Source organism: Haplochromis burtoni, unplaced genomic scaffold (genome assembly GCF_018398535.1).
Source record: "Haplochromis burtoni strain Fernald_Lab_line unplaced genomic scaffold, NCSU_Asbu1 Contig_448, whole genome shotgun sequence".
Lineage (NCBI taxonomy): Eukaryota > Metazoa > Chordata > Actinopteri > Cichliformes > Cichlidae > Haplochromis > Haplochromis burtoni.
In genome coordinates this window covers 385,077-455,095 of record NW_024582809.1, presented here as the reverse complement: position 1 = coordinate 455,095, position 70,019 = coordinate 385,077, and the positions used below count along the sequence as shown (strand labels likewise).

At 40.6% G+C, this 70,019-nt stretch overlaps 5 protein-coding genes across 8 annotated transcripts in view; 1 reads left to right on the top strand and 4 right to left on the bottom strand.

Moving 5' to 3' along the window:
• Window positions 1-9,748: 9,748 nt before the first annotated feature.
• On the bottom strand, window positions 9,749-26,988 carry sept3 (septin 3). Of its 3 annotated transcripts, none has more exons than XM_005945763.2 (10): window positions 26,818-26,988; window positions 20,262-20,675; window positions 20,048-20,176; window positions 15,783-15,864; window positions 15,460-15,597; window positions 14,642-14,759; window positions 13,646-13,741; window positions 13,321-13,417; window positions 13,171-13,222; window positions 9,749-11,923 (listed from the first exon to the last, which is right to left on the bottom strand). In XM_005945763.2, exons 2-10 carry the CDS (start codon window positions 20,671-20,673, stop codon window positions 11,794-11,796), a joined length of 1,254 nt encoding a protein of 417 aa, XP_005945825.1. In that variant the 5' UTR covers window positions 20,674-20,675; window positions 26,818-26,988; the 3' UTR covers window positions 9,749-11,793. The 3 variants fall into 3 exon arrangements, with proteins under 3 accessions (XP_005945825.1, XP_005945823.1, XP_005945824.1); XM_005945761.3 differs by lacking the exon at window positions 26,818-26,988 and adding an exon at window positions 24,787-24,889; XM_005945762.3 differs by lacking the exon at window positions 26,818-26,988 and adding an exon at window positions 24,647-24,855.
• Window positions 26,989-27,072: 84 nt separating this feature from the next.
• On the bottom strand, window positions 27,073-29,358 carry LOC121812157. The gene is made up of 2 exons (XM_042213529.1): window positions 29,128-29,358; window positions 27,073-29,041 (listed from the first exon to the last, which is right to left on the bottom strand). The coding sequence occupies exons 1-2, from the start codon at window positions 29,331-29,333 to the stop codon at window positions 27,073-27,075; spliced, it is 2,175 nt and encodes a 724-aa protein (XP_042069463.1). The 5' UTR covers window positions 29,334-29,358.
• A 2,229-nt stretch (window positions 29,359-31,587) lies between these two features.
• Window positions 31,588-43,161, bottom strand: LOC102309493 (serine hydrolase-like protein). Its single transcript, XM_005945760.2, has 13 exons — window positions 43,018-43,161; window positions 42,706-42,849; window positions 40,875-40,988; window positions 40,723-40,764; window positions 39,687-39,706; window positions 39,505-39,579; window positions 39,254-39,360; window positions 38,832-38,911; window positions 38,703-38,737; window positions 38,521-38,597; window positions 38,288-38,372; window positions 33,014-34,892; window positions 31,588-32,682 (listed from the first exon to the last, which is right to left on the bottom strand). Exons 1-12 carry the CDS (start codon window positions 43,037-43,039, stop codon window positions 34,773-34,775), a joined length of 921 nt encoding a protein of 306 aa, XP_005945822.1. The 5' UTR covers window positions 43,040-43,161; the 3' UTR covers window positions 31,588-32,682; window positions 33,014-34,772.
• A 15,055-nt stretch (window positions 43,162-58,216) lies between these two features.
• serhl (serine hydrolase like) lies at window positions 58,217-68,934 on the bottom strand. 2 transcript variants are annotated; one of them, XM_005945755.3, is made up of 12 exons: window positions 68,748-68,934; window positions 67,308-67,451; window positions 66,828-66,941; window positions 64,998-65,039; window positions 64,885-64,904; window positions 64,728-64,802; window positions 62,217-62,323; window positions 62,064-62,143; window positions 61,932-61,966; window positions 61,774-61,850; window positions 61,591-61,678; window positions 58,217-60,062 (listed from the first exon to the last, which is right to left on the bottom strand). In XM_005945755.3, exons 1-12 carry the CDS (start codon window positions 68,803-68,805, stop codon window positions 59,919-59,921), a joined length of 984 nt encoding a protein of 327 aa, XP_005945817.1. In that variant the 5' UTR covers window positions 68,806-68,934; the 3' UTR covers window positions 58,217-59,918. The 2 variants fall into 2 exon arrangements, with proteins under 2 accessions (XP_005945817.1, XP_005945819.1); XM_005945757.2 differs by lacking the exon at window positions 68,748-68,934 and adding an exon at window positions 68,580-68,731.
• The window catches only part of mb (myoglobin), a 6,336-nt gene continuing 4,183 nt past the window's right edge, over window positions 67,867-70,019 (top strand). Inside the window, exon 1 of the mRNA XM_005945758.3 lies at window positions 67,867-67,899. Within this exon, the coding sequence (XP_005945820.1) occupies window positions 67,882-67,899 (18 nt within the window). The 5' untranslated portion in view covers window positions 67,867-67,881. The remainder of the gene's footprint in view (window positions 67,900-70,019) is intronic.

The following is a 70,019-nucleotide window of genomic DNA, read 5'->3' as shown; positions in this document are numbered from 1 at the left end:
TAGGTGTAAGATGTACCCTTTGACCCCTTCCTCAATAGAGATTGAAAATGTGACGTCATCCCCGCAGCAATTTCCTAATGTTGTAAACCTGCTCAACATCTGGCAATAAACCCTTTCTGATTCTGATTGAAAATGTGACGTCATTCAGGGGTAAAACCGCAAAGGATTCTGGGAACTCGTGGCAAGAGGTACTAGCGCACGCAGGCTTTCAATTGAAATCAGTTACACAGCGATAAAAAGAAACACAAAAATGTCAAGAAGCTGTTGTATTATTAACTGCAATAGCCGGTCGCATGACAGCCACGGGAAGCCGACGGGTAAAGAGATCGGTTGTTATCGGATTATGTCGTTGAAGAGAAATTGTTCGAGCCATGTTTCCGAAGTAACAAAGAGGCGACGGATGGCCTGGATTGCAGCCATTCAAAGACCAAATATAACGTCCCAGAACACTCCAGCTCACATGTTAGTCTGCTCCAAGCATTCCCACAAAGGTCAGTGTTTTGTAGTAGTTAATACGTCATTTTTCTTAACATAATTGGTGATATAGGTTACAAGCAAGTCTGGCGCTGAACAGAAATTGTCGCGCTATGCTCCTTTGTTTATTGTGCATAAATAGTGAATTGTCCTGACACAATATTGCGTTTCGCTTCTGTTATTACCATGGTACATTGACAAAAACATATACTTTTATTCACAGGATAAAACAGTTTTTTTGTATCACTAATTGCCCAGTACGATTACAGCATACAATATTATTGTCACTGCTACATTTCTGTAATGCGTACCAGAAATTATTTCCACTACTAATTAATTACGTTGAGCTCAAAGGTCCTATTAATAAACGGTTAACGAATGTGTATTTATGAAGACGATTTGTGAGACTGGTAAACTTACGTTTGTTCGTACGATGGTCTTTCATTCTACACGGTGCATTTCAAGGTCCTGTACCCATCTGTCGGTAAACTGTACCTGGGCTTGTTGCAGTGACCTGAAGTTACTAAACTTCATGAGTGTATGCACTCACTCCAAGAACCGTATAATTATAAATATGAGCGTGGTGAAAGTTGGGCAGCACGCTAACGTATTTTGTCCACTCTGTGTGCTCGTAAGGGTCTAACCCTTTCACTCCTTTGATTTTTTCCTCGTATCTTTTCTTTGACTTTTCATCAAGTCTGTCTTTGTATGGACCGGCATTGTTCTCCTTCGTTTTGTACATACCTTTTTTGGGGGGCAAAGAAAAAGCAAGAAGGTATTGGAACCGGAGAATGAACGTTTTGCGGTGCTGCAAATGCGGTATGCAATGCGCGAAAGTCACGTGGTCTGTCAATCTCTAATCAGAGATCGTCTTGGCCTTTTCACAAATCCCTCCTCAAATTCCTGCTCAAACCAGCATTCCCGTCATTGAAAGAGTGGCCACTGGCCTGTAGGTGTTATTAGGCTGCGAAGTCCTGCCCTGACGAGTTGGCTTTCTGTGTTGTACCATCCGCTTAGCCAGAGGTTGTTTGGTTTCCCTGATGTATAAATAATGGCCCTGAATATGCTCCAACAAGCCTGATCCTCAGAGGGCCCACTCTGCAACACAGTGATCCACAAGTATCAAGTGTCAGAAAACTGCACCATATGATTGGTGATTTTAATACTGTCATAATTTGGTTTATACACTACCGGTCAAAAGTTTTATTATTATTTCACACACTTGGCTGCAGCTCTCCCACTGCAAGCCGCACACATCACCCACACACTCAGGCGGCGTGATGAGCCGATGCAGCTCCGGTGGGTCTGCTTCTACTGCAACCGCGCCACAACCACACCCGCCACATACCCCCATCGCCCAACTGAGGCCGGGGAGCCATCCGTCCGAACTTACTCCCCCGTGCACGAGCAGGAGAGGGAATCACCCCAGACCGTCGGTGCCCCTGGTCCCCGGCCCAGCGACAGGGATGTGTCCATTCAGGAGGCCAAACGCGTATCCAGCAGTGACGGCGAAGCTGGTCCGTAGGTCGGCTGCGTGGCAGGTGGATGTGGCACGGCAGACTCGGTCGTGAGCCCCAGCTCACAGGTGGCTGGACCGACGTCCGGCATGCAGGATCAACTGGCGCACCGGCCTCTGATGAAGATGAAGCTGGTCTCGCCAGCAAGCCAGACTTGGCTTGGGGGGGCTGTTGCATGCCTCGCCCTCGGGCTCCGGTCGAGCAGGCTCCCCTGCTCCTGGCTGGAGCGGCCCTGTGTGCCACCCCTCCACCACTGCCACTCCCGGCTGGAGCAGTCACTCGCGCGGCCCCTTCTCCACCGCCGGCAGGCACGGACCCTCACACAGCTCCTCCATCTCCAGCAGGAGCAGGTCCTCGCGCACCTCGTCCACCTCCGGCAGGCATGGACCCTCGTTCACCTCCGGCAGGATTCATTTGTGGCTTTGGGTCTGCCAGACCTCTTCCTGTCAGAGTTTGCTGCAGTTTCCGAGTGTCTTTTGATGGTGAGGGAAGTTGACAACTTGACTTTCTTTGTAATTTCTCTGTAGGAAAGACCTACACAAGACCTATTGGAGTGTTGCCATGTACTTATTCTCATTTTTGAGCACTACTTTGAGTCATACTGTTCGCTACAGTTACCATTGTTCAACTTACCTTTTTCTCACCATTTTTGTAGCAACACACTACTTTTTGCAGTACAATACTGTTCAATTGATGCTCACAAGGGTATGGTACCACAGTGTGTTCCAACACTGCTTTTATTCAGAGGGGATATTAGTAGGGATGGGTACCGGTGTCCGGTGCCATCGATGGCACGGGTTCTGACATAAACGGTAGTAACCAGACCGAAAAGCAGCGCACATTTCGTGCTTTATTTCGGTGCTTTTTTTTCCTGAGCTGTGATACACTTATTCTAGCCAATCATTTTACGTTTCCGAGGATAGTAGGCGGGTCCAGGTACGTACGTTCTTTTAGAGCAGAGCTACAGATTAAAAATGCCCAAGGCGAAGCGGTCAAAAGTCTGGCTGTACTTCACAGCAAAATATGCAAACTCAGCAGCCTGCAACAAGTGCTTTAAGCTGATACTGTGATGCAAAGGAGGTAACACCTCGAATCGATGAAACACCTGGCGACGCATAGCGTTTTTTTTTAAAAGCCGAGAAATGCGCGTATTTGATAGCTTGCTGCGAGACCTCACACCGAGCACATCTACTGCAGGTGTGGTGCCTGTTATCAGACCCGGAGTTAGCAACATCCCCCAAAAACACGAAGAGGAGAGTCCTGGCCCCTAGCCCTGCCAGTGTAGCAGAAATGATGGATGAGCAGCAGCAGCAGCCGTTCTTCTCTGCGTGAGTAGCTTCAATGTTTGTTCGTGTGTAATTTACGTTGAGTAGGCTAACCACGTTATTACATTAATGCATGGTAAGGTGAACTAGCAAACACCGATCATAGCTACATGCGGCTGTCTTCTTGTTTGATGGCAGATACTCCCTTCACCCTGGCCAAAAAGGCTAAAATGACCAAAGAAAAAGTAGGGAAACAGCTAAACATGAGAGGTTTTGGAAAAGTTTGTGTTTTTTTTTTTTTTTTTTTTTTTTTTTTTTTTTTCCATTGTATTAAGCACTGCTTCCAGCCAAGAGTGATACCATATATGCCCCTATAGCTGCAGAAAAGGCTAACATTGTTATCTTTTTACAAAAAACAGCTGAACATGAGAGGTTTTTGGACAAAGTTTGTGTTCTCCATTTCCGGTTTACATGCACCGGCACGTTTCAAAGAGTGCACCGTTTGAGAGTTTACCACCGGCGACCGTTTCAAAAGTACCGATTTGGCACCGGTATCGGATAAAACCTAAACGATACCCATCCCATATTAGTAATCCAGAAAAGTTTTTTGGAAAAAAAAAAGTAATCCAGTTGGACACCTGTAGCAATTAGTAGCGCCAGCTTTCAAGGCTTGATCAACCTCCATTGCTGCAGAACAGTTTAAACATATTATACATTTTAGTTCCCTTTTGTGATAATTCTGAAATGTACATTATTTTTCAGTTTTGGGTAACCTTACCTTTTTTTTTTTTTTTTTTTTTTTTAACCTCTGGCAATTCACCACTTACCTTTGTACCATTTCAAGCTATTCATTGGACTTGAATTGCAATAAATAACTAGAAAAATTAGGGCGTTCTAAAACTTTTGACTGTTTGTAGCTCAAAGACTGTGTGCGTGTGTGTATAATATATACCAGCGTGTTTGAATACAATATTTAAAGCGTGTGAAGCCATTCCAAAAATGAAAGTCATGACTGTATATGGTTCACAATTGTCCAAAATTTGCTGAACAAAGACAGTTCTTGTAGCTTTGCCTCTGTACACGACCACAGCAAATCAGTCAAAATGTTTCTAAAGTGGCGACTTTCTGCTGTAATTCAAGTAGTTTAACAAAAGTATTTTATTGTTTCATTAATTGTGTAAAGAATTACAGTCACAGTCTCCCATTTTCAGATGCTCAAATAATTAAACAATAGATTGACAAGCAGTTTCAAGGCCAGGTGAGCCCTGTTCCCTTGTAATATCATAATTTTTATATTTTTAAATGTCATAATTTAACAGATCATTTTGTATACTTCAAAGTCAATCACTGCCTGAAGTCACCAAATACCAAATTTCCTCTCCTAAATGCTCTGCTTGGCCTTTGTTGCTTCTGCCTTTAGTTGCTGGTTTCAGCCTTCAGTTTTGTCTTCATTAACTGAAAAAAAGCATGCTCTGCTTGTCTGCGAAGGTTCTCAGTCATCCAGGTCATCGTAGTCTAAGGAGCTTGAAAAGTAAAGCGTCTGAACTTCATAAAGTTTCTTCAAGACCTCTCATCTGACAAGCTTCTTCAGTTCTAACTAGACTTGTAGTCAAGACTGCCTAATCTGAGACCAAGACAAGACCAGAGGGTATCGAGACCAAGACAAGACCAAGTAGAGAGTAGACCGAGACCAAGACTGGAGACAAAAAAAGTCTTTAAACTGCAGCCAGATCTGCTCGTTTACTGGGTGTCAGGCATATTTATGTGTTTTTGCTTTCGCACAGCCCTCCTCACCGCTGTCTACTGTCTCACTCACTTACTGAGAGGACAGACGCATCGCTCCACTTGACTGTCGCGTCTCTCACCCTCTCTGTTTTTCACATAATGTATTATGATATCCTATATCCTCGCATGTGATTGGCCACAATATGAAGGGATTGGAGCATAGCTGAGCCACTGTGTGAGAGCTGAGCAGCAAAAGGAAATTAAGTGAGGGTAGAAATGACTGAAAGATTAATAGGCTCTGTTTTGAGTTTTGTTCAAAAAAGAATGACTTCATATAGGGAAAATATATCACATATGCAGGACACCTTAAACTAGTTTTTTAATTAAGCAGCAAGGCAGAACAAAGTCGGGGCTGTATCAAGACACGAGGACTAAACCCCAATTCAACCAGACCCAGAACTGATCCGGAATTAAAACAGGACTACAACAGTTCAAAATCAGGACTACTTAGGACTTAACCAAAACAGAACCAGAATCAGAAACTAGATGATAGTAGCACTAAAAATCATCATAGACCTGCACTACACTTATTTTTTAATTCTACCAAAGTCACAATATTTAGATTGAGAAAAGTTTATATAATTATTTAGCCTGTTGTGCAAACAAGCCTGCATAACTTAATAAATATAGAATTTGAAAAGTAACAAATGGTATCTAAAAAGAAACACTAGGTACTAGATACATGTTCTGATGAGTTTTGGCAAACAACCATTTGACTAACATGTGTGTCTCACCTGCTCTTGTTCCATCTCTGTTCTGTCGTCATTCTCTCTCTCCCTCTCTGTTCCTCTCTCTCCCTCTTTGTGCTGACAATCAAGCCAAACACCAACATCATCAAATATACAGTTGAAACCAGATATTTACATACTCTTCAGATAAAAACACAAACACTTTTTTAATTGTAACATCAAATCAGACTAAATGTTTATTTTTTTTAGATTGATAAATATAAAAAACATATTTGTTAACTTTAAGAGTAAAGAGAGAAACTATCTGTATTTCTTAATTGCAAATGGCACCAAATTGTATTCAAATTGAGCCACACTTATGGAGCTCCACATTCTTTTCCTGGTGTTTTGGTTGACATCTCTTGATTTTCCCATGTCAAAGAAACAGGCTCTGTGTTTTGCCTTATATGCATCCACAGCTGTGCCACCAATTTACTCACATGGACTCTACTAACCTATCAGAAGCTTCTTCAGCTCAGAATGGAATCGTCTGGAGTTTTCTTATTAATTAACAATAAACTTAGTGTATATGTACTCCTACATTTGATGAAAGTGATTAAAATAGACAGCTCCCTCTTTTTATTCTGACATTTAACTAATTCAAAAGATATTTCAACATTTATTTATCTAAAACAAAAGTTTACTCTAAATTGATGTTTAACAGTAAAAAAAAAGTTTTTATGTTTTCTCCATAAAGTGTATGTAAATATCTGGTTTCAACTGTGAATATACTGCTGTGTATTGAAATTCCTCTTGTTTTGCATAGATATACTGAACAACATCCAAAGCATAATATATAAAATAACATCTACCTGAGTTTTTTCTTTGAAAGAAGCTCCTTATGTCCATTGTTGTGTTACATCAGTACACAATTGAAACCGATTTAGAGAGTTTGTTTAGCCGTGGAGGGTAACAACTGAAAATATGAAATGTAAGCTAAGACTCTCTAAAAAATCAGCATTGCTGTTCGGCTTTTTATTTATCCATTTGTTGATTCACTCAAAGAGCAAGTAACGCAACCAAGTGATCAGTTTGATATCAATCTTTTGTGATACACCGTCATATTTACATTATTTAATCCCGTCCAAACGTAAACGCAGAAATGAAGGAAAACGCTGCTAGGAACATGCCAAAGCAACAGGTGGCGATATATTCCTAACCGTGCAGAAATGTTGGTCAATCAGGAGTCTAGTAGCCTCGGTGGGAAATAGTAAACAAGGATGGGGCATAGAAGCAGAACCGAGTCGTATGTGTGGAGGGACAGTAACTGTGTGTGTGTATGTAAGCTTTTAAACACTGCAGAGAGTACAATTAACAGTAACAGTATTGTAGAAATTCATTTCACCGAAACAATAACGTGGCGCACAGTGTGACGTCAAAAAAGGCGCACACCTTTGACACTGCGTTTTCTGCGTTTTTCTCGTCCACACGTAAATGCAAAAACGGAGTTTTCAAAAATATCCACCCTGGCCGGAGTTTTTAAAAATCTCTGTTTTCAGTGACCAAAAACGTTGTTTACGTGTGGACGAAAGGTGCAAACGCATAGAAAAATCTGCGTTTTCAAAAATACCCGGGTACGTGTGGACAAGACCAAGACAAAAGTCCGTTGAGACAAAGACGAGACCAAGACCACGTAAAAGTGGTCTCGAGACCAAGACCTGTCTGGAGACATCCAATTCTAGTTCTAACAGCAAATGGTGGAGAGTCCCAGATTTTTAAACCCTATGATTTTAAGCCCTATGGGAGTGTCCCCCCAAGGGGGTCATGGACCCCCTATTGATCCTCTACATAATCACACGAGCCAAGGTGTGAAAACGGGTGTAGGTCACAATCAGCCAAGGTTTCAGGTGAAACCATTGTGAAACCTAGCCCCACCCTATCATGTGATTTCCTGAGGTCAGATGGCCCAGGGTGTGAGTGGGCGTTAAGGCGTCTGGGAAGGGATCTCAAAACTGGATTATAGATGGCAGACAGTTGGTGTCGTAAATCAGCGCCTCTGTTCAAAGATGGTCGTTCACAGTGGACATAGATGGCTTCTTTCACTCCTCTTTCAAACCATCTGTGTTCTCTGTCCAAATTATGAACATTGGCGTCCTTGAAAGACTGACCTTTGTCCTTTAGATGCAGATGGACAGCTGAGTCTTGTCCCGTTGAGGTGGCTCTTCTATGTTGTGCCAGGTGAAACGTCTTCATGAAACTTCAAGAAGTCCAGACGCTTTTCGTTTCCAAGCTCCTTAGACCACACTTTGCTTGGCTGAGATCAGATCAGGTGACTGAATTGGCCTTTTTCTTTGCCTTGAGAAACTCTCGGGTGTCACGTGAAGGCTGTGTGCAGGCAGGAGTGGTGGTAAGGAGGATGTGCAGACACTCGGAGACAGAAAGTCAACTCAAACTTAGATTTATTGCTAGATGGCAAAACAGAAAATTGACTAAACTGAGAATACAGAAACTAAACTGAAAACACAAAAAAACTAAGCAGGCAGACAGAACACACAGCATGAAATGAGGGTTGATGAAGATCACAACAGAGACAAAGGAAAACACAGGGCTTAAACATGTGATGTGAATGACAATAAAGCTTCCTTGAATTCTTGAATCCTTGAAAGCTCTGTGCAGTCAGTTTTGCAGCATTTGGTGGAATCAGCAGAAAGTATGGTCCTTGCTTCTTCTATTGGCAGTCACATGATAAATAACTACTAGTGATCAAAAACTGGAAGCCGCAAATGCCCGTGCCACACTGCCTCGACTATGTTTGACAGATGACGTGATATGCTTCATTAAGACCTGTTTCTCTCATTTTGCACACTTTTCTCTTCGCATCATTCTGGTAGTTCATCTTGGTTTCATCTGTCCAAATATTTTTTTTTAAATTTTCATTTACAAACTTGTGCAGGCTTTTATGTTTTTTTTAACCAGTGGTCTGCACCTTGCTGTAAACCTCCTTTATTTCAAGGTGTCTGTTGATATTAGAGTTTGACAATGACACCTCCTCAAGTTTTGGACTTGATTAGATAATATAATGTTGTTTTTAATGGTGTAAATAATTTTGTCACCATGCATGTACTGCTGAGCTGTTCAGTACGTTAATTCTTTTTAAGAATACATATTGTTGTCTTGATGCTCATCCAGTTAAGCAGCGGTCCCCAACCCTTTTGGCGCCACGGACCGGTTTATGCCCGACAATATTTTCACGGACCGGCCTTTAAGGTGTCGCAGATAAATACAACAAAATAAAACCAGTACCGGTACCGGAAAAAGGAGATTTATTCATAACACACGTGAAAAGACCCAGGAAAACCGAGTTAACGATAAAAACGATAACAAAATGACGCTGAAAACCGATAAAAACCCTGAAAACCATACATTTCACACCTGAGCCTCAACTCTCGCGGCCCGCTACCAAACGATTCACGGACCGGTACCGTTTCGAGGCCTGGGGGTTGGGGACCGCTGCAGTTAAGGACATCCTAGACAGCTGATTCTCTTCATTTGGACGGAGTGTTTTCAGTAGGAGAAATGTGTCGTCACTCATCCAAGTTTTTTCTTCAGTCTTTTTCTGTTTAATGATGATCTTCTTCGCTTGCACTTGAGATTATTTTTGGATTCATATTTAAAATTGCAATGAAAAGCTATAAAATAAAAATTAATCACTTTGAATTGACTTCATGTCTGCTTCATTTCTGATGAAACAACAAGGGAGCACCTGGCCATGAACTGCTTGTGAGTCAATTGTCCCATTAATTTTTAACCTCTGAAATTGTAAAACCTCTCAAATTAAAGCTGAAAGTCTGCACGTCAATCGCATATTGATTGATTTACAATCCACAGTGGTGGTGTACACTAAAACTATAAAAAGAGCATCTTTTTCCAATAAATTATGGACCTCACTGACACAGTATGTAACATCATTATAAACAACAAAGACAACAACACACAGGTGGTTATGTGAACATTCAGAAGAGAAATCATGACAAAATTCTAAGAACTTGATCATGTGTTTTTATTAAATAAAGAATAAGTTACAATAATAAGACATAATGTAAAAATAACTCCATACAAGACAGGAAATCATACATCGGTGTGTCACAGCAACTTTGTGAGAAGTTGTTAAATAAATGTACATTGCGAGTTTTCACTGAGTGACAGGGCTGGGTGATATGTGTGTGCGTGGGGGCCATCAGCTTAGTTTGGGGGTAAGACAGCAGCGCTTTACCTTATGATATATCAATTAAATTTACACATCACACATTCAGAAACACAGTAACTGTTAGTGGATGTGAAGTTGCAGGAATGAGTGAACCGACTGGCTGTAATCAAACAGGCAATATTAACACAAGCATGCACACAAACACAGGAACAATGGTTCATTAACACTGTTTCAGATTTCTGCTCGAAAACCTCTGACTGCACTAAAATCACGGACAACTGCTACCATACTGTTGCACACACTTGATTTCAAAATCATACAAATACATATGATTGATTAAAAAGGCTGAATGGATTTAAAAAAAGATTGAGATATGTTAAAAGATTTGTAGTTTGTGTTCTAATGCAGACAGCCTGTGGCAGAATATCATATTTAGTTCCTGAAGAAAACCTGGTAAACCCCTTGGCAATGTTATAATATTATGAAAAGGGTGATATTATCAAAGTTTTTTGTAAACCCAATGTCTTTGCTGCTGACAGCAGAAGAGTAAACTTCATCAGAACTGGATGTGACATATTTGAGAAAAAAATCTCAGCAGTCAGAACATCTGGGGCAGATGGAGCTGCTCCGTTAAACTTCTTTAATGTGGCAGCATGCTGCCACCAAGTGGTGCACAGCAGGAATTGAATATTAATACAAATATATCAAAAATATTTCAATTCTCCTGCTCTCCTGTGTGCAAAAAAAGATGCGATGACCAAACCAGTGATGGGATTTCTTTCGGGTTTAATATAATATTTTATTGAATGGCTACTTGCCATGAATGGTAATGATAAAGAAAAAAACAACAACCAAAAATATTTAAACAAAACAACGTTTGCACTGATAGTAGTGGCTCTCAAAGACCAAAAACAAGTCATTCCAGCTGGGAAAGCTTGTATATGCAATTTGTTATAATTCCTGCATCTATTGCCTGTCAACTATTTAAACAGGAAACATCTAACAAAAATCAGTCTGAACCTTGATAAAATATGCATGGTGGAACTCCAAGAGCACAGCTCATTGCTGCAAGTGAACACAGATGCAGTTTCCTGTATGAGCACTGTGCTGAAACAAAACACGGTGAGCTGCATCTGCATGAACAGCTAAATTTGTGTTTGTTACCGTGAATCACTGAATCGGCAGCGAGCAGTTACTCACCATGTGGACTCCTTATAAACTGCATTTTACATGTGACTAATGCTGCAACTCTCAAAAGAAAGTTCATTATTTTCCTTCGTGGACTCGGTTATTAAAGAAGGCAGCACAGCTTGTAATGTTCGTTAAACCCTCTTGACAGTAAAGCCGCTGGGATTCTTCCTTTAAATGAACAGCTGCTGCTCAGAATTTAAAATCGGCAATTTCAACAGAGCCAGCCGCAGAGCCGGCTAATGCACCGTTGCTAAACAGGAATTATGATTTTAATATTTAGAGCAAATCACTTTGTTTGTCTAAACTCGGCTGTCAGTTGCTACACAACACACAGGCTTAAAAATCAGCCTCCCGTACACGAGAGACACGAGCACTTTCCATGTACACTCTGAACAATGAGAAAAGGCGCTGGCAGTGGAAAAAACGTTACCGGCACTAAGTCTCTTTTACATTATGTCTTTCCTCCAAAGACTCACTGGGATGAATGGAAAATGGTAACAGAGGGGTTTGATATGCTTGGTGGGGAAGAATATGAAGAAACGGATGGGTGGAGTTTGGGGATTAAATGACACCAATTCTTAACACATTAATTTTCTTTTCCACGCATGCAGCAATGCTGTGGTGATAAGGATTATAGTATTTTGTAGATTCATCTATTGGACTCATTGTTTTCACTCTCTCTCTGACTACAGGTTGCTCTCCTGGGTATCAGCGGACGATATGGGGTGCAGACCTCCGTTCTCATTCAGTCTCTTGGCACGGTACGTTTCATAGTGAATGTTATGAGTGACTTCCTTCAGATCCTGCAGGTGAGACCTTCAAAAGATGAATGTAAATACAGAGAGTGGGCGAGTTATTAGTTAAGTACGTTCATTTGACAGAGGAAGGGATAAGAGTTACTGTGTTTTGAAATACAGTATTGTTGTTCTTGTGTTGTGGTATTAAAATGGTAAAAGCAAAAACAAGAAACAAACGTTTTCTCACAATCAAAGAAAATTGCATAGTCTTATATTCAAAAACCGCTTTGAAAACATTTCACATTTATTATAATAAAAATGCTTTAATTTTTTTTTAGAGAGGAAATAACTAATCGCTTTATCAAATAGTTGATCAGGACCCATCTTCATAAAACTATAATTAATTAATGTAATTTATTTTAAATGTGAATATTTGCTCTTTCTGTGATGTTAAACTATCCCAGGTTATCAGAACAAAAATCCACCCTACAAATTTTAACTGTTTTTCTGACATTTCAGAGACCAAATGGTCACTTAAATAAAATTTATACTCACTGGCCACGTTGTTAGGTACACCTGCTCAACTGCTTGTTAACACAAATATCTAATTAGCTAATCACATGGCAGCAACTCAATGCATCCAGGCACGTAGAAGTTCAAATTGAGGATCAGAAATCATAACTAGAGTTTACAGAGAGTAGTTTGAAAGCAAGAAAATATCCAGTGAGTGGAAATTCTCTTAGAGAAAAAGGTTTGTTGATGTCAGAGAACAGAGGAGAGTGGCCAGACTGCTTCAAGCTGGTAGGAATGAAACATTAACTCAATTAAATAATTGTTACAACCCAGGTATGCAGAAGAGCATCTCTTAATGCACAGCACACTGAATCTTGAAGCAGATGGGGTACAGCAGCAGAAGAGCACTCTAGGTGTCACTTCAGCAATGCTAGAAACAGGAAACTGATGCTGCAGTTTGCAGGGGCTTACAAAACAATGGAAAATTAAAAAATGTCATCTGGTCTGAAGAGGACTGATTTCTGCTGTGACATTCAGATGCTAGAGTCAGAATTTTGGCCTTAACATCCTGAAAGCATGGATACTCTGCCTTGTATCATCAGTTCAGTCAGGCGGTGTTGGGCAACCCAATACTAGCACTGTGTACCTAATAAAGTGACCAGTTACTGGCGATCAGTACATTTGTGTTACTGTTAAAATGCTGAGAAAGTTTACTAATAGAGAAAAGTGATTTTTTTCTTTGTTTTATTTCATTTCTTTATTCCACTTTTTTTGCATTATTATTTAAAAAGATGCTTTAAAAGAAAGTTTTACCTGATCAGAAAATCTCTCAGCTGAGCAAACTCACAATGGTTTGGATTTTCAACTGCACAAAGCCGAAAAACAGAGACAGAAATCCATCAACATCAGTCCTGTGTAAAAAACCAAACAGAGAAACTCGTTCATGGAGAGCGTTTGACTCACCCTCCACAATTCCCCACGCTGTCTTCCTCCCCAGAACCCGTTTGCCGTTCACTTGATATTCTTTGTCACTCCCCACCACAGCAAAGGGCATCGCCTCCTGTGAACAGAGACATTTGAACATGGTTCAGTGTACCGAAGAGAGCTATGCGAGGTTTATGAGATGAAACAAATGCACCACATGCCCAAGTGCCCTGGCATTCTGCTTAGAGGACTCGCTGCATGTTTGTGAAAGAGGCTGGGTTAAACCTGAGTATCAAAGATTCATTCTAATGCCAAGGAAGAAAATCGCTCCACAAATATCGCGTGAGACAAAAAAGTGACTTACTCTGATTTTATCGTTGTCACTCTTGTCTTCCATGTCATCATCAAACTCTTTTTGTGGGTAAAATTCAATCCCGCTCATCTCCAGCTCCTTCCTGACCTGGAGTGCAGACAAAAGCAAGGAAAAATGAATAAAAAAAAAACATTAGTCACAACGGTACCCAACACTGCACAAAGGACCAAAAGTCTTTTTTAATTAATTCATTCAGTTTTTCTCTACTGGGAAACAGCTAGGACAGACTTTTACCAGCCCCTTGTGTATTTTTACTGGCCTACAACCAGGAAAATGATTTCATACATTGCTAGCTTAATTTATAAACCTACCATAGATTAATAATCTATTAGTAGATTTATATTTAATATTATAAATCTATGTCAGAAATGTAATTAGTAACTGAAACTTTAAAATAAATGTAGTGGAGTAAACACCGAATCCTGGGGTGGATGACTACTATCAGCAAAGCATACAAGAAATCTGGGAAATTGAATTGAATTGAATTTCTTAGCAAATTAAACTAATAGTTTATCTGCACACAGATGTTCTTTTAGCTCCTTCTTAATTCTGTTGCGTTGGATGGACAGGAACAGGTAAAAATACTGCATTTCTTCACATTTAAAACTATCTGAACAATCGGTTTGATGATTGATGATTGTTGGTATTTTCAGGTGTATGACTTGACAGGTAAATCACTGTCTCTGGGCCAAATTGCTAGTGGCTGGCAAACAGTTCGCCCAACATACTGTGTTTACTGGCCTTGGGATCATTGAATAAGACTTAAAAATTAGTGCCTGAGACCATGAAGTAATCAGAAAAAAGTTCACTGAAGGTCACTGAGGTTCTGGATGAGAAGTCAAATCACTGAGAAAACTTTTTAGCTGTAGAGTTTAGTAACTTGGATCCACTGCTGGTATAAAATGTTTATTACAGCAGCTTTGCACACTCATCAGTAAATATCTATGAAGAAAGACATTTTGAAGTCAGATTATTGGTGAAACTCACCCTCTGCTTGAACTCCTGTCTCTCCTCAATGGTCAGTGTATCTGCTTTGGCAATGATGGGAATAATGTTGACCGAGTGACTCAGGCGCTTCATGAACTCAGTATCTAGCTGTCGAAGACTGAAGCAGAAGGACAAATAATTACAGTGAGTCATGAGGGCAGATATAGGAGATGTGGAAGCTCATAAACACTGAATAAAAGGAGGCGTCTGGAATTCATTTGTCATTTCTCATACGTCTCATTACCTTTCCTTGGCCTTGCAGCGATTACAAAAGACTTACAGTGAGAATCTTTTTTTTTTCAAGTGGGCTTATCATTGAACAAAGGTTGTGTCCCAGCTCTTGTTTGCCTGCACATAAGACATCCTGTCGGTCTCAATTACCCTGGCTAAGAAAGATGAGATACGCTGGCAGTAATACACAAAAGACTGTATCCACTTATTCATTAGAAAGCAATTTCACACTTGTCAGCAGGAGCTAATTGTGAAAAGGAGAGAGAGGTGTGTGCTGTCTGCAATATAAAGTAGCACACTCAATTTAAGGCTTTGATAAAGTGAAATTAAATGTTTTTTGAATAAAGAGACATTAACACTGTGAGCTTTGTGCGTGTGTGTCTCACCAGCATACAGTGTGTGAATGTGTGTGTGAATGGGTGAATGGGTGAATGTGTAAAGCACTTTGGGGTCCTTAAGGACCAAGTAAAGCGCTATACAAATACAGGCCATTTACAGATTACTTAAAAAACCCACATCCCTTAAAGAATCAGATACTTAAAGATGGTCTGATTGATTTACTTCCATACAGCCAAAGCTTAACTTACGAGTGTCCGGTTGGGGAGATAAAATAGAGACAGCAGTGCACCCTGGTGTCCGGGATTCGCTTCTTTCTGGTGATATTGACCTCCTCCTTCAGGAACTTCTCATACTGCTCATTGATGTATTTGGAGATGGGCTCCCAGCTGTGGATACAACAGAAGCAAAACATCACCGAGGCAGGAAAAAACATGTTTGAGGGAGCACTGATTCACTCCTAAACCTTGAATACAGTTTTTAAAGATGAAAGGTGGAGATTTGTCCTCGGTGATATAAGGCAGTTATTATGACATTTATGATGCTTTAACAGTGCCGGAGCTGGAAATCTCACCAGTTGTCGTTATTGATTTGGTCTCCGAAGCCCGGAGTGTCGACAACTGTCAGCTTCATCTTCACACCACCCTCTTCAATAACTAAAAAAAAACAACATGTTCACACAAAGAAATCAGCAAAATAAACAATAACAGCTTCAAGTCTTCTGGGAAGGTTTTGCAGAAGGTATAGGCCTGTGTTTATGGGAATATGTAACCATTCTTCCAGAAGCACATTTGTGAGGCAGTGCACTTGACATGCAAATCTTTCTCTTCTTTTTTGAACAATGGCCATAGATAAAAGTGATACAGTGAGTGATAAACATCATATTTAGAAGTCATTTTAAAACTTAATTATATAATAAACAAATTATTTGGAAAAATAAGGTACATGATTTTCACCTTGAAATTTTCCAGATTATGTACCAAGTAGTGGAACTAAACCTCAGAGATTTAGGATGCTCTACTATAAAAATAAAAAATCTACAAGTGGCTACAAGAAATTCGTTTGTCCAGGATCAATCAATCTATCGCCTGAAGCCAGAGTCAAAACCGACCCAAAAACTCCACATACAGAGGCCCAAGCCAATCAGTGAGATGATTTCACTAACCACTATGCTGCCCATAATTTAAAATCTCACAGAGCTGCAAAATTTCATCACAGGATTTGCAGGTATGGTAGTGCATGCACCTCCATGAAATGCCTGCCAGGAAATAGCTTCTGCTTTTCAAAGAGAGCATCAGAGAAAACTGACTGTTTACCAGTGGCAATAAAGGCAAAGACCAGTTCTTTTAGATAAACAAGACAGTGGCGAAAGCAGTTTAGGAGATGTCCGTGGTCTGGGCAGCGTCTGCATCATTTCAAAGTGTTCTTCAGGATGTGACGCAGTCTGTGCAACTACCAATTCCTGCACAGCCAACATCCTCTAACATCCAATAACTGAAGGAATTTCACATAGAAAGTCGCAGAAAGCTGATCCCAGAGTCTCTTGGGCAATTACACACCTACAAGAAGTTATTTATGCTGAAGGGGGCAAAGGTAGTGTCTAAACCAAGGATGTACTTACCTTTACCACAGAAGAAGAACACATTTAATGTTTTTATTTAAAAATAAATAAAAACTTGAATATTCAACATAATGACTGAATGTTCGTGTTTGCCATAATCACACAAACAGCAAATACAATATTAATAGCATGGCCAGAATTTTTTATGCTTCGTCTCCTGGCATAATAATATCAGGGTACTGTCATCCGCAGGCAATGGGAGCATGATCACGTAAACTGTAGCAGCCCACAGGCTTGACATGTCCCTACAGTTTCCTCGGGAGCTCATAAGTCGTCAAGGACGTGCAAATGGCAGCTAGGTCCCAGAAGGCATAATGAGCACAGGCTTGAATGCTACACAGTGAGCTGTCTGCCACAGTGAGGATTTGATACTAATAGTGGGGGAGGGGCACCAAAATACGACATTTTCAAATGTTATACAGAGTAGCTGTAAATAGCGATTCGTTTGGGCTGCACTGTGGATAATTTAAAACTTTATTCAAATCAAGCACACGGCTGACTGTCACTGCTTGCCCCTGTTACCTGAGTGGAAAGCTTCTCAGTTACACAGATGTTCTACAAGAACAGCTTTCTGATTCCTCATCCTGTAACTTTGAAAGTGAGCCACAAATTGAGCTATGTTTACATCTTTGCATAAGCTGTCAGGCTGATCTACGGTTGTTACCATGGAGACATAACTCTGAGCTCTGAGGTTATCTTGCATTTTACTCACAAATACTTTGGGCTTTAAATTGGGTCATGGTTGGTCCTAGCTTTGATCAGGCTCCACAAACTGAGTTCAGCGATGTGGTGCTTTGTGACTCCTGTGAAATATGACCGACTGCCCGCACTCTCAGAAACTTCACTGAGGTTAAATAAGACCCTTTTAAACCCCCAGTCAGTCAAACAACAGTGAAATGAAAGCACACGCAGCACGCCAGCAGATCTTAAAATGATAGTGAGCAACACCCTGCAATATGTTGGCCCTGTGAGGTCAAATGCACTGGAGCTTAAAAAAACACTGTTATCACTCATCTGCCTGCTATCCTGGGTGTTCAGCTGCTATGATCTATACTTTTCAACACATCCACTTTTCCAATGCTGTCAAAGTCAATACTGATATCATTGCTCTTTCCCAATCATCTTCTTGCTTGCCTTCAGCGAACCAATAAGCCTGCATTCTGCATACTTTAAATCTCGGCAACCCACTTCCTCACCATCTCAGAGCTCCATCCAAGCCTTCATCTTCATCCTCACCACCACCAGTGTCTGGACTCTGGATGCTGGCATTCTGCTGCTATGATGGGTCTAATTGCCAAATATTATAACTGATTCTGTATCTCAAAAAAATCATGTTTAATTCTTCCAAAGGATTTCTTCTTAATTAATCTGTGTATTGGAGAAACAATTACAGACAGAAAGACAGAATAAACTATAAGCAGCAGCAGACCAAACAAACCTGCCATACAATCTAAACGTTGGATAAGAAAATAACACAAAAAAGTTTTAATACAAAATTGAAGCTCCTTTTTAATCTGTCAAACTCCAAACAGTCCATCATAAACGAGATGTAAAAAAAGTGTAGAAATATCAGAAGCCTATTTTACTTGATGTTGTGTTATAAAACATGATGACCCAGCCTTAAAAGGTAAGCTCACAACTTCCCAAGTCTATCCTAAAACACTATAGCTATTTTGTTTTGCTGAAGTTATTCCACCACTATCACTGTACTTTCAAAGTAAACAGGGCGGCAGCAGAAATCTGCAGTCTTTAGTATAAGCAAAAACATATTCAAAGGATTATCTTAAGTGTGCATGAAACTCCAGCAGCCTGAGATTGACAAATCCAATGGATATCCACAAGGCAAAGTATTTTCTTTTTTGCAACAGAACACAAAATATCCAAACAAACAGTTTTAGTTTTCTTTTTTTAAGTTGGCTTGAACATCAAAGTCAACCACAAACAGGAGAGGAAGCATAAAATAACAATAAATATAAAACAGTTTGTTTTGTATATTCTTACTATTGTCTTTGTTGCAGAGGCTAAGCTAAAGGACAAACAAGCACAAACAGCAGTGACCACATTAGAGGTTCTTCCACATGCTTTTAACACTGCCTCCTGGTGACAGCATGCAGCAACAACATGTAGACATGTGTGCAAATCTCTGCATTGAACATCGACTACTCAAGTACCATGCCAGGATCATTCAGCACCACCTGACCTCTACACCTCTGCTGCCAATCAGCTACTATCAGATCTTTAGCCTTGGTTTTCCATCATATTTCTTGCTACATGTTCCTGTCAGCTTGTTTTTTTAACCTGTTAGCAGTCGGACGTATCGCCCACGGTACATTGGATGGTTTAGGGGACTAATTGGACTGCTAAGGGGTTTTAAATGTTATTATTATCTATTTATTTATTTTTGGATATTGTACCTTTAAAATAATAATGCATACTTTATTAATACCGTAGGGGATTGCTTAGTCCTCTGCACTTAACCCATTCATTCAGTGAAGCAGTACGCAACTACCAATCCAGCGCCCAGGGAGCAGTGTGTAGAGACCCTTGCTCAATAGTACCTCAGGGTAGCCGTTCAGTGGATTTGAACCCCCAAGCTTCCGATCATGGGGCGAATACTCTACCTACTGAGCAATCCCTGCCCTTGATTTTGTGCCTGTCTTTAATGAAAAACGTTTCTACATTGTAAACATTGCCTGGAAACCCACAGTGTGCCCAACTGTGCACTGGCACATGACAGCAGAAAACTGAGCAGAGATCTGTTTGCTGTTTTTCAGCCATCTCTGAACTGAATTTCAGCATCTGTTCATTTTTAGAGATTTCACCAACAGACAGCGATGAAAACCTAACCTTCTTTCGACTTTGTCTGTACAGCTACAAAACGCAAATAAGGTAGGTCTCAGCATTGATTTATTTATATAACACATAAGAGAGTTATTACAGAGCAGCTTGAAAAATTAATTCATGACAATTAAATTCCCAGCACACGGACAGTCGAAAACAACAAGTGATCAAAAGTGCCTGCAGGAGAGGCAGAAGTTGGCCCATCCTTCAGCTGCTTAGATTTCTTGGCAGCTTCCAGGGTGCACTGATGAACTATAAGTAGGCTATGCGGGACTTTTAAGAACATGGCCAAAGATTGTTCATTTTCTCTCTTTAATTAAGTGCTATATAAATGCCTGGCTCTAAAGAAAGAGCAGCCTCTCTGTCCTTGCACTCACCGTGAGACACTGCCTTGATCTCCACAGTTTTGGGGATCTTCTCATCACGAGCCCATCCTGCACTCCTCCTGCTCACTTGGGACTTGAATAAGGTGTTCACCAGGGTTGACTTTCCCAGACCACTGTGACCTGAAGTGAAAGGCAGAAGAATTAAGGTTGGAGCACCATAGAGGCAGAAAGTGTCCAGGCATAAAGCAAGTCTACTGTGACGTACCTACTACCATGATATTGAAGTCAAAACCCGTCTTCATGGTCTTCTTCCTCATCTGCTCAATGATGGTGTCGATACCAATGTATCCCAGCAGAGTGGATCCCCCGCTGGAGCTGTGGGAGCCACCATGACCATGACCGCCGCTGTGTGGTGCAGCGTGACTTCCAGCGTGACTTCCAGCGTGACTAACGCTGTGTCCTATGCCATGACCCACGCTGTGACTGCCACCATGGCTCGGACCATGACTTCCAATGGGAACTGGAATGGCGCTCGGTGGGGGAGCAGAGATGCCGCCTCCTCCGACACCCAGGCCCTGGGGTGGGAAGGGGCTAGAAGGAGAAGGAGCCCCCACGTTTGGGGGTTTGGCAGGGACAGCTGGTTTGGGTCTAACCTCTGGAGGAACGATGTCTGACATGTCTACAGAAAAGGAAGGAAGATGAAAATAAGTCACACTGAAAAAATGACGAGGAAGTAGGTCAGTGGATCAGCCGAGGCCTCTCCTCTAGTTACTCGTTCTACATTGAAGAAATGGGTTATTGCAGCAGGCTTCGATCACACAAACAACAGAAAAATCCTCACATTCATCTAGTCAGGCAAACACTGCTTTGTATAATTGGTGTAGTTGTATAATTTGCTTCCCAGATTTTGATGGTTATGATGAAAGGTGCTTGTAAAACAAACGTTTTATCTGTTTATTTTAAAAATATGAAGCTGGAGCTATACAAACATTATGAGGTGAGCAAAATCAGATGTTTACAATAAAGTTTTCCTTGAAGAGCGCCTACTGTGCTCATGTCCAACTCCATGCTGTTATTCTTAGACTCTACTAGAGTAGCTTTGCATGATTCACAGTTCAGAATAATGTTTCTTTACTTTAAAGTGAGTCTCAATTACCTCTTATTTCATTCACTGACTGAAATACTATTTTAGCCCTATTCTCTCCCATAAAGTCTTCTTCTCATTGGCTGCCCCTTGTAAACAAAAAGGGATTTCTGTTCTCATGTCTGAGAAGAGCATATTAGGAACATCTTCTGTTTTTGACATTATACTGAGGCATTGAAAAAGGACTGAAAAGGAGAATACGTTATGATCACAGTTTATGAACTCCTCCCCTTCCTCCTTCCTAAAAAAATCTGGTACTGACTGGAGCTGTGGTACTCAAGGCTAGCAGACACATGGAGTTTACGTATGAAAAATGTAATTAATGCATAACTGTCACTTTCAAATTTCATAACCATGTGAACTGTATTAATGAATGAATGAATGAACTAGCTGATTAAAATAAAAGTTAAGAGAAGTTGAAGAGACTTAAATGTGGCTAACATTTTTTTTCTTTGTCAGTTATGTAATAAAGTAAATATCTTTGAGTTTTCAATTAAACAAATCAAGACATCTGAAGGTCCCAACATGGACACAGATGTACATTTCAGGAGAGATCCAGTCCACTGCCTCATCCGACCCAAACCCCACACAACAAAAGCACAAAAGAAAGCTGATGACTGAGAAGAAAAACTGCTATAACATCATTTGTTTCTTTTTTACCAACAGATAGATGTTATGTCTGCGCTCATATTTCACACACATCCATATACAAAAAGAAAAGCTAAAGAATATGACAGAGATGGAAGGAAAAGGGAGAGGGAGGTCCAAGTCTGAAAGCAAAATAGCTCTGAGACACAGTATTTGAGTTTAGCAGCATAGTTTCTAGTTTAAAAATAAGATTCATCTTCGGATTAATGCTGCCTGTGCTTTTTGAGTTTGCTTCAAAGGTTGAGATAAACCTTATTCCTAAAAGTGTGCAGAATGTTTTGAACATAAGCAGAAATCTTGATGAAACACAGATCAGCTGTTAAAGTCCAGGGGTTAATAAATCAATTTATAAAAAGATGACTCATGCACAGTTTGAGCTTGAACATAACATATGAGACAGAACTGAATCAACTCGTTATGCTCACATCTAACCACAAGAGTCCACACGACCTTAAGCATTTAACTCAGCAGGTAGGAAATCAAATGAGAATAGCTGAGAATAATGACTGGAGAGTTAAGCTGTTATTATTTTATTAAGTTATCACATATTACACAGACAGTGTAAACAGTAAAATCCACTATTGGTGTACAGAAGTGCCTAACAGAACCTGAAATTAGGGCACTGTGAATAATTTAATTGATTCCTGGAAATCTAGCATTTATAATCGGGGAAGTTCTTGCACTAATGAGTAACAACTACCCCGAAAGACTGCAGAGGTGGGGCAGCATCTGACCTGACCTGAGTTACAAAAGCGCTGCTCTAACCTCCAGCCTTCATCACACCCAGGTTGCCCATCTATTATTTCTATCTGCTCAACACAGCAGAGTATGTCTCAGCCCTGATCACCCCCCAAGTGTAGAAATCAATGCCTGACTGAACAAACTCAGGTCTTCTTAATAAAGGTGTCCTCCAGTCAAAACAATGAAAAATCATTTACATTTCATTTTAATCCCCAAAACTGAACTAACTGTTCTTTTCTTTCACCTTTTCAATGTTTATACAGTGGAATTACAAATACCTGTGAAAGCAACTCTGATGTTGATTCGAAGATTATTTTCTTTTTTAAAATAAAAGAAATTATTATATTTTACAGTGTGATACTTAATAAACAGTTGATACTATAGGGGCAAAGATAATAGCCAGCATTCTTAATATTACGTTTTTTTTTTTCAATAAAACTACCAAATTTACAGCAATTCAGAACGCCTAAAAGTGTAGAAATCTAACATAAAACAGAAACATATATAGAAATGTCCCTGTCTAAAAAGGCTTTATTTATTAGTTAGCCTAGCAAACTTGCATTTAACCAAAAATCCATCCAACAATGGACACACTTTGCTTGACAAATATACCCCCTAATTCAGAGGAAGCTAAAGGCTCAGTCAAGAGTAAAAATAGGACGACAACCTCCTTGTATAAATTCCCAAAGCTTGAGCCTGTTGTACATTCACAACTACTTTTGATCTCAAGGTAAATGCACAGGTTGTCTAATACGAGGCAAACTTTCTGCAAACAGTCACAGTCTGACTTGAACTGACTGCAGTCACTCTTAAAGAGACTGTCAAAGGTTTGCTGTCTAATTGATAAATGCAGATACATTGCCAACATGTTATTATCGGTCTGAATGAGTTGATGTCAATTTGCACAACTCAAGGGGACTCGACTTAGCTGGCTGTCAGTCAGTTCTGGTTATTCCTATAGACCTGGAAGGTTGTTGAGCATAAATGTAATAGTTAAATGTGAATTCCTGCTGATTTAGACAACAGTTAAATGATGTATTATTGCAGATCGCAGATGTAACTGCCAACTTCACTCCATTCAATCCCAGACTGATCCCAAACTGATAGCAGACTGACTCTATCTGATATTGACAAAGTTTAACTTTGAGGGCATGATTGGCAATTTTTGTTATTGCAATGCTCAGCATAGATGTTAAAAATCGCAATGATACTGTATCGTGAGTTGAGTATTGTAATTATATCGTCTGGTGAGTCCCACCTCAAGTTTTAATCATTAAAAACGAATGAAAACGAAACTAAAATTTGCACTTTGGAAAAAAGCAAAACAGGAAACTAATTGGAAAAAACAGATATAATAATTCTGGCAGAGAACCACGGATGAAATTGCAATCAGCTGTCTTGTCTTTGGGTTGGCAGCAGAAACGTCAAACATGGGACACAAAAATCTCAAAAGCCTGGCCAGAAATGCAAAAAAAACCTCTGCGAGCAAGGCTTTGACACCAGTCGGGTCTAAGCAAGAAAAGATGTTTTTATGAGCTCAGCCTTTAAGTGAAGCAAGCAGTGCAGGCAGATGGTAACAGTAACAGGCAGCAGGCCGAGCCAAGATGTTGATGAGCTTAGTCCTTCAGGGTGTACAGCCTGCTGCCATGCTTTAAGTCACAGTCCTAGATACATGAGTCCTGATCATACATACAGGTCACTGAGGCAGAGGCTGTCACTTTGATTCATTCACTGGCCATGCAGCTCTGCCCCCTCCCTGCCTGCCCTCACAAGCCCACACTGCAATGCAATTATTTCGAGCTACACACTACAGCAAATGTAGGAAACTGAAGCGTACGATATCTGAGGATGCTCTGGCTACATGAAGGCTAAAACTCCCTTTTTTTAAATCCCTGTTTGAAAAAATAATAAAATGGCCAAGCTCATGAAAGTTAAGAGCAAACGTGCTTTAGCATATAACATGAATAAAAGCGTCCTTTTCTGCGTGTTTTAAGTGACTACCCAACGTTAGCTCTACCAAAGCCTGTCGCCCTCATTGTTTCTCTCACCAGTCACGCTGGATAATAACGTTAACGGCTAGCTGCTAGCGTGCACCCGCTAACGGTCGTCACACTCACCAGCTCCCGTTCAACTGACCAAACGAGCTCGTGGAGACAGCGGGCGACCTACAGGCGCTCTGAATTCGAGAAGCAGTAATATCTATCCACCACACTGATAACAATAACAGGAACGCTCATGTAAAGAGGAGTCCGGGTACCTCTCCTTCCCTCTGGCCGTGAGCCCCCTCCTTTTCCGTTACCAAGGCGACAAGAGGACAGGGAGTGGGGAGATGCAGCGCACATGCGCAATATGACTTTATCTCAAAGGGACATTTTTTTTTTTTTGGGTACAGTGTCTTCTGTCAGAGCTAGAGTATTTATAGCGAGCAATTTGAATTGTGTTATAATCAGTGTCAAGTCCAGACATGGGAGATGATCTTTAACAGTGTTGGTGGATAAAGAAGATGGATCCTTTACTAATAATGTTGTGAAAAAGTACTTGCCCAATTCCTGATTTATTTTTTCTCTCTCTCTCTTTTTTTTTTTCATATGTGCAACATTTGTCACACTTGCCTCTTAAATCGTGAATTATCTGTTTTTAATTCTGTGGCCTGATTACTGCCAGACCTGCTGAATTGAGAAATCACTTAAACAGAACCTGCCTGACAAAGTGATGTAGGCTAAAAGATCTCAAAAAGAAACACGCAATGCGACAGTCTACAGAAACAGATTTGAAACAAAGTCATTGACATCTATCGGTCTGGAAATGGTTACAGAGCCATTTCTAGGGCTTTGGGATTCCAGCAAATGATGGTGAGAGCCATTATCCACAAAAGGAGAAAACTTGGAACCTTCCCAGGAGTAACTGACCAACCAAAATTACTCCAAGAGTGCATTGGTGACTCAATTGGTGACCTAAACTGAGACAGTTTAGGTCAGTGTTCGCGCTTCAACAATAAGGGACTGGGGAAATATATGTATCCATGGGAGAGTTCCAAGGAGAAAAAGGTCGCACAGGCTCGTTTGACATTTATTAAAAAACAAACAAACACCCAAACATCTTGATGATCCCCAAGACTTTTGGCAAAATATTCTGTGGACTGTGGTCTTTTGGAAGGTCTGAGTTCCAACAACATGCCAACAGTCAAACATGGTGGTGATAGTGTGATGTTCTGGGTCTGCGTTGCTGCTTCACAACCTGGACAACTTGCAGTAATTAATGCAACCATGAATTCTGCTCTCTGTTTTTCTATATAGTCTTTACGATACTCATTTTTGGGTCACTTTAGGAAAAGTCATCAAATTTCAAGCTAAAAGAATGATATTGGATTTTTTTGATTTTTTTTGCTGCGGTCAACTATCAAAATGAGTCAAATTTGACCCTAAACAGTGTGTACGTGTTAATGTAGATGCAAAGCTTAACAAAAACATTACTGCTATGTGGGACATTATTACTGCTGCATTATCGTTCAAGCAGAAAGAGCTTATAGCTTTAATGGCTTTGCACTGGTACATAAACAGGCTCCTAAAGTTTGAAGTCTTATCTGCAAAGTAACAACTGCATGTCTGCTAAATGCACTGTTTAAAATGTAGAAAGAAGTGCAGTATAGAGAAGTTTTCCCCCAAATACATTTTGTCACAGCAGGAAAACTACAGTGCTGAATAATTAAACTAATGATGGCTGAATATGTAGACGTTGTCTGTATGTGCCGCGCTTCCTTTTCTGTGAAGAGACACACTATCAGCTGTGACATGCCGTGAACTAAAGCACTTCAAATTTAATGCAAATGTGCTCTGATGTATCCTGCCACCGGTGGAAGCTCAGTGTGTAATGATTAACAGCGAGTGTAACGGGGCTTTCTGAGCGGTGGAATCCCACGAGAGACCCTGAATCTGAGGGTCTTGTAAGACAGAAAATATATTAACAGATCTAACTGCAAGAAATCTACTAATGAAGACTCCAGATGAAGCTGTTAGTTTAAATTTTCTTTGCTCTGTCAAATACGTCCGGTAGTTTTCCCCTTGTTGGGCCTCAAAAGCTCTCATTTTAACTCATAGGCATACAACATCCAGGCAGTGCTGAGGTACTATGTGTGCTTTGTTTTTTAATCTCTACCCTGCTATGTTACGACATGATTTAAGTTTGACACATCTGTTAGTCTGTACTTCCCAGTGTTTGTGTGATATTGTGTTGTTATTACTCTTTAGGTGTTAGAGGAAGAAAAATACAGCTGCAGCACCGTACTCACACTTTATCTCCGAGCTGCTCTCCTTTCGTCCCGCCTTCCTTTCTGCATGTTTTCGGCGTGTTTTAGTGTAAAACTGCTTTGGCACGTCTTCCTGTGCTATTCACTTTGAAACAGTCTGCTAACCAACTTTGTCACATCTCTCCTCGCCACGTCTGTTACTCTACTGATAAGAAGCGCTGCCTTTAGTCCCTCTGCTATCCTCTTTAACCACCCCCTCATCAGAGTTCCCACCCCCCCTAGAAGTTAGAAAATTATTCAACTCCCACTCCAAATAAAAGCAGGGGCATCAAAGAGGTGCTGTCGCTGGGTTTGTTCTGTTAAAATCTTGCAGGTGACTTGGATATATTTGTACTCACCCACATAAATTGAGCCTGGGTAATACATCGTGACGTAATAGGGGTCTTCTGATTCCTCTGAGAAAAATACTTTGCCTGTTTCAGAGTCATTCAGCTGATTTAGTAGACTGGAAGCTGTTGTTGCTGTTGTTGTCTTTTCCAGGCTCTGGTATACTCTGTCAAAGACCCCCTTTGAGCTTAGGCCAAAACTGTCTGTGCTGAATGGGCAGTGCGCTACAGACGGGGGCCAGCTTGCAACATATTTCTCTGAGGGATGTTCTGGTAGCTTTGCTGGCACCCCACGGTGGTCAGGTGGTGCTAACATGTCTGTTTGATTCAGTCCTGTGCTGCTGACCTTCATCTGTTTGTCAGGAGGAGACTGTTCCTGATCTAAGCCACATCTGTGTGACTGAAGGTCAGGTTTCAAAAAGGATCCCCTTTGTGAGGTGGTGCACACACCAGAGGGAGGGTGGGAGGCCTCCTGGGTCTGAGGTGCCACCTGACATGTCTTAAGCTGATTTAACCTGTGTGTGCACTGGGAAGCCTCCATTTTCTGATCAGCTTCTCTTGACTGGCAGCTGTAATCCTTTGATAAACAGTGAGACTGACTCACTGCACACCTTACATCCACAGTTTGACTCTGTGCCTTTGACGGGAACCTGAGGGGTCTCTGTGGGGACTTGATGTTTTGAGATGCACCAGTTTCATGAAAGATTTTATGAGAGTTTCCTGTAATTGTCTGATTATTGTTTTCTTCCTGCTGTTTCCTGGGACGAGAAGCTGATAGCAATGCTGCTTCTGGTCTTGTTTCACTGTGCAGGTCGAACCGTCTCCTCCTTGCCTCGATGCTTGGCGAAACGCCTGACTGATTAAAAAGAGGCTCAGTGGAAAAGGATGTTTGAGGAGTCACGGGTAAAGCTGCTTTTTTCTCAGAATACAGTTGCTCATATGGTGGGTGAGCTGAGGTAAAATGTAAGGTCTGAGAGTAATTGCTCTTCTGAGGGTAGTTTTTATATTTTCTTTGAGGACCTGACAGAGTGGCCGGTCCATCAAACACTGACGGAGACTCCCAGTGATCAACGTTAGCAGACTTAATGCCTTTAGAGTTAGTGGATATTTGTGTACCTGTCATTCTACTGGGTTGAAGTTCCTGGTGCTGATTGATGTTCCACTTTGGTTTAGGTAATGCAGTAATGTCTGTACTCCTTTGCAGAGCCTTTGCTTCATCTTTGGCAGTATTGTCTTTTTTACTTAGTCCAAGTTTGCTTTGCAGAAAGCAAGGATTTGAAGATGTGACCGGGCGTCTGTAGGATTCTGAGTAAGTCTGATGTTGAGAATCTCTGTTCATACGACCTTTTCTCATCTCAGGGTGAGTAAAGTCCAGTAAAGCATCCTGGTCAAGAATTTCATGCTTTATCTCATTTGATGTCTCCGCTTTGACATTACAGATGGGAATCGATTTAGCATGTCTTTCTTTTGCAATAGGAGAAGGCTGTTTTACTGGTGGACCGTCTGAGCTCGTCCCTTGGCAAAGGGATGTTGGAGATGGGCTTAGCCTGGGTGTTGGGACTGTCAGAGTTGGAGATACACTTGGCTTTGGTGCTGGCTGGTGCAGTAATGGAGAAAGATCACTCGCCTGTGAGGCGGGAAGATGAAGAGAATCACTTGGCTTTGGTTTGACAGTGGGAAGAGTGAGAGAGGAATTTGGCTTAGGAGAAGGAGAAATGGAGGTGCTGGGTTTTGCAGAGAGAGACTGAGAGCTGCATGTTTGAGGTTTGGTCCTTGGGAGGGTTGAAGCTCTTTCTCCATGGTTTCTCTGTGAAAGCTGACATGATTTACTCCTCGAGGGCGGGCTTGGTGTCTTGGATGTCCAAATTGAATCAAATGATCTGGAAAGAAAAAAATGTACCAATAATTACTAGATTATGTAGCACAAAAAATCCAAGACAGAAAAACAAACCTCACATTAATTTACCTGTCCGCCGTGTACAGCTTTGTGTTGTGTTTTTCAAAGATAAGTCCCTTCTCATCAAATGATGGGATGTGAATGGCTTTCTTCTTAATGACGGGAGAAGAAAGAGGCAGAGGAGGTGACAAACACACTTTTGGATGCTCCTTTGTTTGTCTGCTGGAGTCAGGCACTCGTGGGATCAAAGGTGCCAGACGGTTAAAAACACTCATTCTGTTTTAGCAAGACAAAGATGCAAAGAAAGACTAATCACATGATGAGAATGAAGAAATTAAGAAAAAATATAACTTGTTTTATATGAATAGAATAGAATAGAATAGAATAGAATAGAATTCAACTTTATGCCAAACATCATTTCTATAAAAACTGTCCAAATTAATAGAAAATGTGGGAATAACATTCTTAAAAAAATACTCAAATTAACTGAAGTGCAAGTTTCAATTTGATTTTTTCCTATTGAATTTTACTTAACAAGCAGCACTTCACAATATTAAACCATACAGTGTTAGAGGTAGGACCCAAAAATCAGATAATCAATGTAGAGAGAAACACGGCAACAGCGGGGAGGAAGAACTCAACTTAAGTAGAAGCGAGGAAAGAGAAACATAGAGAGACTGCAAATGACAAACAGGACAAACTTTTAATAAATAATAAAGGGGTAAGATAAAGAACAGAAATATCTGCAAACTACACTTATATCAAAAGTTTGGAAATCTTACTGTAGTTCCAAAGGAGTGTTAGATTTATTTACTTTAATGGTTTAATGTCATCGATAAGTGCAGGTGAAGCGAATCCAGTGTTAATCTGTTTAAAAATAAAAACACGTCTAGGAAGTCTAAGCCAATACACCACATTTTATCAACTGACTATGTTTTTTTATATATATATTGAAATATTAAATAAGCACTTATGTCTGTACAGAAAATATGTAGTAGGGCTTAAGTACCACATAATTGCATAAAATCGTAGCACTCAAGTTATGTAAAAGTGGAGCACTTTTATGAGTGCATTAAATTACTTTTAAACACTGCAGTCTGAGGCAGCATGGCTGGTATGCGCCAACACTGAAAATACCAGCACAAAACAGTGTTTACTATGAAAAAAACAACAGTTTTTTGTTCTTTAGTTAGAGCTGCAGAAAAAGACACTGACCTGATGTGTGGCGATGATGCCCCGTGTCTGCTGCTGACAGACTGAGAGAGTAAACAAGGCACAGTGTGTGAGACTTGGAGCAGAGCAGTAGGAAGTAGTGGGCACACAAGTGCCATTCTCTCCATACCTCGACACTGAGGCTTCACTGTTGCACTCCCACACTGGTGTCTCATTTGATTTGGTTCGTGGGACACTGTGAAGCTTGTCTGATTATAGTGCAAAATATGAGTGACAGAAGCACTCAGATCATTAACTTATGTTTGATGCTTTTATAGAGCCTAGTCACGAAAACATTAATGTCACAGGTGAAATGATGCATCGTATACTTCAAACCAGATTAAGCTACTACATCGTCCTCAGCTGCAGAGTCTGGGCAGAATAGTAACAAGGTACTACAGACAAACAACCCCACACCTACAAATGCATTTCATAATAATGTGAATGCTCCTCCTCTGACTCTGCTGACAACTACACTGTCAGAGTTTGTTTTTTTCTGCATTACAAGAGAAAATATGAATATCTACGCATGATTTCTGTTGCAGAGCTAGTTTTATCCTCGAACTGCCTTAAATGAAAAAGCCTCTTCATTACAGACTCTACGCACTCCATGAGTGAGTGAACTTCAAACTCGAAGCATCTACTCTGAGCAGAGTTTAAAGGGCTTTTCAAAAGTGTAGGTGCAGTATTGTAAGCGGTTTTTTTTTTTAAAAAAAGCTGAAGGTATATATAAAAAGACTGCACTGTAAATGAAAGTCCTGCATTCAAATTTACATGCAAAAATACAGAAAACATGCATTTCAAGCTTTGACTGAAGCGCAGATGATATCATAGTTTTAATATTGCTGAATCAAAGCATAAAGAGTATTTTACTGCTCTGGGCTGTCATATTATTTGACTTGAAAGGCTTTCCAAACCAAGGGTTCAACCTACAAAAGAGCCAGGTTGAGATTTCTAAGGAGGGCAGAAAATCCAAAGCCCTTTGCTTTTGTCCATATTTTATCTTGTCAGGGCTTAAAAAGTCAGGTAACTTAAAACAGTTTGAGAAATTTTGATGGAACTGCTGACAGTTTATAGATAAAAGGATATCAAGTGACTACTTTAATGTAAGCTTAATGTAAATCCTTAATGGGAAATATTAAGCAAACCCAGCTGCTAGAGTACAAGCTAGTTAAAATATTACAATATATATATATATATATATATATATAGTTTGAATATATATATACATACACACACATGAATTATTTAGAAGCACATAACTCTTTAGACTATATATTTAGGGTGGATATTCATGCAACAGCAAATACAAAGAAGTGAGGACTGAGCAGTTTTATTTTTGTATGAACAAAGGAAGCATATGATTCTTAAAAGAGGGTCGTTACACACCCACAGTTTCTCACCATGCTGTCAAGTAAAAACAATGAAAACAAACAAAGCAAAGAAAAAAAAAACACTTTACCAAATACTAGGCTATTTGTCAGTCGTCTTGGTCCATCTATGATAATCTTGGCACCTTAAATGAATCAGTTGCATTTATTGGGTACATAACAGTTTAAAGTAAGTCACGAATAACACACCGTTTTGGCACAGCGGCACTAAACAATCCACATGCGTCTGAGCAGCTGCCACGCCGACTTCAGAGAGAGGATTAAAAACCCTCCCCGCTGGCAGGAAAGTCATTGCACTTATGTCGCTCACTTCAGCTAATTAAATGCACAATGTAAGTAAACTTTATGAGATATGCAAAGTGATTGTCAAAATTACAAAATGCATGTAAAACTTGGCACAAGTATAGGATGGCGTGAAATTTACAAACACATTTCTAAAGGGCAACACTTCCTCCAATCACCTCACGATCTCTTTCTGGATACAGTCTTCTTCGCATTGTGCATCTGGCTTTTTTTTATTTTTATTTTTCTTCTTCTTTTTTTATTTTTATTTTTAAGAACGTTAAAAACACCTCTGCTTTACTTTTCTCTCACCTCTACAACGAAAATCAGCAGAGATCAGAGAAAAGTTGGAATGATATAGAACAGGGTTTGCATTATCAGACAACAGATAATCTTCCCCTCCTTTCTCGTCCTTTCTCTCCCATTTTTCTTCCACGGTCGTTTGGGTGTTGGCTCCCATCCCACGGGTGTCCCGGCGGCAGCACCCCTGTCCAGATGGTCAGCCGCCCTCCCGCTTCGCCTCGCCCTCTTGATCATATCAGGGCATTGCTATCGTCATCTCTGCAGTTCACACTGGCCACCAGCGGGTGATGCCGGACTGTTTTGTTGCTCCACTTGTGGGCATCCTGCAACCCGGGCTCTAGGAAGTACAGGCACGCTCCGAAGCCTGCCAGCACCAACACCGACACCAGCAAGTAGAGTGGGACGAACCAGTCCAAGAATAACCACGACATACCGGCTGTCAGGGCAAAAAAGAATGGGAAGGGTGAGGGAGAAGGAGGGTGAGGGTGAGGAGGAGAGGACAGGGAGAGAAGCAAAAGAGACGAGATCGTGGGGAAGGGTGGATGAGCAGAGTTGTTTAAACCTTCCAAATACGCACCGCTAACTGCATCTCCGAGAAAGCTTTCCCGCTCCCTTCTCATGACAGAAAAAAAGACACTACAGCAGCTAAACAGGCAGCGGGGCTTTCCATCATTACTCCTCTCAGTTTCACAATCATTAGCTGGCACAGGTGTTTTTTTTTTTCTAAAAATAGCGCACGGGAGTAAATAGAGGCACCACGCTTTTACCTGCAGACGCTGCTCGATCGGTGGCGATTTTTTAAGCGACGAAGAGCAGCCCAGAGTCCGAACCTCTCATTAGATGATCGCCGTCGCTGCAGCAGCTGCTCCTCCTCTGCAAAATAATCACAGGTGCTCTCTGAGAGGCACGAGATGCTGAAGCTGGATGCGGCTTCATCCTCCAGCTCCCGGCTCTGACGTTCAAAAAGGAGGGGTGGGGGTTGCCATGACGACGGCGGGAGTGGGAGGGAAACTTATATAACTATAATCATTTTTGAGGAGGGTGGGTAGGTGTGGGGGTTTTGCTGGTGGAGGGGGACAAGCCCTTCAGATGTCTGTGGATGCTCGCTGCCTTGCTACGCGCTGCGTAAAATCAATTCCACTCCATTTAACACCAAGGCCATCACACAGTTTATGTGACATTGAGAGAGAGGGAGCCATCTCTGTGTGAGGGACTCCTTTCATATCTGCTCTGACTGACAGCAGCTGAAGTGTTTAAGACAGTCAGATTTTATTTATTTTTTTATTTATTTTTTTAAAGTCAAAAAATCTGAGCAGAGGGTGGCCTACATATCCAGTTGTCAGAGGATGTCATCTTTTTTAATGACTGCCATTTTTAGCATCACTCAGCGCCGCCACCAGATTCATGAAAAGCAGCAGTTAAACAGATCAGCCTCACATAAACAGAAGCGATGAACTGTGACTTCCTCGCTGCATAAGTTACACGCAGAGGAATTTTATTCAGTTCGGGGCTTTTTACACACATGCGACTGCACTGAAAACTCAAGCAGACTGCCACAAAACCACAATGCATGGCAATATGTTAAAACGTCTAAATGGCTTTTTGTTCCCGGCCCCATGTTTTCACAGTTGGCTGATGCTCATCGAGATGTAGATGGCATTCAGCGCCTGACAGAAGCAATACGACAACAGAACAAACTACTGCCGAAGTATTTACATGAAACAGAAAATTAAATCAGAAGATGCCTTTATATGACAACAACTAATCACAATCAAAAAAAGGTTGACGTGAGGAGGTGTTAAATGACTTTACAAAGCGTTGGTGTCACCTGGACTGGCTCATTTTAGGATCCAGTCCAGCCTAGCCACTGCATGGCTTTGCAAAGTGCGACAATCACAGAGGAGGGGGGCATCCTCTTTGGATTTTTTACTGCACCAGGAAGAGTTATGTTGCAGGAATAATGGGTCACATCATGAGAGGGTTAGGTCTGAATCACCATCAGATTTAGAGCCTTCTTGCAGACAATGGCATTAGTCACAGGCTGCAGTACCACTCCAAAGTTGAGGTGGTTAAGCCAAAGAGCCTAGCCGCATCTTTTCTTTGTAATGACACTTGACGGGCTGAATGAGAGAAAACTGATATATTTTGCTGAAATTGCTGTTATTTTCTTGTAAATGGATGGATTAATACATGGAAACATTTCAGGAGTGCTTCTTTACAGCGACATAAAGAGAAACACTTCTGTCCTGGTCCTTTATATAACTAATGAGCTAGATACACCATTTCTACAAAAACTGCAAAAGATTGAAAAAGTCTAGTTTCATAAATCATGTTTTTTTTAATTTTTTTATTCAGTATTATTATTCCAAATGACTCTACAGTTGGGTTTGTACAGAGCAGAACAAATTACTGGAACAATTTTATGGTAATGTGAGCTCTAAGAGAGACGAAAACAGTGCACTGAGACTTTTGAAGTGTGAAACTTCACATGGAGAATGTGAGTGTGTGATGGTTACATCTTGTCCACTAGGCTTTCACCTGCTGTGAGAGCACTTTGGTCTGCAGGAAGTCACAAATAAATGGAGCGACGACTTCAGGATTATCAAGATGCACATGATGACTGCCAGGTACTCTCACCACAGTGTCCTGAGAGAGACAGACAGACAAACAGGGTAAGAGGATTTAGTAGTAAAAGAGAAGAGTGTTGAACTGTGAAAAAGAAAGTTTTCACCGAACTCTGTGCAGGTCGGTAAAATGCCACACCCTTACAGCTTCCACAGGAATTAAGAGAATACGATGCAGCCAGGTACCAATAATCAAATGCAGTTGATCAACCGGCAAGTTTGATCTCCTCTTTGAAAGCACAGCATTTGGCAGTTTGCTGGTCGGGAACATTGTGTGTTAACACAATCCCACAATCTTCCAAGGAGTGGCTGCCCCAGAAAATTCACTTTCAAAGATCATACCATGCAATTCTCAGAGAAACTGGAAAACCCCAGAGCTACAGGTACAGGGCTCAGTTAGCATGTTACGGTGAACATTCATGACAATACATTTAAAGAAAGACTGATCAAATATGGAGTGTTTGGCAACAGAAGTCTCCACCAAAGTGGAGATGTGTGGCCACAATGCAAAGTGTCACATTCAGCACATACAAGCTGTCAAGCACAGTGATGGAGGGCTGATTATTGGGCTTGTTTTGCAGCAACAGCACCTGCCATTGAGTGAGCCTTGAAATCTCGCATGCCAAAGTATTCTAGAGTCAAATGTGAGACCAGTAGCTCAGCTTGGGACAGATTGAATTATGCAATAGGACAATGATCCCAAGCACAGCAGAATGACTAAAAAAGAAAAAAAGTCAAGGTGTAGCAATGCTCCTGTCAAAGTCCAAACCACACACTTCAGAGAGCTCAGCATAAACAAATGTATGCTGATGAACATTGTGAAGAAGAGTGGACCAAAATAATGATGTGAGATAATAATAAAGTCACATAAAACAGGTTTATTTCTTCAAGCTATTAAAATCTTTCCTTTTTGCTCGACTCCAAGTCCGCAATTACATTTGAAGATGGCTGCTGACCAAGGTTATAATAGTGAACTAAGTGTTTTTTTTTTTTATCCAGTTTTAGTTAAGTACAATAAAAAGTGTGCAGATTTTACACGCTGTCATTTGTATTTGTTTAATAGGACCCTTCTGTGTTTTTATTAGCAGATCTTTATGAATCCTGCACGTTTTATTTTAAAACTATAATATGGATTCAGCTGTGATTGGAGGCATCTGACTGCTGCAGATTCTCTGTTTTGGGATTTCAGGTGTACACTTTTTTAATAAAGTTGTAAAACATTTCTAACTAACGCGACGTAATGCATGAATTAATATGCAGAGTGCGTCACGGATCCTGTTAAGAAATAATCAATTGGCTTTATGTGGCTAGTTAACGCCTCATAAATAATCATTTAATGAATATTAATCGGGTTACTTACTATTAGCTGATATGCCATCCAATTAGCTGGATTCCAATTACACAGCGATAGAGCATCTGCTCTTTGAAAGCAGAAAATGATTGTTTCTCATACAGATCAGCCTGCTGTCATTTTTAATCGAACCGTTTGTCTGCAGGACCCAGTGCTTCATATCAGTTACAGTCAGTTTCTTATTTTTTCTAATATAGCAATAAAACCAAGAAAAACATTTGTAAATATGACACAAGGATCATTAGTTGCACCCTGACATTTTGTTGTTTGCATCTGAAATAAATACTGCCTCCATGTTTTTAAGTATTTTGATGTTTCAGGATGTTATTTTATTTTAAGGTCCTTTGCGGTCTTGCTTTGAGCTCGGACGTCTTGGTCCAGCAGCTCAGGAGCCACATGCAGTTCTTCTGCCCGTCCCCGGTGGCTTCCTGTGGCTCTGATAAAAAACAAACAAAAAAAAACTAGATTCATGTGAATAGTGCCCTCTTAATTTTGCTGAATCTCAGTAGTGGTGATTAGTATGGAGGCATAAACATGAATCTCTTATCCTAATAAGAGAAATCAAAGTCACATTTTACAGTGCGTGGGCATATTTGACTGTGTGCGCGTACCTTTTTTTTTTTTAACCACTTGTAAAGCCATTAGGCTTATAAATGTTTTATTTATCACCAAACTAGGCTTCTTTTACTTTGATTTATTTGCTCAAACCTAAACAGATTTTTTTTTTTTTTTTACTTCCACTTCACAGTTGTTCTTTTTCCTTAGTGAGAAAAATACAGTTTTCATCTTCTAAGTTCTCCAATTTCACAAATGCAACATAAAAATTGGGTCTTAACCATCCATCCAGTTTCTTCTGCTTTACCAATTGAGGTCGTGGAGGAGCTGGAGTCTATCCCAGCTGCCACAGGGCAAGAGGCATAGTAGATCTTGCATAGATCATCGATCTGCCATAGGTCTAACACACAGACAACCTTTGCACCTATGGGCAATTTAGAAACAACCAGTTAATCTAATCCTACTAACTGCACGTCCTTGGACTGTGGGAGGAAGCTGAAGTAGCTGGACCGAACCCACAGGGACACAAGGAGAAGAGGAAAACTCCACACAGCAACACTGTCTTACTAATGTATACATCAGTACAGATCCTCATGGCCTGACAGAAGTGGACTGAAACTGACTTTACTCCTACACAGAACCCATGCTATCTTGCATAGATGGAGCGCTTTAGGTTGAAGTTGTAAAATGTTGCTTTTTTTGTTTCTTTCTTTTGCAGTTAGCCTCTTCAACAATGTGCCTGAGGAAATCAGGTTGGCATCCATCACTTCCTTTAACTTCCCGAGACCCTGAATCCTCATACAGGGACATTAAAGTTTGGCTTTTCTGCACTTTATGCTTCGTTTTCCTCAGTAAAATGATTTATACTTGATCAAATATGGTGGCTTTAGTTTATTTTACAGCATAACTAAATAATTGCTTCCATATGAGGACAATGAGGATGACTTTTTGTTCAACATGTGCTGCTTTTACACTCGTCAGTCTGACTCATGGGAGAAATTAAAAGTGGATGCTCAGCAATAGCTCAGATCTGAGGAGGTTAAAACAAACTTTCATGGGAAAGCCTTTCCTGACTTTTGGTGTTATTTTCTAATTTTACTAAAGTTTACTGGTAATCAGCATTTTCTTTTGGCACTATTCACATGAAACACTTCATAAAGTGGATTTTGAAAAAAGTGCTACATAAAAACTTTTTAAATATTTGATCTAATTTGGCTGCACAGAAAATTCAATAACTGATGATGCATCAGGCAGTAAGTGTGTCCTGTCTCCTCCCCTCACCCACAAACAGTTGCGACAGATGGCCGCCCCTCCCTGAGCCTGGTTCTGGCTGAAGGTTTCTTCCTGTTAAGAGGGAGTTTCTCCTTCCCACTGTTGCTGAGTCTTTGCTCATAGGGACTCACCTGATTGTTGAGGTTTGGTCGTTTCTCTGTGTTATTGTAGGTTTTTTTTTTTAAAATCATACAGATGTTAGTAGAGAGTGATTTACTCTAACATAAAATTAAACTCACATTTCTTTCCTGATAGACTTGGAGGAGTTTCGAAGTGAGTTTCTGGCTCGATTCTCTAGATGCTGGACTGAAACCTTTGTCAGCTCTAGAAAAACACAGATTGGTGTTACATGTTTTTTTTTTTGACATGCTTTATTTTAAAAGGGCAGAAATCATTTAAACCGCAAACAGAGACATGTCCACGCTGTAAAATAAAGTATACTGTAATATCAGATTAGTGGTAAAAATCTTACAGGATAAGTAAAACAGGAGCTTGAATCAGCGACTGCATCTCCAGGCTCTGCTCCAAAGTGATCCGCTCTATGTTTTTCTGCATAAAACACAGCAAATGTATGTGAACTGAATGCCAAACCTCTGTTGGAGGAGACACAAAGTGGGATGTGGTGAAGTTTTGGGGAGGTTAAAAGTGACTCACAAAATTAACTCGGAGGTCTCTGGAGAACACAAATCCTGATGAGGAGAAACACATTCAGCTGCCAGCAAATGAGAGAAAGCAAAGTGAGATTATTCCTCGCTGACAGGAGGAGAAGCGATAAAGACATACCTCCTTCAACTTGAGTCAGGCCTCGCTCTAAAAGCGTTTGAATAGACCGTTCAGACAGAGTCGGGTTTGCAGCCAACAGCCTGAAGGAAACAAAACAATTTAGTCAAAACTGCGACTCGGTTTTACTTTCTTCTGTTTCATCCCTCTCTGCAGTTTATTTTTATTCCACACAGCGAGGACTTCTGCTATTTGAAATAAAACAAATTGATGTGGCAGAACAAGAGGTGCTCCCCCCTTTTTTAAGAAAACAAACTAACAACAAAATGCAGTTCACTCTGTCAAAACCTGATGCCAAAATTACCCACAGTGATTGCCAGCAGTTCAGATGCATGAAGAAAGCAGCAGAGCTTCACTTCACTTCTGCACAAACACATAAACAAAAGGCTTACTCCACTTGAAATGGCTATAAAATAAAGCGATACCTCTCCACTGCCTTCTCGTACGTGTAAACCCTCTTCTTCTCTTCTGCCTTTTTTTCAAACTTGAGCATCTCCTCCATCCCCTGCCTCATGATTCGGGGAATTTCTTTCTGCGATAAAATGAGAGGTGAGAAACACAAACACAGACAGGAGTGGCTCATAAAGATAATTTAATAAAGTAGTTCTGCATCTTTCCAACTATTAGATTGTTGTTGTTTTTTCCCCAGCAGTGACGAGAAGTAGTGCTGAAGTACCGGATCTGTAGGTACAAATCCAAAAACGTCCAGCACTATGATGCCATCCACCATCTCAGGATACAATGCGCTGAACTGTAGGAAACACAGTGAAGTCCCTGCTGTGATCACTTTGAAAATGCAGTTTATGACACATATTTCATAAAAGCAGCGATTAGATGAACGCGATGTGTTTAATTTACCATGACGGTGATGTTGCCACCTGTAAGGGAGTGAGCACATCGTCAAATTAACACGATCATTTTTGTGACACCTTGACTTTAAAACAAATTCTGGCTGAAAACAAGTATTGTTTTCTTTGTTTACTTTCTTTAAAATGACAGAAAAAAAGCAACAGTGATTCAGTTCATTAGGATTCCCATTAGCTGAGCACTGCAGCAGCTAGATTTTTTTCTTTCCCCAGGAATTCCAGTAAAAACTTTACAGCATCAATTTTACTCAACCCTCACCAGCCACTTTATTTGGCGCCTTTCTAGTACCAGGATGGCTGTGTGGGAAATTGCAAACAGAACAGCAGTTTCTGAAATAGATCAGCCCATTTGGCTTTTAGTGTTTACTTAAATCAGCTTTCTTATCCATTCTGATGGTCAGTTTGAACTTTAGCAGATTGGCTTGACCATGTCTATGTGCCTAAATGTTCTGAATCGCTGCCATGTGATTGGCTGATTAGATATTTGCAGAAATATGCAAATTGTTCAAATTATTTAATTTCCAAACGTTTTGTTTATTGGAAACAGTATTGATAAAGTAATTTATAAATGTTTAAAGTATCATTTCATTATACTTCTTTCTATTGTTTCGATGTCTATGTGCATGTCTGGGAGATTAGGATATGCAGTGATGGACCGTAGGAAAGGATACACTAGTTTATGTGAGCACTGTCACTATTATGCATAAAAATAACAAAAAATATGCTCGGCATGAACAACTTGTTTAGGTTTACTTTGAAGCACCAACCAGAACACGTTTTACCATTTAGGCAATTGCCAGAAGATTTGGAGTTCTCTGTTCCCTTGATGCGTTGATTAAATCACTAATTGTTGCAGCATCGCTTTGATTGGTGGATCCACACGCAGCACAGCAGCACGTTTAATCAGTTAGACCTTAGTTTAGATAGCCACTGTGTTCCTATAAAAGTTCTTCTTTTAAATTCACACTTTCCAGAAGATTAAATGCAAAAAACACAGCACAGTGTCAGTGTTCATGCCTGTGACTCACCCATGCTGTGACCCATGATGGAGAACTTTGTCCAGCTGAGACCTGCAGGGGTATGACACAGACAACTCATCTGATCAAATCTAGCTCGGCTGTTGTAACCAAGAGATTGGAAGTGCAGCCCGGCTACTGAGAGACGAACAGGTCCCACTCACTTTCAGCAACTCTGCGTACGTCTGCTGCATACGCAGGAAATGAATAGAAGACTCCAGGAGGCCGGTGAGATGACAGACCGTGTCCTGGCATGTCCACTGCCACATATCTGCACTCTAAGCAGGAGCAGAGAGAGAGAGACAGAATGCTTATCTTGGGCTGGATCACGGGGGCAGCAGCCTAAGCAGAGAAGCTCGGACCTCCCAGCTTGTCTGGGGGAAGGCCAAGGTGTTCCCAGGCCACCTGAGAGATCAACGTGTCCTGGGTCTGCACCGGGCCCTCCTCCCAGTGGGACATGCCCGGAACACCTCAACCAGCAGGGTGCCCAGGAGGCATCCTTGTCATCTGCCCAAACACCTTCAACTGGCTCCTTTTGATGTGGAGGAGCAGCGGCTCTACTCTGAGCCCCTCCTCCTGGATGGCTGAATTGCTTGACCTGTCTCTAAGGGAGAGGCCAGCCACCCTTTGGAGAAAGCTCATTTCTACTGCTTGTATCTGTGATCTCATTCTTTTGGTCACTACCTGCAGCTCGTGACCATAGACGAGAGAGGGGACGTAGATCGACCGGTAAAATGAGAATTTCGCTTTTACACTCAGCTCTCTCTTCACCACAACAGACCGGCAGCATCAATAATATTTAAAATGTTTAAATATTAATAATATTAATTCACCAATTAAATAGTTAATTTAAATAATATTAATATTAATAATTTAAATAAATTAATAAATATTAAGTCAATATTAAAAAATAACAAAATAAAATGAAATAAATGAAATTGAAAATAAAAACATAAAAATATCACAATGAAATTTGTAAATATTTAACAAATGGAAAACATTTTTATAAAATAAAATAACGCATAAATAAAAAGCAATAAAATAAACTTAATCTTAAAAAACATCTGGAGTGGAGACGGTCACAGCCGTGTTCATCTGCCTGTTTGGTTCAGACTAAAGCAGCTCGATAATGGCTATTAACTTCTTAACCCTAAACCTGACAAGCGTTTGGATTGGGTTTTGTTTTAGCTGAATATTAAACATGCCAGTCCAATAAAAAAAGCCATGCAAGTCATGAAATACGAATTAACGCAATTGTAGCTACAGGAGAGTGTTTAGAGTGAGCTACCAGAGCATTTTCTGTTATTTCTGTACACATTTTCACACATTACTGCATTTTTTTAATCATATAGAAAAACCGACGTGTATTACTGTAACTGCACTTCTTTTTTCTTATATCTAATGGCATTAAATGTGTAGTTAAACATCTTCACACTGACAAAAAGGGGAGTTTCACTGGTTTGGGACAGTTAGGATAAGGCAAGCTCTATGTAGCTCCTGATGTAAAGTGAGTTTGACGGTCCTTCCTGGCAGTATTTTGACTGATGTTCTGCTTTTGGATTTTCACTTGTGGTTTTAAATAACGTGGCTTAACATCTCCTGACCTTTTCCCGGCATTGTGACCGTTATCATTTAATAATGTTTGTGGTTTATGACCACAAGCCTACAAAACCAAAGTTATTATGATTTAGCAGCAGATATAAACCACTGGTGGATAGTTTAGACCCCCCTCCGCTAGAGGTATTTAATTAATAAACTAATGATTGCCACTTGATTGTTTATATAATGTCCGTGGTCAGGATTACTGTTGTGATGTTACTCTTGAGCTCACACTGGATGGTTGCACTCTAGCCTTGGTGTGCTGGGAGTACAGAGTACGGGGCAATAAGGCACAAAAGATAATGATTCACACAGGCCTGACAGCCACTTACCCACGGCTACAACAGCCCACAGGTGACAGTTTTTCTCACCCTTGTCCTGTCTGTGGTGAATTACCTTTAGGTAAGAAGGGAATGAGCGTGTTGAATGAACCGCAGTTATCTGCCCAGCCATGCAGGCACAGCACCGGGTGGCCGTGTTCAGGACCCCAGGCTTTGCCTCTGATCTCTCCCCATGGGACCGGTATAGAGAGCTCTGAAACTAGAGACAACACAGCACAGCTTCAGTCAGTCGGCAGTACAAACACAACAATCTGTCAGACATTTGATGATCAGTCAAAGGATTTCACAACAGCAATGAGGGCTGAAAGTGGTAAAAAAAAACCAAACAAACCACCATCTGGTCTCGTTTTTTGAGCAGATATACTACCTTCTTGTTTCACTGATGACATTTCAGTGTTCAGTTTTTGTCTCAGGGAAACAAACGTGCAAAGTTCAGTAAAGTAAACAAATCACACAAACTCTTTCAATTTTTTTTTTAAAGCAGGAAGTTCCTGACCTTTGGCCAGCGATTTTATTGGATGTTCAGAATGACATGCTGCAGCTATGGCCAATCATACACCGCAGGGGTGTGTTTCACCTTTACACACACTGGGTAAAAGCATGCTACTTTTGTTCCAGTCAGTAAGGCCTGCCGGAGTGCCGGAGGACAGCGTGACCTATCAGCCCAGAGCACTTTCTGTTTGTTCCACTGTGAGGTCAGATAAGGTGAAGCCATCAGAAGTTTAGGAAGCTAGAAACAATTAAGTCATAAACACAGGAATAAATTTGGCCAGTGGCCTGTTTTGTCTTAAAGTAAACAGCCTGTTTGGTGTCCGGAGCGTCAAGTGAAAGATCACATGTGCATCACGGGCTGCAGGGCCAAAAACTGCAGGTCCTTTAGTGGCTTTAGTGACAGACTCCCATATGTTAAAAATGCTAAATTTTTAACATATAGGAGCATTAAAAAGCATCTTTACCAAACAAAAGAAATAAACAATATATTAGAGGCTACTGAATCCTCCAAAATCAGTACAAAGTCTCTGCCATCATATTGTGGACATGAAAAATTAACTCAACACATCTCTTAACCATTTCCAGCTGTTGTGACACCGCTCCCTATCACCATTTCTCACAGTCTGCTGAGTGTGAAACGTTCAGCAAAAAGGGTGTCTGCTACCTAAAATGGTTTTGTCTCTTAATAGCATCAAATTTAGTGGAGCTGCAGCTGAATTTGCAGAACGAGTGCAATAAAACGACACCGCCGAGTCGTTATTCTGAGCCTCTAAGCGCAAACATATTTTTCTCTATATTTGTTTTTTTTTAGCTCTCACTTTGGCCTGATGACAAGAGTATAAATTTCATATTCAAGGTTGTTTTGTGTGTTCAGTCACAGTTAATGACTTTGTTTTCTTAGATGAGCATTACTTAAAAAAAGAGAGATTAAATATTTAAACATCAGTGTAGTAACTTTTAAATATTAACAACTGTTTTAAAATGAAGCATACTTATCATAGCAACAAATCATTTACTCAGCATCATTTACTCAAATGAACCATTCGAGCACAATCAGACATGAATACGTCTGGATTTAATGAACCGGCATCACTTTCACTCCATCCCATTTGCAGTCCTTGGAAAATGAAAATACAGCCTCTATGAATTTCAAGTTTTCGTGTATCGTGCGATAATAAAAATAATGTGGTCAATGCTTCTATGGGATTTTAAAGGGGAAGCAGCAGCCAGGCATTAATAATCAAATGTAGCTGATTAACTGATCATCAGCAAGTGCGACCAAGCGAGTGTTTATTAACACAACACCACAATTTTCCCAGGAGTGGATGTCTGAGCAATAGTCAGAGAAACTGTAAAAAATCAAAGAGATCAAAGAAATCACAGAAGTAGTTTCTTGCTTGAGTTTTTGGGTTTTTGTATTTCTGTGTTTCTACAACAAAACTGCCTCTTTTAGGTATCATACCTCTTTGTCGTATCATCCTGTTCCTGTACTGTTACTGCTCCCGTCGTCTCGTTTCATAGCTCTCTGTGTGTCTGTCTAGAGTTCCTGTGATTTCTCATGGGCCAGGTTTCCATCTATAACATGTGACATCAGCCTATGAGTCTGCATTTGGGGTCCTCCATCACTAAACCTGACATGCAGTTGCTTTTTTGCAGACATATTCACACAAACATGCACACACGTGTTTCTGCAACTTCTCTTCTTCCGTTTCTTTTTTAAATTCTAACTTTAAATTCATAAATAAGTTTGAACTTTCAGGCTCAACAAAGATGATATTCCATATATATATATATTACATAATTATTATTTCAATGGGATGAAGCAGAATAAAGGCTTAGTGAAGACAGAAATTTAGAGATTAATCTCAGCTTCTAACAGGTTACAGATTTTTTGCAGGTTAGTTTTGTTGTATTAAAGCTGATCATGCTGTCAGATGTCTCTGTGAACATTAAAACAGCTAGAATAGTTTCCTCTTTTAGAAAAGCAGTTATTCTTTCATTGCTTCACAACACAAGCTTCTCCTTCCTTCATCGAATTATTGATGGAAGTCTTATTCCTGTTTTTGGCACGTTGTTTCTCTTACTCGATTGCACTTTGGAGCCTTGTTCTGAAAAATGTGGCACAAATTTGATAATTTATCATCACTATTGTTTGACATTATTCTGGATTATTCCTCCTCTGTAACACGACAGAATTGCATTATCAGTCACATCATGTTTCTACGGCAACTTTGTCCTGTTTCCATCCTTGATTCAATGCTTCTGCACGACTCTGGTGCTGTAAATGAAGACTGCATCCACTTCAAACAGCAGAGTTCACGCTGGATAATCGCTTCAAATTAAAAACACAGCGGCGATTCTTCAGACCAACATTTGCTTCTTTTACACGTGAACATATTGCAGTGCAGCATCTGCTCTGATAGCACAAGACAATCTGGATAGAAATAAGGAGGTATCAGCTGCATCAAAGGCTTCTGACAGACTGATGAGAAACCATCACATCAGGATGTGGTGCAACGTCCAAAGCAGACAGCGAGTAATTTACAGGCAGTGATGTGATAAGCCTCCTAAGCCCGAGTGAAAAGAGCCTCACACAAAAAACTGGAAATGGATCCTGTAAGTTGAACGTTAGTTGGTGATGCGAGATGTTTCCAGCAAACGACAGGCTTCAGAGACGACGCTGCAGTCATTCATTATCGAGTCTGCACTTTGGAGTGACAGAGTACGGGCGGATTTTCACACCTGGGAAGATGGAAAAAGGAAGATGGACGTGTCTGAGTGCATAAAAGGAATTCGGTGTTCTTTAAATTCAATTTATTTTAGAAGGTGTGGGGAAATTGAAAGTAATTATTCATATTTGACATAGAAAAAGAAAATCGGGGGGTAAAAAAAAAATCTATCCTGTGCCTTCTCTGGATCATGCTTTGGAAAAAAGAAACACAGGAAATATAACATTAGGTGCAGATTAGTAAGGTAGCTTCAGAGGAGATTGTAAGCAGAAGCAGCCTACAGATGTACGCATGTAGATGTTGCATGTTAGATGCATGTCTGCAGCTTCCATCTTCCTTAAAAGGTAGTCTTTGTTTTAAGCTGATTTAATAATATTCTGACATGAAATGTAGCCACCACTGGCTGAACACACTGCCTGCTTTTGTAGCAGGAAGTGATTTTTGATACTATTGATAGTGATTTTTGTCAGTCTGAGACAGTAATCATTGATATATTTGAATAAGCCTTATTAATATCCTCAAATGATTCACAGTTCAAAATAATCCTTATTTATCTTATACTGAGCCTTGGTGACAAGAGCAGATTGAGCTCTTCTGTCTTTTACCCAATGAAACCTAAAATATGAAGAAATTAAATATCAAGCATGAGTTTTACTCTATATAATTTTTTGCTAAACAAGCAAAAAAGAGGGTTAAGAATGAAAAAAAAATACACTCATGGCAACACCCCCCTTTAGCCAGTCTTCTTCTGATTGGCTGCTACTTGCAAACAAACAGGTGGGAGGGAGAGAGCCGTATGCCTGAGATGAGTACATGAAAGACGTCGGCTCTCACTCACATCATACAGAGCCATGGGTAAAAGGAACAAAGTCTCTAAAGCAGTCTGAAGTCAGCGCTGACGACTCACAGGATTACTTGTATGTAGTGACGTCATGTACATCATGCCATTATAAATATATGACAGAAACTTGGGAAAGGCACAGGTCCCCTTCAACTTTTGAAAAAGCTGAGGTGCTCCCATCGTTTTTGACTCAGCTCCTGGGAGAAACGAGGCTTTAACTCTTGTTTATTCCCAGTGTTGTTAATGTGGGCAAGCCAGTTTGGAAACAAGTAAACTAAATGTCACCACAAAGGTACAAGTTTTTCTTTTCACATCCAGTTTGTGAAAGAACCCATAAAGTTCAGCATTACTGTTGCCCCAAACAGAAATCCCCTGCATTAACATCCTCCAAAGTGACGTGTCGTTAATGATGTAAAACATTAACCTTTAGGCTAAAGAAGCAGCTCCTCGTTCACTCACCGCAGAAAAAAATGATGCTTTTCACCACCGAGGCCCATTACTATAAAATTATGCAAAAACACTGCAGTACAAACACTGCATTTCTTCGTGAAGTGCCAGCTCATTAGTCTGTACTCCCATTAGTGTTTTTTCTGCATATTTAATGCTGGAGCTCTTTAAGGTGAAGTTGTTTTACCTGTTCAGTATCTTTTATATTATTTGTGAGCTAAAGGAGATTATTTGAATACACGCTGCAGTCGAATCAAAAGGCACCTGAACTGTGAGGAGAAGCAGGAGGGTTACACGATAACCGAATTCATAAAAGCTTCATGTTTAATGTATTGAATCATATAAATTAATGTAAAACTTGGTGTGAATTGGCTAAAGTTGTCATAAAAGTTGTCTCTAAGATGTGAAACATCACTAAAAGTAATATATGAGAGAGATTGGGGTGTTAGATAGTGATAAAAGGATCTTAATAACTTCGTTACAAGATAATCTGTGCAGCATTGCTCATACAGACTTTTTTATTTGTATATTAACAAGAGATCCACTTAGAAGACGAGATGAAAGCAGGAGGAGACGAGACTAAAAGACTAAATGATTTTGGATTTTTGGATACTGTTTTATGCAAAAAGGGGTGAAGAATGCCAAACTTATTTCGAGCTTTCTGGAAACAGAAACCTTTGGGTCAACAAAGGCTCGTTCCATGTCAATTAATCAGATTAAAAAAGATCTGGCTGTCACAGATTTACCTGAAAAAGGGAGAGAAACCCCGCTGTCATTTGTTTCATTTACCTTCGTGTTTGATCATTTAAAAATTCCATTATCTACAAATCTACTTGAGCTAGATTTCTGATGTTTGAGGATGAATATTCGGTACTATAACTAGATGAATACTGACTGTGGCCTCAGGTTAAAGTCTTGAAATCTCTAGAATATTTGGATGTCCGATCTCGGCAGGTTTGGAGGCCTATAGAAATCCCAGCTTCACAGGCTGATATTTTATTTACAGTTTCTCACATACAAGGCGGGTCAGGGGAATGATTTCACAGATATTAAAGCTTGAATATTAAGAAAAGGAAAACACATTTTCAGCCAACTTCAGTGTGATTTTCCAATGATATGACACAATATGCACCTAATCCAAATGAACTTTTTCAGAAAGAGCAAGCTCCTGTTAATATTACGTCCAAAATTCATGATGGAGTTCGCTCAGATTTTCTCAATGTGAATTTCTGAAACAGTCATTCATGTACGGGAGCCAAAGATTGTTTGAGAAGCAGAGTAAGATGTTTAAATTAAATTTATGCACCGTCATCATCCAGGATGAAGGCTCGTGCTTTGAGCCTGAGCAGATGTTCACCCTAAAAAACCTGAACGATCTTCTGAGGCTCAAGATTTCCAGATAAAGGAAAATATTAAATGGCCCTTCAAAAATATGATGCTAGAAAAACTTCTGAAAAACACCCTGACTTTCAACCCTTGGAATACTTTTTTGAGAAAATGAAGGTTAACACTAACCATCTGTGGTGACACACAGAAACAATCTGACCTCTGACCTTCCTTTGTTCCCCCACAGTCAGTACTTCTGTACCTGAACTGTGAGCGGTCATTTTGGATCACGTGGCAAAATTTTAATTACCCCTTGTGGATAAATAAGTGGGGTTTTTTTTAATTTTCAACCAGTTACAAGAAAAGATTTTGACCTGCAAGAGCTGGAAAAAACACCAAACATTTGTCATGTTCACAGAAAAAGAGCTTTATGTTGGACTTTTATTGATTTGTCCTGCATCAACACTGTGCCCAGAAACAGGCGGCGACAACAGCAGCGAAAGCATCTGACTTGACGGTTAAATGGCTCGAATAAGGAGGTGGTGTTTCGCGGTAATTTGTAACAGGAACATCTTTTATCAGCACCAAATGTGTCGCAGGCAGAAGCACAAACAGACAAAGGCTGCTTAATGCTGCTGCTGATGCAAGCTCACACAGCGCAATACAAGGAGATGTGGAAGTGTTGTCACAGCTCGGCTCCCGAGCCCAGGGAAAAATAGAAAGAGCACGACAGCTGACGGTTATTACCGACTTTTATTGTAGCTAATTAACAGAAAGAAAGAGAGCCAACTGAACCATGAAGTGCGCTCATCAGCGGTGTTGGATGCAGGTGTGTGTGAAAAGTGAGGCGCATTGCCAGATCTTCACCAAACTCACAAAGAGCGCACAAAGAGGAGGCTCTTTTTTTGCTCTAATTTGTGCCTCCTTGTCTCCTCCGCCCTCCTGGCTGAGACCCGGAAATCAATTTCAATGCACCATCTTGGAGGGTGACTCAACTCCTAAAAGGCATCGTGGGGAGAGAGGAGGCTTTTTTGGGAGACACATGAAAGCTGGAATTCACAAACCATTTGTTCATACTTCACATCTTGTACATTACTTTTTTAACACACTTTTCTGCTCTCGGGTGTTTCTGTGTTTTTGAAACACTGGAGGTCTCGTCTCGTGACTTTGCAAAAACATCACGAGCATCTGGGGTCATGAGCTCAGACGCTCAAAATGATTCACGGTGCAGCTGTGTCATTCTTTCCTCGTATCCCTTCCTCACCTCCCTCACTTGCATTCCTGGTGGGATGGACTGAGAATTCATTTGTAATCTTGGAAATGAGAACAGGGGAGAAAGCGAGGCTGAGCTCTAAGCTCAGGTGCTTTTATCCTGGTGGTGCCACATCCAAATCAGCTGATAAGCATGGCTTTGCTTAGAGAGACAGAGCTGTAATTAACTTCTGTTTACAGACTCTGTTAGAAAGCGGACATCTTAGAGTGTTTACTAAAATTGCTTGTTTGCATCGGGGTTATTTTTCACCGACACGTTTTCTGTAAAGAAGAAACAAAACATGGATGGAGATGGATGGAGTGATCAGATACAATGCTCAGTCTGTGGTTTAGTATGTGGGGCCCAAAGAATGCCAAAAACATGTCACCCACACCATTAAACCACTGGCAGCCTGAACTGCTGATACAAGGCCGAAAGGATCGACGTTTTCACGTTGTTTGTGCCAAATTCTGATCTTACCATCCAAATGTTGAAACACGTTTTTCTGATCTTCTGATGTCCAGGCATGGTGAGCCTTGTTGGACTGCAGCCTCACTTTTATGTTATTAGCTGACAGAAGTGGCACCACAAGGCATTTTCACCCAGAAAGCTGCTGCTCAGTGGATGGTTTCTCTTTTTTAGACCATTCTCCATAAACCCGAGAGATGCCTGTGTGGGAAAATCGCAGCAGATCAGCAGTTTCTGCAATTCCAGCCCTTCTTCACCAACAACCATGCCACGTTCAAGGTCACTGAAATCAGCTTTCTCATGCATTCTGATGCCCTGTTTGAACTTCAGTAGGTCGTCTTGATTATGTCGACGTGCCTGAGGTCCTGCCAGGTGATTAGCTGGTTAGATATTTGTATTAATGAGCAGCCGAATAGGTGTGCCATTAGTTACAGTACAGAGATCATGCAAAACAACTAAACAGTAACTTGTAGCCTCAGCTGCACATGTTTGTGTTGCTCCAGCATCTCAATAAAGGAAATAAGTAGATTAAGAGAGAGGAGGTGGTGGATATGTTGAATTCTTCAAAAAAGTTAGAAGCAACTTAGAAAATTAATTTATGCAGCTCTGGCAAACATAAATCCTGCTCAGGAGAAACACATTTGGCAGAGAGATTATTTCTCAGTGACAGGAAAAGAGGAGCTAAAGACAAACCTCATATAATCCGAATTAGACCTCACTTTAAAACAACAGCCTGAAGAGAAATAACGCATTTGGGTCAAAGGCCAACCATGCAGACCTCTTTATGATTCTCCTGAATGTAAAATGCATTTTGTTTTTTTTAAATGCCAGAAAAGAAAATGAAATGATGAAACAAAAACGTCTGATAGTATTGGAAAGTAAAGCTGATTTTTTAAAAATAATGCCATATTTTAATTGATAGAAATTCACACTATTGGAGCACAAACACTATAAGACTTTATCACTGGATGAAGTGACAGATTAGTCATTAAGATGCAGACACATTAAAAAGAGTAATTTTATAAACATTAACATTTAACCAGAGCTGCAGCCAAACTAAAAGACCTCACATTAGTTCCATGCCGTGATCACAACCCCTGTCCTTCCAGTAAATCATCATTTAGCCATTCGGTCCCGTCATTTTGAGAGTTGTGAATCATTTCGTAGAAATATTGAGATTTTTTTGTTTTAGCAGCCTTGGTGTGATGCACTAGGAGGAACGAGCATCCTACTGCCCTCCACTGAACACCACAAACCCTCAAAGCTCCAAAGTCTGTTTTTGAGGCTAATTTTAGCATTTTGCATGATTATGCCCTTTTTTATCACGAGCCTCCGCACCACACATCTTGTCCTACATAACCGAGATCACGTCTCAAAGACACAAAGTACTATTTAGAGGGTCATTAGGATTTTATTTGACTCCTCTCATGTGCTGAACTGTGCACAAGAAACAGGCTCCCGTTGTGTGAGCACAGTAAAAATGAAGGACACGCACGCATACAGACGCAAATTAATCTTTGGTCCAAGTATTTTCCTGCACTTTTTTTTCCTGCTCCAGTCTCCTCTGAAAAGTCTGCTATCCCACGCTGCGAAAATGCCTTTCATTCAGGGCGCTAACATCACCACATCAGACTAAAGATGCTCCGCAGATGATGCTCTTCAGATATCTCGTTAAGAGCTGTTATCGCGTGACCCACCGTCTCTCCTTTTCTATTCAGCCCAGTGTTAGTATCCAAACATGTAGCCCAACAGCAATGAGTGTGCTTTAAAGTTGGTTTCGCCACAAAAAGGAAGGGGAGGTTAAAAAAAAAAAAAAAAAAGCATTTATGGGAAGCACGGACGACAGTTCCGGTGAACAGATTAATTTTTCTTTTCTTTTTTTTTTTTTAACTTCACTACAAAGACGTTCTTTGTCTGTTTGGACTTTTGTTTCTTTTCCAGCAGGGACAAGGCTAAAGGACCACAACAAGCACAACAAACAATAGGCCAAATTACTGGCTGTTCCACATATTTCAACCCCACTAACTACAGCATGCAGCTGTGGGTGTGCAAATCTCTGCAGACCCATCAGCAGTCCCAGCACCAAACTGGGACCTTCTGTGTGATCTGAGAGATCCACTCGAGAGGTTTTTATCTTGCAGCCTTTGTCTTTTCTCTATCATTAACTGGCACAGAGAATTCTAGCTTTACTGCCTATAAGCTCAATGAAGATGCATCACATCTGTGGAGTTTCACGTCCTTCTGGTTGTTATACACAATCTTTATGTGTTTTTCTTTGACTTATTGTGTTTTTGTTCTTAGAGGTTGTTGGAAATGTGGTGGGGAGAGGTTTTCCCTCATGATAACAAGGAGAATATGAGAGACTGCGTGTGTGTACAAGTCTTGTTATTGCTTCTGTAGGCTGAAGGCTGTCGTCTCACAGGGAGTATTTACACTATTCAGCAGTTTGTTTCCTTCAGACTTCAACACATTTGAATAGATCCCAGATCAAAGACTCTAAAGTAGAAGCCTCGAGGTCACCCAAAGAGTCAGGTTGTCAAGTTAAAAGAAAAGAGGTCTTCTGTATTTGACCTCTTAAGCCTTGAACAAATCAGGGGCAATGTATGATAACAATGTGTGCATATGCTGCTAAACTTTTTTTGACTGCAAAGGTCGACAGGGGCTAAGTTTTCTGGGGGTTGAATTATGGTTCGTATATAAAATGTTAGATGTGCTCATATTTGATTACATTCACTACAACTTTAAACAAGTGTGGCATGTTCTGATGAATCCTGGTTGGTGGAGCTACAAGGACTGGTTACTTACTTCAGGTAGAGCCACTGTTCATCAGTTTGGTGTTGGTTACTTAAGTAAAATGAGCTTTTTTTTTTTTTTTTAAAGGTTCAAGTTATCAAATAGAGCTGTTTGCTCAAAGATGGCAGCTTGTGACCTTGAACCAAATGCTCACAGACCGACCCTGAAAGACCAGCAGCAGACTGGACTGCATCACTGTGAGTAAAAGAAAAAAAGAAAAAGAAAAAAAGAAAAACAGGCGAGAAGCAGGAAGCAGGACTGTTTCAGAGATCGGTGAGAATGACCAGATGAGAGTGAGCTCACAGGCAATTTGAAATCGGATCAGCAGGTATGGGTACGGATGATGACTGATAACAGAGGAAACCATTCATGTGCTTGACGACAAAGACAGGCAGGATTAAATTTGCAGAGGAAGACAGGATAACAAGCCCATAAAGCAAATGTCAAAGTCTGGGGCTTTTTGGGATCAATAAAGAAGCAGACATTTCAGTGGGATAATAATCCAAAGCAATGCCTGCGGAAGGAAAGGAAAAAAAAGCTTGCATTGGTCTTACCTGCGCCAAATCCAAGAGAACACCTGTGGGATACCACGAAGAAAATGAACTGAGAACTTGGCTGACTGAAACATGGAGGAAACGCTCCCTCAGTAGTTTGTTACTATCATGTAGTTTCTTGTTTTATGTGGCTTCTTTTTTACTACAATACTTCTTACATAACTTTGCAGTACGCAGTAAAATGGCTCAATAAGCATTGTCACAGGATTACAAGGTAAGACTATAAATAAACCTCAGGCTACAGTTCCACGCACTGACACAGATTCCTGTCCTAGTGTGAAACACCCCCCCAAAAAAACCCACCAGCTCTCTCTCTCTTTTTTTTTTTTTTACTTCAAATTTTAACATAAAACTGAAAACCAGCTCAGACATGACATGACACTGAAATATATATATATATATTTTTTTTCGGTAGACAGTTGTTTGGGGCTGGGGACTGCACAGCACTGTATCCTTTTGACAATAAAAATAAAAGTAATATTCGTATCTCCACCTCTTAGAAGTTGTAAGCCAATCGACCTGCACATGGCCTAAAGTCAGTTGATTGTTATGAAAATAAAGGCACACGAATATAAGTTTAGAATCATTGTAATGTGAGAAATAACATACCTGTGACTATTGAATTTAATATTACAAATACATGTAATCTGACTCCAAACCACAACTTTATATGGTGATAGAAAAGTAGTTCCAAGAATACAAAGCCCATGAAGAAAACCAACAGTGATGCCACTTCAACAGCAGAAACACACAAGTATGACAGCCAAACAAAAGAAAAGGGGAAACGAAGGTTATAAATTAAGTAATCAAAGGAAGTAGAAACTCCAGGGTAACAAGACACAGCTGAAAGGAATCAAGAAAATAACAAGGGAAGTGCAACCGGTGGCAAAGCACAAGAGACAAATAACTAACAAAATAAACGAGGAAGTAACTAGACTGGGACTCATTTAACACAGACAAAGACTTGACAAGATACAAGAGGATACTCGAAAGATTGGATTAAAATAATACAAAAGAGATGGAAATATAAACAATTCTAAATCCCAGTGGTAAAAGTCTTTGCTCTTTATGTAGTAATTCCTGGCCTCCATGGTGACTTTTAATGTAAAAGTCATTAAAATACCAAATCTGCAGTCCAGAAGTGCTTGAACTTCCTCATAAAGTGCAGTAAAACTGTTCATATAATGACACTACAAATGAAATCACACCAAATTTGCCTCTATAATATTTGAAAAAAGAGGAAATAAAACCAAATCAGCCTAAAGAGATGCCTGTAAATAGATAGAATCACGAGACTTGCATTTGAAACCGTTTTAAACAGTCTCGGTCAGGAACACCACAGACATTAGGAGGATTCATATTTGCAAGCATGCATTGGTCTTACCTGCACCAAATGCATGAACAAATCATGCATTTGGTGCATGGGTTGCAAAAATGGGTTGCAAAGCAGCTTGCAGGTGTGCACAAAGTGTAAGCAAGCTCAAATGGCACAAATCATGCGTCCCCCTATTTGGGTTTTGCCAACTGAATGTGTAGGTGTAGGTGATGTGGGCTGGTATTGAGATCACGTGATCTACAGGCATCGCAGCTTAGCTTGACTTCAGGCCATTTCCTAATAGATGCTTTGCTTAAATTTGCAACAGAGCAAAACACAAATCACAGCTTAAAATAAGTTCTCCTCTACTTAACACGAGTCTTTGGTGGTGAGCAGAGGCCAGTGTGTGAGAATTCATCTGCAGTGCTGCAGGAGTGAATTTCCACACATCTTCAAAAGGCAGATTTCAAAGAACACTGAGATCAATTTTAGTTCCCCAAAGTCCTTCAGCAGCAACAAACAAATAAACCAGCAGAGATCTAAGCTTGTGTTAAAATTTTAATTTTGTTTGGATAAAACTATTCTTCAGCTCCATAAACTCGCACAGCCTCCGTGAGTCTTTCTACATACACAATGGAATAACTCTAATCCCAAACCTAACTCATGTGCTCATTAAAATTACAGGTATAAACAGATTTCAACAAATATTTGTCTTATTATTTGATGACTTTGTGTTTATTATTAGATAAATTAAAGATAATCAGGATAGTGGTTTCTATGTACTAATACAATAAAATACTGTGCAAAAGTCTTGAGCCACCCCTCATTTCATTTCTATTTTACTTGCAAGCAGCCAGAGTTTCTCGTAATCTTCAAAGTGATCTTGAGTAACAGTTCCCCAGGGCTCCTAAAGCTCCAGCTTCTTTTTCCACATATTTTCAGTCGATACGAGTGGAGAACAAAAGAAGTAGCAGATGAATCTCAAATATCCAAAAGTTGATTCTGTTCATCTGGACGTAGCATTTTCAGTGGGAAATTTTGTCACTCATCTAAGTGACTTCTTCAGTCTCAGCTGACTGACCAAAGCAAAGGACGACCCTAGACTCCAGATTTTACCTCTGATCTCTCCCTCTTTCATATACAGTCTATGATCCCTCCCCCTGGGGCCCTACAGTGAGCTCTGAGCATGGACACCACACAACCTCAGTATGCAGCTCAGACACAAAGTTCTTACACAAAGTTAAGGCTGAAATTGTGAAAGATCAACAACAGAAGTTAATTTTAATATAACACAGATACACAAGTGAGTTTACTTTTATTATTTTTTCAGAATCAGATTACTGTCAAGTTTATTTATGAGAGGGGCGGTGGCTGCACACAGATTTGTCTTGATTTAGGAAGGAGGTCTACAGAGTGGTGCCCTGTCGAATATGAGTTGGTGCACTAAAACATCTTGGAGCTGATGCTTTGAGTAGATCACGCTTTGTTCAAACATTCATTTATTTCCACACTGAGGTATTTGTGGTACTTTTATTTAAGAAAGGATTCTGGATACTTCCTTAAGCACAGAAACTTAAAACGCCCGATAAAAGCCTCAAAGATTAGTTTGCTAACAAGCAGAGTCAAAGAAACTGCTGAATTAATTCAAAGAACTCATTCAAAAAGTAGCAGATCAGTATTTCAAACCTTCACTGCAACGCGATTGATTTTTGCTCCTCTTTATATAAAATGACAGGTTTTTGTTTGAAGGTCAGAGTCAGGTTGAGGAGGAAGCAACCTGAGCCGTACTTCAACTGAACTCTCAGGCTGGACTTCAGTCGCTTTTCTGTAGTAAAAACTTCTGAAAAATCCTTCCTTTAACTTTGAATTTGACAAACAGAAGAGAGACAGACATTCCTCTCATGTGGCTCCTTAGTGCAGCAGGATGGATAACCGCAGAGCACCAAACAAACATGTATATGCCTCCGTTCATGCTTTCATTTGCTCTCGCCTAGATTGTTGCAGTGGTCTTTTAAAAAGTATTAATCAGAAAGCATTCAACTGACTTCAGATGGTGCAAAATGCAGCAGCCAGACTTCTTACAAGAAACTGGCGTATTACACCACTCCTAATGACTCTGCACTGGCTGCCCATTACTTTTAGAATTGATTTTAAAGCCCTTCTTGGCCTGGCACTACATTACACATTCAAACTGCTGTTCCTGAACCAGTGTGCAGCCTCAGATCCTCAGGCAGACCCTGTTAACTCACGCTGAGAGACAAAAGGCAGTCGAGCGTTTGCTGTTAAGGGCTCCTTGATTTTGGAATGACCCACCTGAGGAAAACTGGCTCACGTCATTAGTGTCATCTTTTAAATCACTGCTGGAAACTCATTTGTATTGTAAGGCTTTTCATAACTTTTATTCTAGAGTTTATGTGTTTATGTTTATTTTTTTACCATGCTTATTCATAAAGCCTGAAACATTAATTGCCAAAAAATTCTTATTTTTTAATACTGGAGTGTATTTTGAACATAAACACAAAGAAGTTTAATATAAGTTTGCATATGAGTTTTATTTTGTATAATTTTTGCTACATATGACATTTTTGTACAATTCGTTGCTCAAAAACAGTTGTGCACTTTATGTTAGTAGTCCCAGAATCACATTTATCAAATATGATAAACTTAAAGGAGTAATGTCTAGATTTCTAAGATATGATTTGCATTAAAACTGGGATAACATTATCTCGTTCTTATTTTGACATTCCTCTTGAATCTTTATTTTAATTGATTTGTAATTTATTCCTCTTAGTTTCTTTTATCTTATTCTGCTTTTATTCTGGGAGGGACTTTATAATGATCCTTTTGAGAAGTGCTTTATAAATAAACTTTACTGTTAATATTATTGTTTTTAAATTTAGAGGCTAAAACAAGACGCCTGGATAATTTGCAACAGCCACAGTGGCCGCCCACGGTTCAACCTATATGGCATCAATCTAATAAAAAAAACCCAAAAATGTATGCACCATTAAATTTTAATTATTATAAATACTATATTTTAAGCATTGGTGTCCCTGAAATACTGCAGTAGAATTAAAAAAAAAAAAAAAAGTACCCACAATCAGGACATAAAGCACCTTGAGGCAACTGCTGTTGCAATTTGGCGCTAAATAAAATTGAATTGTATTGAACATTATAGAAAGTTATGAGATATCTATGATAAGACTGTTTTTCCCCTTTTCTTGAGCTTGTTTTAAAATTGATGTTGCCAAGCTCACAAGTGCTTCAACAGCTGTCAGAAAGTCGAAAAACTTTAATTGAACTTTCAAGATTTTATAATTTCATGAAGAACAAAGACACTGTAAGACACTTGCAATTAATGCCATCAGTTTAATATAAGAAGAAGAAGAAGAAAAAAAAGTGCATCAGGCACAGAAATTGTTTTTATGGAAATTGTTTCTTCAAAATAAAAGCTTTTCAGTACTTGAGATTTACTAAAAAGACACCCTGTATGGAAAATCATAGTTGTTATTCAAGTCACGAGTCGTCCTCTGCTCTCTCTGTGTTGGTACACACTTTCCTCTCCACTGCTTACTTAACCTATGAGATTAAACATGTGGTCGCACATCTGAGAAACTGTGCACTTGCTAAAATATTAATGACACACAGCACACTGGTGAGACTTCTGAGCTGCCACAGTGAATCCCAATCATTCCTCAAAGGCAGCCGGCACGGGGCGATTCAGCTGATGGTGTCACTGGCTCTGCAGGATGAACTGAAACATGACGTGTAGCACAGCCACATCATTTGCCCATGGTTTTGTTAAAGGCTACTACTGTATTTTAGGATATCACAGCATTAAAAAAAACAAAACAAAACAAAACAAAAAAACACCATTCACAACATTCCACAATGTGAGCAGATATTACTTTTCACAGAAACACTGAAGAGTAGAAAGTCTGATCATCTTTAAAAAAAAACTGAAACACTTAAGAGGATGAAACGAGCAGTTGTTTAAAGAGTCCAGCACAGTTTGTATATCCTAGCTCTTATGGCCTACACTAGAGGTTAAAGAACTACCACAAAGCCATACCTGTGCAGCCTCCCCTCTCCTCCAGATGCATTTTAGGAATGAGACATCCTTAAAAACGGCACACTTGAGACAGGATTTCCGGGGAGGACAGAGGAGACGAGAAGTAACACATTAGAGAAACACATACGTGCCCATGCTACAGTATTGCTTGGCCTGTTGGTGCTGTGGACAACTGATATACTTAATCACAGGGAGAACAGTAAAACAATAAGCGATGTTGTTCATATGCTAAAAATGGATTTTAGCCTGTTGCTAGGCGGTTGCTCAACATGCATAATTCAGATTTTGTGGATATAAATAAGAAGTTATGAAATTAAAGCTAATTTTATAAGGTGTTATAGGAATGTAAAGGCTAAAAAGCAGTCATTTGAGCCTCTTGCTAGGTGGTTGCTAGGCAATACCAGGACCTAATAATAGCTGACATAGATGAGAACCTTCAGAGGCCTTCAAGATGTACCTTTGTGCCAAGTTTGGTGGCTCAAGTGATTGTGTGGGAGGAATTCACAGATAATGACAAACCCCTTCATCCAGTTTCACCTGTGTGACTTTAATATGGCCACAGACCATTTCTGTGCTTGGGACAATTATCAAGCTATGGAATAGTTTAATAATAGTTTAAGTTTGAGAGCTCCAATGTGGTATAATGTGTTTGAAACCGCCTCTGCTTTGAGTATGTGGTGCATGCTCCAGGCAGCGCAATAGAAGAACTCAAACCTCTGATGCCCTCATGTTAGTGAGTGCAGAGCCTGAGGCAGAAAGCCTGAGTTAACAGACAGAGATGGCAGCGATGGCAAAATTTTGTTTTCTCATTTAAACAGCATCACTACCTTTTAAAAGGCTTTAAATAATTAATGAGTCCACTAAGACGACCAGCCGAGTGAGTTTTAAGCACCAAAATTAAACCTGTGTAAATAGTACAGTACAAATACAGGATTAGCAGTAGAGTCAGTGTGACGTGACTCGAGGAGTAACTGGTCTGTTATAACTTAGAGGTCTGGCCATTAGTTGGTGTAGCAGAGCGTGAGAGGACTTTGGTCTGCAGGAAGTCCGACACAACTGGAGCGACGATGTCAGGCTTATTCAGGTGGATGTGATGATCACCTGGAACAGTCACCACGGATTGCTGAAAACACAGATGAGACCAGTCACGATGGTGAATAAAGCAGGCTTTCAACATGGAATAAAGGACTTTCCGGCCACTTGAGCCGCAGACTGCGAAGCACAGAAAGATCTGCCCAGCAGGGGGCGAGTTCTCTGATCGCAAAAACTGACCCTAGTTCTCTTTTTATTTCTGAAATCACTAAACGTTTTCATGGTGAGTTTAAGGTCTCAATCACACAAGTAAAGAATTCAACATGGAAACCAATGACATAATGGCTACATCCATCTTTTTATGCAGTTTAGGTCATGAACTTAGACTAAATCTGAAAAGTCTTTCAAGGTTAGTTTAGTTCAGTGTGGTTTGTAGACATTTATTTATGCACAGCTCTCCTTAGATCACATTACAGTCGGGCTGACGTCTGGACTTTGACTGGCCGATTGCAACAACTTGATTCTTTTCTTCTTCAGTCATTCTGTTTTCTGCTGTGCTTGGGATGATTGTCCCGTTTCATGGTATTATTTTAGCCAAGCTTTAACTGTTTGACAGATCGCCTCGTATCTGACTCCAGAATTCTCTAGTATACAGAGAAGTTTGCGGTTGACTCAATGACTGCGAGGTGCTTGGGACCTGTGACTGCAAAACAAGCCCAAGTCATTACTCTTCCTCCTCCGTGCTTCACTGTTGGTATGAAACATTTGTGCTGGTGTGCTGTGTTTAGCGTTGTGGTCAAACATCTCCATGTTAGTTCCGGAAGTCATGTGATTTGTTCAGCACCTCTGCAAACCTAAAATGTGCTGCCATATTCTTTTTACCGAGAAGAGGTATCCATACTTGTTCAGTCTTTTTCTCTTATTGTGCCCTCACGAAGTTTAACATTGAACATGCTAACTAAGTCCGAGATGCATTGAAGCATTGTGTTAACACACTTGTTCCAGCTTCTGATTCTATAGAGTTAATCACAGTTACTGATTATCAATTAATCAAGTGCACTACTTTAGCAGCACTTGACTGCTACTTACCCTCATGGCTGCTATGAAAAGCCATTTTAAATGACTGTGTTAAACTTGTAAACATGAAGTCCTCCATGTTTACAGCAGCATCGCAAGTCATTTGGAATATTTTTGGGCGCTTAATGAATGCAAGTCCTACGTTCGCTCTCACATCTCTACTTTAATCTCTACAAACACCTGAGGGAAAGAGCTGAATGCTCCACTGTGCTCACCACATGCCACGCTTATCTTTTGTTTCTCAGTGAAAATCTGACTGGGAGAGAAACCCACTCAGTGGAGACGATTGGTGGAAACGCATCCTCTGCTCTCCCTCATCAGCAGCACTTGACCAAGTTCCTGTATGTAGGTCAGTGTTGAGATTCACAGCTATATAAATTTCTGCTGCTCCTGAGACACTGAGCTCATACTGCACTGCTACTCTAGCATCCGTGCAGCTGTCTGTCTGCTAGGAACAATTATGCGCAGGCTTAACGGCTAAAAATAAACACGGGGATGCAAACATACCTGCTTTCCACAAACAGACTGTTAGGTGCACTCACATTTTTGTCCCTGTAGGCCTGAAGAAGTGCTGATGTACATTTTTTTTGCTCGTCTTCAGCAAATATTTTGTCCAAGCCACTTTCTGCTCTGTAAAGACAAAAAAAAAAAAAATTGCAAATCTATTTAGTCTCTTATTTTTTTCCACAAGCAATAAGAGAACGAGAGGCAGGAGACCATCTTACAGAACAACTAGGACAGAGGCCGTGATCCTCGAATGCAGCTCCAGACTCTGCTCCAAACTGATGCGTGCTATGTTTTTCTGAAATTGAGAAACATTGTGCACGTTTATACCATCTGCTGCAAATGACAGCTTGGGTAGAAATGATCAGGGGAAACCTACCAGATTAACACGAAAGTCTCTGGAGAACACAACTCCTGCAAGGGAAAGAGAAGTTACACTTTAAACATAAGGGGAAAAAGAAATAGAGATGAGTCTTGAGAGAAGGTAAACGAGAGGAAGATAAGCACGCACCTCCCTCAACCTGAACCAGACCTCGCTCCAGAAGGATTTTCGCAGAGCGTTCAGAAAGAGTTTGGTTTACAGACATCAACCTGAAGGTTGCAAAAACAAAGTTAGCGCATGAGTGAACTCCTTTAAAACTGCCGATAAGGGAAGGCGCTTTACCTTTCTACTGCCTTCTCGTAAGTGTACACTCTCTTCTTCTCCTCCATCGTTTTTTCAAACAGAAGCATCTCTTCGAACCCCTGCCTGATCACTTTGGGCATTTCCTTCTGCGAGGGAGCAGAGATAAATAAGGACAGCAACTGAAAACGACTCACAAGGGTGAATTGTACAGGAATAATATGGAGACATGCAACATGCAATAATATAATGTAAAGCCTTAGCCCAGGCCTAAAGGTCAAAATCGCGCCAGACTCAATTACACTGGTGGCCGCAAGTGTTTCTTAAATGCAACGCCTTTCAAAATGTCAAACCGCCTACAGCATTTTTCATTTTCTCACAATCCAGACTTCATCAGACACTGTCACAAAGTCATGAAGCCCTGAAGTGTAAATCAAACTATAATTAGCTAGAGGTCACCAGAGAGGTGTTTCTCTCTGAGGGGGGCTTCTCGTCACTGCAAATTATATGCTCTCAAAAACCGAGCACCTCCTCTACTTTTCACCTACGCCTCAACGTGTTCAGGAGAAAAACTTAATTTAGATGAAGTTGCTAGACAACAGCAGCCTTTTTGCATACTATAAAAGAAGCTGTCACATTAAAGTTCATCAAAAATAAATAAATAAATAAATAAATAAATAAATAGTTGTCCACTTTTGAAAGCGGCACCCAGGTCATCTTTCTGTTTGCTGGAAAAGAAACATTGGAGTAAATCAACCAGCCCTTATTTCACACATAACAGCCCTTTTTAAGCTGTAACCAAGAAGTTTGTTCTTGTTCTACACAGAAGACTGGAAAATTTAAATAATAGCAGGCTGGATGAAATAATACAAACACAGTGAGAGGCCTAACGATGCTTAAAAATCACACTTCACTCAGAAGTAATCGGAGACACGTCAGCGTTATAATTTCCCCCTTCATGGGTACACATGATGCACAAGAGGGTGTAAATGAACCGCTGATGGGAATTGTATTTATGGTGACAAACAGTGCTGCGGAAAAGTCTTGCAATACCCTTTATTTCTTTACATTTTGTTTCCAAGGAGCCAGATTTTCTTATAATGTTTTAAAGTGGTCTTGAAAAGCAGTTCTCCTGACTCCAAATTACACAAAAACTGGAAAAATCAGTATGTAGCGATGAATTAGAGAATTCAGTATTTTTGGTTCCAGTTTGTGTCAGTATAAGCAGAGGAGGAACAACACTGACTATCTAGGCCAGGGGTGGGCAATCTCGGTCCACGAGGGCCGGTGTCCCTGCAGGTTTTAGATCTCACCTTGGGTCAACACACCTGAATCACATGATTAGTTCGTTACCAGGCCTCTGGAGAACTTCAGTACATGTTGAGGAGCTAATTTAGCCATTTAAAATCAGCTGTGTTGGTTCGAGGACACATCTAAAACCTGCAGGGACACCGGCCCTCGTGGCCTGAGATTGCCCACCCCTGCTCTAGGCTGTCTAGAGCCATCTGCAAAACACAGTGGAGGCCCTGCCCTGGTTTGAAGCTGCATTTCATCTGGTGGTGTTGGAGATCTTATCAAATTGATGGAATTATAAAAACATATGGTCAGATTTTGATCCACCCCATCTGACTGGTAACAGTTTCATTTTTCAGTATGACAACGCTTCCAAACACACCGTCAATGCAGTAAAGTGAAATGATGGGCGACTCAAGACTTTTGCACGGCACTGTATTGCTACTTTAACGATAACATTATTGAAGCTTCCAAAGCTTCCACAGGTTGTGCAGAAAAGGTTTGACCATTTTTCTGATATGTAGTTTTACTTAACTAGAATAATCTACAGAGCCAGGTCTGCCTTGATGCCCCAAGAGCAACCCACATTTCATGAGGACTGGAAATCAATTATTATGCAGCATTTCTAGAAGAAGCTGGAAAGAAAATCATGGTGGACAGAACAGACTTTTTCCCCCCCACAGCAGACATCTCGTTTTGGGGAGAAATAATCATTGATAACCAGTGTACCAGTGATGGCTGCACTACTGCATTTTTTGGATGCTGGTTAGCCATCATGGCTCCCTGGGACACCTGCTAGAACCGTAACACCGCTACACCTGCTCTCCCCCCACTGAGCTGCTAGTGGCCTGCACTGGCAAAAGCACACCAGAGGACAGGCCAATATTTCAAGCCACATTATTTGTGGAAAACAGTAAATCATACGCAGCTACTGTTCAGTTGCATACTAAAACAATGCCACAGTGGCCCCAGGCTCGACTCACAAATTCACTTAGGGTGAAGTAAGACATGAAAAGTGAGCATTCAACTACTTCAGTCTGGCATGTATATCCAACACCTTTACTCTAACCCTTTTCTAACTTATTCTAATTCTTTCAATGTGCCACTACATAGGTTGGGATGGTGGTGGGGGGTGTACAGGGTTAACCGTATACTGGGTGAGTCAGAGAATGTGTGGGTATCATCTGTTTCTGTATTGTTGAATAATGTTTCCTATGAAAACAGATGTGGAGTAACAAAGGAAAAAAAAGAAACAAGTACCTGGTCTGTAGGTAAAAATCCGTAGGAGTCCAGCAGCACAACGGCATCCACCATCTCCGGATACAGAGCGCTGAACTGCAGAAGACGCCACATGGACAATGATGCCACCCAATAAAGCACAGCACTCTCAAATGTGTCTTAATCGTAAGTCACCTACCATTCCTGCAACGTTACCACCTGAAATACAAAGAGGTGGACAGAGAAATAAAATAAATGTGCGCTTTTAAACATACGTTTTAAAGCTTGAATTCTTTATACAGCTGCACTCACCCATGCTGTGGCCTATAATGGAGAATTTGCTCCACTGCAGAGCTGTGGGAGTAATTTCACACATCATCAACCAGGTTCAGTATCTCATCACAGAACACAGACCATTTTTAGCTCAAAGAAATCCTCACTGCTGTGATTCAGCTGTCAGGAAGATGCATGGCAGCTCTGGCAATATGCTCGAAATTAATAACATTCATTAAAGGGCCTTTTTTTCTAGATCCATAAACTGCATATTAAAATTATGTCAAATGTATATTCATATTAAAATCATCTCATTTTCAACTGCAGTGTATGCTCTACCTCAGAGGTCAGAGTTTGCCCACTTTTAAAAAAACAACAAAACTGTCAAAGCTCACAAAGCATCCTGTGAAAAAGCCACAGATGCTTTTATATTCATATATTTTACATTCCCTCTGATCCACAGTGAAGGCTGAGTATTATGACACTGTTACGGATGATGCGGCAACTCATCACTGCCTATGAGCACAGCGTGAGTGGGTGAAACTTCAACAGTGGGGCTGCTTCAGTCCTCTGTGACGGGCCGTAGCTGTGATCGTGACTGCAGGATGGCTGAGCTTTGGCGTAACACCCGCATCAGGTAGTTGGTGGTACTCCAAGTATAGATAAATATGTTACAGGCGCATTTATCTACACACCAAGCCACCACGGCTGTGCTCAGTTTGGGTGAAGCCACATTAGGTGATCACCGCGTGTACGTTTGATTAAACTAGGAGGAGTAGCCAAGACTTGTAGAGAAATGATAGGTCAGTTAACACAAGACAGCTCTTTCATACACTGTGCCTTTTTTATGGAAATGGATCAAACTGGCTTGCATCATGTCAAACATGTTGATGGAAAACAGCATCTTCTGTTCCACATGGGTGGCCTTTAAACCTTTTGTTTTATACTGTAATAAAAATATTGTAAATTTACCACAAACATCCCACTGTGTGTTTTGATTATGTGTCTCATATAACCAAAAAACACAGTGAATCATCCTTCAGCCACAGCAGCCCCCGGCTCTAGAACGGTCCGAGTCCAGGATGTGATTTCAGCACACATCATCTACTGGCCTTCATTTACATTTTCAGCTTTTTATCCTTTGCTCTTCAAACCTCACTGTTTTCCTCCTTCTAATTCGAAAGCTTTGCCAAGATTTTTACAGATTTTTAGAGTTTCATTGTTAAACTTTTTTTCCAAAACACAATTTTTTGTTCGGGGCTACAAGCCTGCTTCAAGTGCAAACTAAAACAATAATTATTTACATTTAAATTAACAATAACTATAACTAAAGTTTGCAGTAGTGCCCAGTTATACTGCAGCCATGCTGCCTCCCGAACACCTGCGGTGTATTTATTACATACCTGTCATCACAGGCTCAGGCTTAATGCTAGCTCATGTTAACAGGACCAGTGAAGGATAGTTACCGTGCAGTCATGAATACATAAATAGCATCATAGCCTGAGCATTAGACACATCCGCATCTTCAGCCAGCAGCTGTGCTGGCTGCAGGAGCTGTATACTGCTGCAGCTTGCCTTTGAGAGCAGTAACGAGCAATAAATATGTCATGTTAGCTGTCACAACATTTCTCACAGAGTTTCTCTCAACCTAATGGACCAAAGCGATTCCCATGGATATGAGGGAAAGCAACTAAGTGTACAGTTAAAGACCTCTTAGGATTATAAAATGTGGGGTGCAGAAGTTTATGGAAGGATAACATGTAAGTTTCAGCCAAAACTCGATGATCACAAACTGCAATCCTGGAACAAACACTGATATCTCTGCTGGGATTTAAAGGCTTAACTGCAAGTGTCCTCGAACTCACACACCATCAACGACTCTGCGTACATCCATCACGTAGGAAGGAAAGGCGTGCAGAACTCCAGGAGGACGGTGCGACGAGCGACCGTGACCTGCCAGGTCCATTGCCACATATCGACACTCTGAGTGGAGACACAGGGAGAAGGCAAACTAAAAATCGCTTTCAGGTTAATAAGGACACAAAGCTAGGAAAACGCTCCTAATCCGTCAGCTACAATTGTAAAATCTGGGTAAAGTGCTGTGGTAATTATGTCATCCTCAGATCCAGTCTTTTTGGATGGGATGCAGCTGTTCCAGCAGCTGGGCGGCAGCACCTGTTTGCACAAGCTGTACACTCAAATTAACCGAACGCCACACACCTGAGTGAGCTGAGCAGCAGAATCCGCTGATTTTAAGAATTATTGTCCATGGGGTTCAATTTTTGGCACTGAGGTTTCTACAGTGGGAGCCACTGGAGATGGTCAATGTGCATTGTACAAAACACTCACCTTTTGGCAGAAGGGGAACAAGCGTGTTGAATGTACCGCAGTTGTCAGCCCAGCCATGCAGGCACAGCACAGGATGTCCGTGGTCAGGACCCCAGACTTTACCTCGGATCTCCCCCCACGGGACTGCCACAGAGAGCTCTGAAACTGGACACAGCGCACTCTGGTTTAACAAGACTTGCGACATCTGTTTGGTTTAGTTTCTGATCATGTGACCAACTGTATGTATTAGTTGATGTAAAGGAACAATCATTAAAAAAAAAAACTTTCCCTGGTGGTCATGTGGGTGAAATATGTCTCCTCACGCCCTAACTCCCCTTTGTTTGGAGGCGGGGCTTGGCTTTGTGGGCACAGCTTTTGTTTGACTAATTGCAGATACCTGTGTCTCACTTGCTCAATTAACCGAACAGGAATAAAAGCCGTGCTCAGCTCATTGGTACCCTGTCTTAAAGGAAGGTGAGAGCTTCTTTACTGATTCAGGAATAGTTTGTTTTCTTTCTTTGGTTAATACTTTTAACACATTTTTCAATTATGTGACTCTTTAGTGTGTCTCTCTCTGTGTTTTCAGGAAACTTAAATGCCAACCTTACCACAGGTAAGAGTGACCTGACTAAATTCTGGATCCATAAAACTTTGGGAAAGTTCTCAATGAGCGCCAAGTAAAGTAAGCCAAAACCTGCGCATTTGCCTTTTATCTCTGCAAGTTTTTATTACTTTTCTTTAAACTTAATATGGGGTCGGAGCCCTGCTCAGCTGCGTGTCTACCCTAGGTCACATTTTTAGAAAACCGTGCAAAGCTGGCAATATGTCTTCAACATGCCACTGAAAGTGGCAGGGATGTTAAACTTCAGTTAATGGGCCACAAATGATTTAATCTGCTCTAAAATCTCAATACAGCAAGTTAAATATTCACAATCTAGTTATAAAATGGGTAACAGCTTGAGACGTGTGTGGTTTTGTTTTTTTTTTTTTCTCCCCCTCTTAATAGTATCCTTTAAAACACCTTGTCCAAGTCCCAACTTTAACTTCGCATACAGTAACTATGTAGTAATGCTGGCCTCGCCTCACTAGGAGGAGCTGAACATCTTACTGAAACTAAAGCTATTTGACTTTTTGGCAGTTTTCAGACTTGCAAAGTTAGCCAGTGAGCCGGACTGGACCCTTCAGTGGGCTGGTGCTGGACCCCAGGCCTCATGTTTGACACACGCTATTCCTACAGTTAACAATACTTTAAAATCACAAGTTCAATCGGGCAATAACCTTTGCCCCACAAACCTGTTGGCTGTCCAGATATTTTTAAGTCTGTGAATGACATTTTCGCTCATATCGGCGCTGTAAGACTGCGAATGTGCTTTAATTGTAGACGAAGTCGCTACTTTGCAAACACTATTTCTTTCCCCCACTTCGGACTGCTTTAAAACGAGCACGAGCCTTGCCGGTTACCTGCTTGTTTCATTGTGCTGGATGTCACGTGTCTGACGCCTTTCAAAGCCTGCATCATCTTTGCGCCTGAAAACACTGCAAATAAAACCTGACTGACAACCTTTTTTTTTTCCTTAAACGTGTAAACTGCTTCAACCTACTTCTTTGACACTCACTGCTGTCTTCCGGGTGTTGGACCGCACGCGAAATTCTATTGGCTAGACACTTATTGAAGCCATAGTGTAAACCAATCACAGTTTAGAAGAGGAGGGACTTGTCGTTTGCCTCCCCAATGTTATGTGAAAAAGTCCAGCAGAGGGCCCCTGGTGGAATTCAGTGAGATTTAATCACAACTGGACTTTAGATGTCGAATGCCCTCCCTAATTTCTATCAACATTAGCCCAGTAGTGACTAATAATGAATCCCTTCGTGTGTGTGTGGCCATTTACCAGCATTTTCCAAGAGGAAATGCCAAAGGAAAAGTGGGATGGGACAGGTCAGCCCAGTCAATGCACCAACTTTCAGCAGTGTAGGAGAGGTTAAAGATGTGTTATAGGACACTAAATTTAAAAATAGATGTGATCTGAAACTGATTTCCACTGGGAATGGAGGGGTGGAAGGTCTGTCTTCACTCTGACTTCATTTGTCCCTCTTCACCCTGTGGTGCTGTTGCTAAAGTCCACCTGTCTATTCAAATTTCCCCGAGGTCACTAATGGGCAGCAAGTGCTTGGTAGGGCATTTGTCTGGTCTTGCTCCTCACTCTAAATGCGGGCTGTATCTATACTGTTTTGGTGCCACACTAGTCTTGCACACTTAAGTGTGCATTCATGTTGCAGCAGATAGTAGGCGAGTGTTCCATGCTGGAAAAATGCAGTACTTGACTTCAGCTTCATGCTCTTTTCCTAATGCTGCTTTCAACTAGAATGAAGACTCACGAAAGAAGGCCTTCTAATATGTCTAGTTCAACACTGATACTCAATTATAGCAATTGCAAACACGCAAACTTCTCCCAGGAAACTGGTCAGGTTAATATTATATAGTTGACACTGAATTAGTTTGTAATTTTAACAAATGAAGGCGGCAGCAGATCGCAGCCTCCCCCCCCCGCCCCCCCAACCCCTCCCCCCCCCCCCCCCCCCCAGTCATTAACTGTATTTGACCTCAGATCAGATGTGTCACCTGATTCCAAATTATTTTCAAATGCATCCAAGCTGGACTGTGCAGCATCTGTGTACACCCTTTCCATTTGCTTGAGAGGCAAGATGATTCCATTGTGAACATCAACACGGTGC

Bases quoted from the DNA above. Each gene is read 5' to 3' on its own strand.
- sept3 (XM_005945761.3), bottom strand. From the start codon at position 24,871: ATGTGCGCTGCATCTCCCCACTCCCTGTCCTCTTGTCGCCTTGGTAAC. The intron at 20,177-20,261 runs GTACGTCACAGT...CTTTCACTTCAG, and splicing joins CTTCAATATCATGGTAGTAG to GTCACAGTGGTCTGGGAAAG. The intron at 15,865-20,047 runs GTGAGTGCAAGG...GTTTTTTTTTAG, and splicing joins GATCAAGGCAGTGTCTCACG to TTATTGAAGAGGGTGGTGTG.
- LOC102309493 (XM_005945760.2), bottom strand. From the start codon at position 43,039: ATGTCATCAGTGAAACAAGAAG. The intron at 39,580-39,686 runs GTAAATTAAACA...TGTTTCCTACAG, and splicing joins GTGGCAACATCACCGTCATG to TTCAGCGCATTGTATCCTGA. The intron at 38,598-38,702 runs GTGAGTCACTTT...TGTTTTATGCAG, and splicing joins GAGACCTCCGAGTTAATTTT to AAAAACATAGAGCGGATCAC.
- LOC121812157 (XM_042213529.1), bottom strand. From the start codon at position 29,333: ATGAGTGTTTTTAACCGTCTGGCACCTTTGATCCCACGAGTGCCTGAC. The intron at 29,042-29,127 runs GTAAATTAATGT...TTTTCTTTCCAG, and splicing joins AAGCTGTACACGGCGGACAG to ATCATTTGATTCAATTTGGA.
- serhl (XM_005945755.3), bottom strand. From the start codon at position 68,805: ATGATGCAGGCTTTGAAAGGCGTCAGACACGTGACATCCAGCACAATG. The intron at 64,905-64,997 runs GTGAGTGCAGCT...TTTGTATTTCAG, and splicing joins CATTATAGGCCACAGCATGG to GTGGTAACGTTGCAGGAATG. The intron at 60,063-61,590 runs GTGAGTGCACCT...CTGTGTTTTCAG, and splicing joins AGGCCTACAGGGACAAAAAT to CAATCCGTGGTGACTGTTCC.